Source organism: Colossoma macropomum, unplaced genomic scaffold (genome assembly GCF_904425465.1).
Source record: "Colossoma macropomum unplaced genomic scaffold, Colossoma_macropomum, whole genome shotgun sequence".
NCBI classification, from domain to species: Eukaryota; Metazoa; Chordata; class Actinopteri; order Characiformes; family Serrasalmidae; genus Colossoma; species Colossoma macropomum.
This window is the reverse complement of record NW_023495947.1, coordinates 32,048-104,136: the sequence shown is the minus strand read 5'-3', so window position 1 is coordinate 104,136 and position 72,089 is coordinate 32,048. Positions and strand designations below refer to the sequence as shown.

The following is a 72,089-nucleotide window of genomic DNA, read 5'->3' as shown; positions in this document are numbered from 1 at the left end:
TTGTCACAGTTCCTTATACAGCTGCAGTCTCTCTCTCTCATGCACTTGTCCTCATATTGTTGCTGCAGCTTTTATGATTACAATTAAAAAAATTTTAGCTAGTCTTTTTTTCATTATGGATGATTCTTGTGTGATCCCGTCCATCCATGTATTGACCTTAAGCAACATGTGCATATATGCTGTCACATCCTATTTGTTACAGCTCTGCTGAGAATGGTCATCCTCAAAGTAATATCTGGTCAGCAGTGCTCCTATAGTGATTCATGGATGGACAGTGTACGGTGGTGGTGGTGGTGGGGTACTAAAGCATACATAGCAACAGATAAGCGCTACAGTCAGTAATTGTCCATGTTCAAAATGCACTTCTATAGTAGGTGTGCCTGAGAAAAATATAATTTAGGTGTATATATATTTGTGTATATGCTAACTAAGGAATATGAATTGATTGCTTGTTCATTTGCTTGCCCGTTTTAATGGAAGAGAATTGATGCAAACAGGTCTTTATAAGTTTTTGCTGGAATTCAAGTACAAAACCCAATTCTAAAACAGTTGTGACAGTATGTGCAATGCTAATAAAAACAGAAAGCAGTAAATTCCCATTACTTGGACAAACAAGTTAGGAGTATGTTTAGCGTTGTTTTACTTCCCCTTACCTCTTAACAACACTTACTATTAATTTGGGGACGGTTCTAGTTTGTAAAAAGTGTAATTTTTTGCTGTTTTTCAACTGTATATGTTCTTTGTTGTCAAATACTGATTTGTAACTCTTATTCTCAGCTCTATATAAACTATGTTTCATCTATTATATAAACTATGTTACTTACTTTTGGCAGTTTTGACCTGGTTTGTTCTTCCTGGCTGTATTCTGCCTTTGCCTTTCTTGCTGTTTCTGCTATGTTTCTGATTATTGTTTTTTGACCAGGCTTTTGACTGCTCTCTTGATGTCCCTGCTGGTTTTAGATCACTTGTTTTGGGTTTTGACCTTAGTTTGTTTCATATCTACACGTTTGGACTGGCCTTTTCTAATAAATCCTCAAAGCTTGTTTTTAACCATGAGTATCTCAATTTTTCTGACCCGTTACAGAATAGGAGACATTTCTGGACTATAGGCAGGCTAGTCTAGCACATGCACTCTCTGATTATGTAGCCATGCTGTTGTAACACATGCAGAATGTGTCTTGGTGTGGTCATGTTGAAATAAGCATGGGTGTCCCTAAAAGGTAACACATGCTGCTCCCAAATGTGTTGAGCTTTAATGGTGCTCTCACAAATGTACATGTTACCTAGTAATACCCCCAATACCATGATAGACAGATATATATATATATATATATATATATATATATATATATATATATATATATATATATATATATATACGTTTCTCTTTGGGCAATCGGTAAGAAACTCAATTTCCGGGACTCGGAGGAGAGGAAGAGGGTCATTAGCACAAAGCAGTGATTTTTAGACTTTCTGGGCACAGCCCTGGTATTTGCCTTTCCTGCTCACTCATAGTATTTCCAATGTATGAGCAAACAACTAGCTTCACTCATATCTTTACTTCGCTTTATTTTTTAAGTACATGTTTCCAAATGCTAAAGTTCAATTACTTTCCTCACTAGAAAGTTGCCATAACTAAGTTAAACTGAGTAAACTTAGTAAACTTCACCAAAATAATTAAGTTCACTGTGTTTTTTTATTAGTTAGGCAATTAGTTACTTTTAACAGTGATTTCAAACAAAGACAGTGTGTTATTAACGTTACCTTATAAATACGTGTTTCTGCAGGTTGCACTGTGGTAAAAAAATAAAGAAGCATGGTATATCAAAGCACATATAGAGGGGTCAGCACTGCTACCCTGCACCTCTGCTGACCTACACACTAAACCTGAGACATTCTCAAATGATTAGAATGAAGTACAAATGATTACTTCACTCTTAAACTTTGATCATTTGTCATTAGACTGTATTAAATTCCAAAAATCACAACAAATTTCTGTATTTATTGATGTGATTGTTTGGGTAAATCACAATAAATAGCTTTGATGTTACTGTGTATCTACATTGAGCTCTTTGATGCTGTCCTGTTCCTGTACTGACTATAAAACCCATCTGTCCCTACAAGAGTCCCAAATAAAACTACAAAATCTACTGCAGTGGTCAACAGCCCCACCAGTACAACCACCTCAATCATAGCAACCTCTGAAACTTCTAATGGTAAGCACAGCGCACAGTCTCCAGCTGAAGGTATGAGACAACTATTTTAATGTGTTTTAGTGGTGTCATGGTTTTCCCGAGCCAGGATTTGCCTTGTCCTGTTTCCACCCTGACCCACTCCACTTTCTCTCCACCCTAATCCCACATTACATGTCAGTGTGATCAGTGCTCCCAGGTGTTTCTAGTTACATGTCTGTGTATGTTTAGTCCTTTATTTCCCTTGTTCCTCACTTTACACTTAAGTGATGTTGATTCTTCTGTTTGTTGGGTGTATCTGTTTGCTTCTGTCTGTCTGTCTGTCTGTCTGTCTGTCTGTCTGTTCTTCTCTGTTTTCTAGTTTTGTCTTATCTTTGTATTTTCCCATGGAAACCATAGCGCTCTCCATGTTTGCCTGCTCTGTGATTTCCATGAGTCTAGACCAGATAACTGACTCTCAATGAATCTTGCCTCCTCACCTGCCTCAGCTGCTGCTCCACCTCAACAGAATGCAACATTGCCCAAGGATGTAGCTATACATCTGGGCACATATCTATCAGGCTATGTCTCTATGCTATGTCCAGAACCTGGCTCTCAATCATGGACAGCTGAAGGTGATGCAGCAGGAATGGAGCTTCACCAATCTGGCCTCTGAAATGCTCCAGCTTGCTGTTTCTACTGTCACTGCTGCCCAGCTAACCATTCTACTCTCACCTGACCTGTTAAACCATTTGTGGCTGACTTCACCATGCACATCAGGGCTGAGGATACTGCCTTTTTTGTGGTCAACCTTGCCTCAGCAGGCTTGGCAGCCAAGTCCATCATTTCCCTTTAAGGAAAAAGACTACAGTCAAAGAGGTTGTGAGGGGAGACACTTTTATGCCTGCAGCTCTGCCAGTGCTGACCCTCCAGTTATCCTGCCCACAGAAGTTGCTTATATTGGCCATTCTACCAAATTATTTACAAGGATTATGTTATGATTTATTTAAACCAGAGGTATTAATTGAGACTGTAATATGTACAACATAATAATTTATAAAATAATTCCTGTGAAGTTTGCTGTGCCAAACTCTTTAATGTTAATATAGACTTATAATATATATATATATATATATATATATATATATATATATATATTATAATATATAATATTATAATATATATAATATAATACTGTTGTTTATTCTTAGATAACTTTGGTTTTCTTTGAAGGTGAAGTTGAAAGATTTATCATGAATTTAATTTTTAACAAAAATACTGTACCATGTTTTCCTGTCACTATTGAAACACAAATAGCTTTAGTCATTAGGCGGAGCCTTTTTTAGCCACACCCCTGGATTTTACAGCAGGACTTCAGGCTGCTTCCTTAACCCACATGGCCACATGGCGAGCAGTTAGATCCCATTATTTTGAATTCAGTCTCACAAAGTCTGAAAATCAGTGTGGAGCATTAAACTTTGTGACTATCAAACCAGATATTTTTTACAATTGTGTATTTTTTTGTATGTGTTTCAATAACATTTTAGGATTTTACGTGCGTAGAACTATATAAAGCTTCAGCGGCTAGTGATGTACTGGCTAACATTTCTGAGTTCTGCTCAAATTTAGCTCAAATTGTTGTTACCAACACACCTGGTATAGTCTTTAGAAAGTTTCTGTAGCTTTATCATTTTTTGGTAGTGATAAAATGGAATGATCAGTCATCTGTTTCAATTAAATAAACATAAATAAGGCATACAGTCACCCAAAGCAAAAATACTTCTAATGTTCAACTCAGTTAAAAGTCCAAAATGTACTTTAAATTCTGACTTTGAACTAATTTGGTAGAATGATCTCTCCAGCCTTCTGTCCCTGTTCTATAGTTCCAGGCCCCTGGACTTTCCTGGGTCCCACCATGGATCCATTTCTGCTTCTCTGAAGCTCATTTTTGCAGCTTGTGAGCTGGGGGTGGTGGGGGAAGTGGTTCTGTCATGGTTTCCCATGCCAGTTTTTGCCTTGTTTTGTCCTAAGACCTGTCCTCACTCCAGTTTGTCCCTGTCTTCTCAATTTGTTCCCCCTTCTGAATGGTCAGTTTCAGTTACAGAATTTAGATCTTGTAAAGGCAGAAAATTAATTGGTTCAATGCTGAATTCAATAATTTATGCCTGCATGCCTTTTCACTCTCTTTCTATCACTCATATATATACAAATATATAACATGTAGACCCTTTTCTTTTAGGTACAGACACTCAACTTCCCATATATTTCTTCATCCCTATTCCTGTTCTTCTCCTGCTGGGCCTTGGAGGGGTAATCTATTGGAAATATAGAGGTACACACACACACACACACACACACACACACACACACACACACACACACACACACACACACGTTCAAAGGCTGTATGAAGCATCTGTTTCTCATGCTGTCTAGTTTCATTCTGCAGGTCAGAGACAAGGGCAGATGGAGAGCAAAGAACAAGGAAGGAAGAGAGAGCAGGAGACACAGGTGAGTTTACAATTTCAATCAGATGCCATCATATTTCACCTACACATCTCATTAGTTTTCATTGTGTTCCTGGAACCACATTGTGATGATATGTGCCGTGTAACATGGAGCATTATGATGCTGGAAGTATCCATGTGAATAAACCACAGCCATGTAAGAACAAGCCTGGTTACCAATGGTGTTCAGATGTGCCTTGCTGTTCACGTATTGCTTAATATTCAGAGCCCTATAGGTCTTGTATCACAAAACAAAGAAAGAAAAAGTAAGAAAAGACTCTCTGAAGCTGACAAGCATTGTGTTTTCCCTGAAGCATAATTACACTACACTGGCTGAAATTATATTGTTAAAAAGTGTGCTTTACTGAATCCCAGAGATATTTGGGTGTTTGCAGTCTCTTGGGTAGCTTCTGCAGACTTCATAGATATGCAACACCAATACACAGCAGTCAAAAAATTGATCTATTGTGAGATTTCAAGTGAAGATAGCAAAACACACCCAGGAATGATCAGCGGGAATCAAGGTCCTTAAAATGTACCAGAAATTCTGCTCACCATCACAGACATCACATGCCTGCAGTGGTGTCACTAAACTGGATGGCTCCATGGACTGTTGGTGCTTGGAATAAAATTCAAATCTTTCATTAGGTATGAAAGTTGTTCGCCCAGGCACATTTTTTGGTCTAGAATTATTGCTTCTTTAGAAGAATTTAAGCTTTATTGTTCATTGCTGACAACATTGCTAACATGGTGGATAATAGTAGTGCAGAGGTCACTAATAGGCGGACCGCTGCCTATGCGGACCTGGACCTATAACCGATATGGAGAATTATTTAATTTCGAGGGGGTGGTCCTATTTAAATCAGCATAACATTTCTAGTCACATGATCTGTGCATTACAATGAGCACTGCAACACAAATGACTGACACACACACAGGGGAGGGACGAGGGGGAGACACAGCAGTCAGAGAAAAAAGTGAGCCAGAGGCAAGATATTTCACATAGCGTGCTCTAAAAAGAGAAAACTGATAATAAATATTGTTGAAATATGACTGAATTTTACTTTATTTGATTTGACATTCAGTTGTTGACTGTATAAGATGTTGATATAACTACTAGGCTACTTCAGTAAACAGTATATGGCACTGAATCATAATGCAAGTTAGACACTGTGATGTTCCTGACCTTTGCTTGAGGAAATTCTCTAACTGGACTTTATTGAATTTTAATTAAATAACCCTGAATTAGTGGGTAGAATTAGCTAAAATGGGTAGAATTGCGACTAAAATAAAAACTTGAAAGTCACTTGCTTTGCCTATTCCACCGCCCAACTGATCACTGACTAATGCTAGAAATGTTAGCATGCCTCATTTTTTTACTACATACTAAATTGACTATGTGACTCCTAAGACCTGCTGAAATGTTCAATTTGTGTAACAATTAGAAGCTAAATCTAATAATACACAGGCTGAAACAACTTGGAGTAAATATTCATGTCCTTCGGCTACACTATGTGGACAAAAGTATTGGTACACACCTCTTAATCATTGCATTCAGGTGTTTAATTCAGTCCCATTGCCACAGGTGTATAAATCAAGCACCTAGCCATGCAGTGACCTCACCAATGCTCTTCGGAATAAATGGGCAAAAATTCCCACAGACACTCTCCAAAATATTGTAGAAAGCTTCTCAGAAGAGTGGAAGCTGTTATAGCTGCAAAGGGGGACCAACTCCATATGAGTACCTATGGATTTAGAATGGGATGGTATAAAAGCTCCTGTAGGTGTAATGTGTAGGTGTCTCAATACTTTTGTCCTTATAGTGTATAAGGGGAAAAAGGTTCTGGTGGTTTTATTCAAACTCTGAAGTGGCTAAGTGTTATTTGTTCTCTCTGCAGGATCAGGTGACGTACTCAACTCCACAGTAACAGGACCACCACACCCACAGTGACTGACACTGGAGATAACACGGAATAACATACCATCAAAGTGAATTAGCCAACCCACCCCAAAGCAAATGTAATAATGCATTTTGTTTTCTGTGACTTTTTTTCTATGTGTGTAACATTTAACTTTAAATTAAAATAAAATGGGCTTGCAAATTTTCAAATAAATGAAAATGGAAATAAATAAAGCTTCTGCTGAAATTGCTGAGCTCATCTCTTCATTTATCATCACTATCTCTCTCTCTCTCTCTCTCTCTCTCTCTCTCTCTCTCTGTTAGAGGAGGAACATTTACCATACAGCAGTGGGACCATGTATGCGCTAACAATATACTCTATGAATAAGGTCCAAGTTAGGATTGTAGGACTGATGAAGAGACTAGTTTGAGGTGTATGTTTAATATAGATATATTAATAATATATGTTTAATCTGTTTTCAGTTATACATATCATCACTGTCCAGTGAGCAGTCCTCTTTTACATTGTGTGACCATTTCATAAACAGACCAACAGAAATAGTCCAAAATCAGCTGGAATAGAATATATTTACATTAACTTATATTAAACTTTACAAATGTTTTTTTTTTCTTGTTCTGAAAAGTTATTTTGGTATATTTTGTTTTTTGAGACAGCGATGATGTGGGTGTTTAACATGGGAAGTAGCTGGTTTAAAGTTTCTTTAAGCCGTTACTGAATGATGCTTCACGAGGTAACAAAGTGTTCTCACAACTTCATGTAGCAAATCTTCACACCATCATATCAGTCATGTAGGTCGGGTGTAAGTCGGGGTATGTGGTTTTTTTGATGCATACAATGCTGTTGGTTCTCAGCTCAAACCAGAAAACTACTCTGCAGGTAAAAGGTGAAAATGTGAACACATTATCAAAATATCTATTTCATAATAATAATGTAAATGGTTAAAAAGGGCAATTTAGTCCAATAAATTGAAATGTTTGTTTGTTTGATTTTATGTTTGAAACCTTTGAGATCATTAAATATTACAAAATAGAACGGCTTTAAAAATAAGAAACGCTTTAATTTGTTTTCCTAAAAAAAACTTGCTGACAATATTTTATCTTATTAACATTAAAAGATATATTGTTGCCTTTGCATCAGTCTGCAAGGCGCTCTGCCTCCTCCCTGTTTGCTGACTCATCATTGTTGCTGATAGGACCCACCACTTCAGTGTCATCAGCAAACTTGAACATGTGATTTGAGCTATGCTTTACAGCACAGTCAAGAGTCAGCAGTGTGAGTAGCAGGGCACTGAGCACTGAGTCTGATCTGTGCCGGTGTTCAATATGGTGGTGCTGGAGGTGGCCTTGCTGATCCTAACAGACAGAGGTCTTCCAGCCAGGAAGTCCAGGATCCAGTTGCATAGGAAGGTGTTCAGGCCCAGCACATTCAGCTTTCCTGTAAGCTGCTGTGGCATGATTATGTTGAATGCTGAAATAAATCATGAACCATATTTTTGATCAGTATATGTGCACATAATGGTTATTTCAAGACTTAATGCTGTGAGATAATACAGATATGTTATGACCTCTTAAAATTTCAAGCTTATTACATATTAAGGCTTATTATTCTGTAAATACAGGGACTGTATCAATGCAGACTGACTGAGCTATTGTTAGGTTATAGAAGTGTGTACTAAAACTCATTTATGAAAATGTCCAGTGCAAACACTAGTTGGACCTCAGGTTTGACCAAGGCCAAAACAACAAACAAAACCCGCACCAATTAATATCACCAAAAACAAAGTACTAAAACAAAGGACGAACAACTGATTAAAACAAATCTGAGAAAACCTGAAACCCAAACAAAGTGGCAGGCTAGATTAAATCAAAGCAAAGCAGAGTCAGAAGATTATTCAAGCAAATAACAAACAAATGAGCTAGTCAAAGCAGGAAAAAGGAAATCATGCAGCGTGAATAAATGGACTGGAATATGGACCGGAATGAACAGTGAGCAGAAGACCTGGACTGGATCATGGAGTGATGCTTGTACTTTCATTACTTTTCTGCTTTTAAAACTGTTCAGTATTTGTTATACTGTTATACTATTACATACGTTGTACTGCTAATGACACCATTACCATGAAATATATGAATTGCATTGATATTACAAATTTTCTGCTTTATATATTCATATACAGTGGTGTGAAAAAGTGTTTGCCCCTTCCTGATTTCTTATTCTTTTGCATTATTGTCACACTTAAATGTTTCAGATCACCAAACAAATTTAAATATTAGACAAAGATAACACAAGTAAACACAAAATGCAGTTTATAAATGAAGGTCTTTATTATTAAGGGAAAAAGAAATCCAAACCTACAGGGCCCTGCATGAAAAAGTGATTGCCCCCTAAACCTAATAACTGGTTGGGCCACCCTTAGCAACAACAACAGCAATCAAGCATTTGCGATAACTGGCAATGAGTCTTTTACAGCGCTGTGGAGGAATTTAGGCCGAATCATCTTTGCAGAAATGTTGTTATTCAGCCGCATTGGAGGGTTTCCAAACATGGACCGCCTTTTTAAGGTCAAGCCACAGCATCTCAATCGGATTCAGGTCAGGACTTTGACTAGGCCACTCCAAAGTCTTAATCTTGTTTTTCTTAAGCCATTCAGAGGCGGACTTGCTGGTGTGTTTTGGATCATTGTCCTGCTGCAGAACCCAACTGCGCTTCAGCTTGAGGTCACAAACAGATGGCCGGACATTCTCCTTCAGGATTTTTTGGTAGACAGCAGAGTTCATGGTTCCATTTACCACAGCAAGTCTTCCAGGTCCTGAAGCAGCAAAACAGCCCCAGATCATCACACTACCACCACCATATTTTACTGTTGGTATGATGTTCCTTTTCTGAAATGCTGTATTACTTCTACGCCAGACATAATGGGACATACACCTTCCAAAAAGTTCAACTTTTATCTCGTCAGTCCACAGAGTATTTTCCCAAAAGTCTTGGGGATCATCAAGATGTTTTCTGGCAAAACTGAGACGAGCCTTTAAGTTCTTTTTGCTCAGCAGTGTTTTTTGTCTTGGAACTTGGCCATTTTTGCCCAGTCTCTTTCTTATGGTGGAGTCATGAACACTGACCTTAACTGAAGCAAGTGAGGCCTGCAGTTCTTTGGATGTCGTTATGGGGTCTTTTGTGACCTCTTGGATGTGTTGTCGCTGTGCTCTTGGGGTAATTTTGGTCGGCCGGCCACTCCTGGGAAGCTTCACCACTGTTCCATGTTTTCACCATTTGTGGATAATGGCTTTCACTGTGGTTTGCTGGAGTCCCAAAGCTTTGGAAATGGCTTTATAACCTTTTCCAGACTGATAGATCTCAAATACTTTGTTTCTCATTTGTTCCTGAATTTCTTTGGATCGCAGCATGATGTCTAGCTTTTGAGGATCTTTTGGTCTACTTCACTTTGTCAGGCAGGTCCTATTTAAGTGATTTCTTGATTGAGAACAGGTGTGGCAGTAATCAGGCCTGGGTGTGGCTAGGGAAATTGAACTCAGCTTTCCAAAGATGTGATAAACCACAGTTAATTTATGTTTTAATGGGGGGGCAATCACTTTTTCACGCAGGGCCCTGTAGGTTTGGATTTCTTTTTCCCTTAATAATAAAGACCTTCATTTATAAACTGCATTTTGTGTTTATTTGTGTTATCTTTGTCTAATATTTAAATTTGTCTGGTGATCTGAAACATTTAAGTGTGACAAACATGCAAAAGAATAAGAAATCAGGAAGGGGGCAAACACTTTTTCACACCACTGTAATTCCTTCTGTGAAGTTTCACTTTCTCCTGTTCAATAATCAATGATCTACAGACTGTAACTTTACTACTAATCTAACCCAAACTAACCTTCCAGAATAAAAATCAACACTTCCATCTCCATACAGAAGATTTTCATGATGCTTTTGTTTGGCTGTAAGTGCAGCAACTACAGAAGCTAATTTTATTCATTCATGTTGTTTCCTGTTGAAAATGTCCTGAAATTGTTTTGAAAACTTAAAACAGGACTGAAAACAGACCTACTCACTACCTCAGTCTTATTTACTAATGATTTTGTGAGACCACACTGTAAATGAATGTGTACTGAAAAAAGTTTCACTTGAGTTCTGGGTTAGGATCTTTTGATTTGTATTAAAATGCTGGATTCACCGTTACAGAACATGCAGAGTGGAGTATAGCACTTATAGAGAAAAGTGAGGTGATGGAATGCATCTTCATAGGGTGAGATAAAAAAAAAAATAGAAAAGAAACAAAAAAGTCAGGCAAATATAGAATTTGTGCGGCAAATGCATTTATTTGTTTGTTTGTTTGTTTGTTCACAGTTAACTAAAAAAATTATTTTTACTTACTAGGATTTGTATTTTTATAAGATTGTAAGTGATGCAAATGTGGGGATCCAAATTACCTGTGATAACTGCCGTCTTGTGATTTAACGAGAGACAGTCTGCTTAGAGCGAGGTGGTCTAAGCACGTGTTGGTGGAGATTGCATGTGCAGTACACAGTGCTTTAAATACTGAGCCTGCACATTCTGTATTGTCCTTCTCCTCCTTGTTGTGCCTTCCTGAAAGTATTTTTTTTTTCATTTTCTATGTTCTGCTGTGTCCTGTGTTTTTGTTTGTCTTTCTTATCATTAAAAATAAAATTAGCCTATCATGACAAAAAACGGTTAAAGTATGGCATTTGAAACTGAAGTAAGCAAGTCTTTTAATGTACATATGTTTGGTATGTTATATATGTGTAATTGGTGTTTGTGTCTCTGAGGTCTCGTCAGGTTTCTAGTCAGAGTAGCTCAGCCTCTCTCCCATCCACAGCCCCACTTAATGCTGTTAAAGCTACCACAAAATGGAGATGTAGACCACATAGATGTTTTACAGTCATGAGATTAAACCAAAACCATAAAGGACCAGAGAGAACAACTAGCAAAACCACAGAAAGCAGAGCTGATATTTTGAAAATAAACATAAGATTCAAAAAAATACTTTAAGAAATGATATTATAGACTACAGCTACAATAGAGAATACAGAATAGAGGATTGGAAGAGAGCAGATGAACTTCCAGCGGAACATACATTATATGGACAAAAGTATTGGGACACCCCTCCTAATTCAGGTGTTTCAGCCACACCCATTGATAAAATTAAGCACATAGTCTTGTAGTCTCTGTAGACAAACACTGGCAGTAGAATGGGTCGTACTGATGAACTCAGTGACTTTAAACGTGGCACTGTCATAGGGTGGCACCTCTGCCACAAGTCAGTTTTTGAATTTTCTGTCCTGCTAGACCTGCCCCTGTCAACTGTAAGTGCTATTATGGTGAAATGGAAGCAACTAGGATGAACAAGGGTCACAAAGCGATAGACCACACAAACTCAGAAAGAGGGGCCGCCGAGTCCTGAAGCACTGAATCAGTCACTAAAGAGTCCTAATTTGCCTCTAGAAGCAACATCAGCAAAATAACTGCAAATCAGGAGCTTCACGAAATGGGTTTCCATGGCATGGCTGAGCAGCTACTCAAGGCTAAGATCAAAATGCACTATGCCAAACGTTGGGGGTGGTGGCGTAAAGCCTGCACAGAGCCCTGATCTCAAGCCCATTCTAGTGTATATGGTATCATTCTCCTGGAATACCTGTAGGACTGGAGAGTATAAAGGAAAAAGTGGTAAATGACAGTTTAAGGGAACCAAACATGTAAGCAAGCAAGCTAATACATAAAAAGAAAATCTAAAGACAGATGGCTGTAAATTGGGAAGAACATCTCTGCTCGAGAAAACCTGCGTATGTTGCATTTTGGATGCTGCTCTGCTGGTCAGCAGTAAAAGAATTATATGCTGGTAACCAAACATACAGCATATGTAGCATTGTGTTTTAATGCTGGTATTCTGGTATGTTACAAATCCATAATAAATAAAACTCCTGAAACATTGTCAGCACACTAATGAATATGTGGGGATGTGATGTGCTTAAGTAACACATTGCTGCAGAACGTGGCTAAAAGCTGTAACAAAGCTCACATGATCTAAATCTGATATGCTGATATGCATCGCATGCCAATTCATAAAGCTTGACTTTAGATTCAGCATTTTCAGTTCTCTGCTCCTCTGTTTGGGAACCACACTTTCAGCTCTCATGAGTACAGGAGTAAATGCTGGATGTATTTTTGGAAAACTTTACCCCCCCAAACCATGCTCAACACAGGACATTGGGCAGAGCAAACCATATGTGTTATCACGACAACAGAGGAAACCACATGGCTGAGTGTGTTTTGATCAAGCTGCTGATAAAATCAGACGACTTTCAGTCTAGCTGATTTAAACACAGCTCCTGTGAGCTGCACGGACATTAGAGTGGGTTAGACTCCAGTGAAGAGCTGCTGACAGATCTGTGTACTCAGTGTGGTATACAGGGCTAGTGTAGTGCTGGGTGTGGAGCTGTCAGTGTGCTGTGAACTCAGTGTTGTTTTACTAGTGAGAATGTTGCTGACTTTTTATCTTCTCTTCATTGGGCTTCATGTCTCTGACGGTGAGTGCCAAGTCTTCTCTTGTTCATCATGAGATGAATTTGATGTAAAAGATGCAAATTTGTGTGTCAGACATTGCCATCACAGTAGGGTCCCCTCCCACCATTTTATCACAAAGCATGCGTATACAGCTGTTGTGGTTGCAGATTTATGTATGTCTTTGGCACTTTTTACTTCAAAGAAACACATTTGTTAAGCTAAGTTGTAACTTGAGTCCATATATGTTTTTTTTTTTTTCTGCAGGCTGCACTCTGGAAAACAATGGAAGAACATCATATATCACAGCACATACAGGAGGGTCAGTACTGCTGCCCTGCTACTGCACTGACCTACACACCAAACCTGAGGCATTCATCTGGAGGAAATACGACAGAAACACATGGGAAGTGATATCCAGTGAGAGTGGTCAGTACAGAAACAGAATTCAGCTGTTTAATGGTCACTCTCCAGGAAATCTCTCTCTACTCATATCACACCTGACTAAAGAGGATGGAGGAGATTACAGGTGTGATGATTCTGGAGCACAATATCTAAACATCAGACTCACCATTCAAGGTAAAACACTATTTGCGTCTGTATTCATAATCCAATGCAAATTTCAAAATTTAGTTTGTCAGCGAAACAACTCTGCAGTGTTTTATTTCAAACATGTTTTCATTACAGTGTAATACTCCGAGGTCATTAGAGTGTGGCGGATTATATCATAGTTGTGGTGAGAGCTCTGTAGTGAGGGTGTGTGTAGAGTAGCTGTGTGTGGCTAGTTATTCCAGTGTGTTGTTTTACTTGTGAGAATTTCCTGTTTGCATTCATGTGATTGAAGCCCAGAGTATGTTTTTTCCTCTTTTTAGTTTGGATGTATAAATAATTCAGGCAAAAACTGCTTATATTATAAACAGCTTTTTTTTTTTACCTCTTTTCCACAAATTATACACAAATACAGCTGTGGTATAACTACACAGTCATTCTGAGTATGTTATTCACATGTAAGGGTTCAGCCGGCCCCGCCTGCTGCCGGCAGAGGGCGACGGCGGCAGGGTGTCCAGCCTGCGCCGCCAGCTGCCAGCAGAGGGCGACAGCGGCACAGGGCCATAACTTCAGGGAACTCCAATTCCCAGAAGTCCGCGGGCTGATTAGGCCCAACGCGACACACCTGCGGACTCCTCTACTTAAGGTCAAGGCAAACAGTGGTGTTTGTCACACCTTTGTAGAGGGGTGATTGGTACGGTACTTAGGAAAAGAAAAGAAAAGAAAAGAAAAGAAAAGAAAAGAAAAGAAATTGCCCGAAAAAGAAAAGAGGGCTGAGAAAAGAAATTGCCCCAAAACTAAAAAGAAAAGAGGGCTGAGAAAAGAAACTGTCCCAAAGCTACTTAAAGGGGAAAAAAAAAAATTAGAAGAGCTGGAACAACTGAAACGAAGTCTGTCTTCCCTTCGCGCTTGGAGTGGAAGTGTTTTTTGTTTTCCTATTATCTGTCCTTTCGCCTTTCTAGTTCGGCCTTTGTTTGAGCATGCTGCTCTCAGCGTCTCTTTTGTCTGCCGTTCATCGTTTTCTCGCCTTTTCTTTTCCCCCTTCCTTGAGGTGTTTTTGCCAGTAGTCGTCTGAGCTCCTCAGTGGCGCAGTGGTAACGCCACAAAGCACCGATCAGTACATTGCCGGTTCGAACCTGGCTTTGGGTCACCTCATATGCATGTTTCAAACTCACAACCCAGTGCCACAATAAACTCATTTTTCCATTTTTCTCTGTTTCCATTTCTGCACTTGGGTCCGCCTCCCCGTCGTCCCGTAACATCATAGATCATTTGGTTCAATTTTTTTAAATTTAAATCTTTTATATAGGAACCACTATGCTCAGTCTTGTTTGTACTAAATTTTTTACTTTAACCTGTAATGTATTTGAAAGTAGCTTAAAAATATTGAGCCATCACAGTTTTCCTGTCTAGGCTTCACCCCATCCTGTCACTCCAGTCTTGCCCCAGTTCTACATTAGTCTTTCCACCTTGTCATCCTTTTGTGCTTTGTTTGTAACCAGGGGTAGAATGGCCCGGTTTTACTGGGGGAACCCTAAGATAGATTCTTTTTCTTTCTTCCTTCCTTCCTTCCGCACTTCTGCACTTCCACATTGGAATGCACCTTAAAATCCATCCCTTGTGCTTTCATCTTTTTTTTTTTTAATAATTAACCAGTAAATGCTTAAATCTAGTGCATTCCCTGCAATAATAAAACTTTTCAAAAGCTGAAAGTTTTATTTATTTATTTTTTTCTATTTTACCTTACATCAGGGGTCTCCTAGCCTATTACACCTTATCATTTAAGGCTTGGGTTTAAGATTCCTCTGTACAAAAACATTTTGCAACTTAAGCCTCCTTATGCTTATTTAACATCACCATGAAGTTGTTGTTGTTGTTGTTGTTGTTGTTGTTGTTGTTCACCAAAAATGTTTCTCTTATAGTAACAGTGTTAAGCCTGTACTAATAGACGTCTATACAGAATGATATACAACACATTCTTCATCTGAAGAACCATTTCACCATGCAAAGAACTGCTTAAGCAGAAATACTTCTACATAGAACACAATTCTGAACAGAACCATTCCCTAAACTAAAGAACTCTTGAAGAATCATCTTTTTTAACACTAGACTGTTTCTGAGATCTGAATAGGAATGCCATTCTGTCTCATCTTATACTTCCAAAATGGGGTTTTGGTCATATCGGTCATCACCCATGTTTGTAATCTCTCTCTGCTCATATCACACCTGACTGAAGAGGATAGAGGAGATTACAGGTGTGATGCTGAGGGAATTGAACTGACAGACGTCAGACCCACTGTTTACACTATTTAAATCTGCATTTTTACATTACATAACTTTGATCACATGTCATGGTGAGGATATATCTTACAGAAGCCCTGAAGGAAAAGATGAAAAAAGAAATTAAGTACATTTGTGAGTCTAAGCTCTACTTTAAATGTATAACACACCAAAAACAGCCAAAACATTAAGAATAGAATTTCTTGCAGAGCTGTTATAATCAACACGTATAAAAATAGAACTACTGAACAATTTCAGTCACCTCTGACTGTATGATGACCAGTTCTCTAATAGCCTCTTGAAGTCTATTAAACTGAATTGACCCCTTGTGGTTGAAGCTAGGATGGCATGCTAACTGTTAGCCAATTAGCTCCCTAGTATATATTTTATTTATTTATTTTTTTTCGTTTTAATTAAAATCATACATCATCTAAACTGCTTATCCTTCTGGGTCGCGGTGGGTGCTGGAGCCTATCCCAGCTGTCTTTGGGCGGAAGGCAGGATACACCCTGGACAGGTCGCCAGTCCATCGCAGGGCAGTAATTAAAATCATGATAAATCTAAATATTTCAAATTTACTATTACATAAATCAAAACAGTCAAAATATAAATATAAAAAAATATATAAATTTTAAGAATTGTTATCACAAGTGTAAAGTTTAGGGTTTGGGCCAGTCACCTCCCAATAGAAAGTACTCTATAAATTATAATTTTGTGTATATTTGACTTATTACTCTCTAAATTAATGTCTTGATTTTCACAACATTAAAACTTAATCCTTGTAAATATCTATAATATATTTAATCTATATATATATCTATATATATATATATATATATATATATATATATATATATATATATATATATATATATATATATATATATATATATATATATATTATTTTTATTTATTTATTTGTTTTATTTATTTATTTTTTATTTATTTATTTGTTTATTTTTTTTCTTCATCCATCCATCTTCTCCATTACTTATCCTTCTGGGTCGCGAAGGGTGCTGGAGCCTATCCTAGCGTTAATCAGGCGGAAGACAGGAAACAGAATACATTTCATGTTTCGTGTAAATGATACACAGAGTGCTGTGAAAGTATTTGCTCCTCACCCGATTTCCGATTTTTACTAATTTGTCACGTTTAAGTGTTTCAGAATATCCAACTAATTTTCACATAAAATAAAGACAACAGGAATAAACTCAAATTTTATTTATTGAAGATAAAGATTTATTCAAAACCTATATCACCCATGTGACAAAGTAATTGCCCCCTAACCTTAATAGCTGGTTGTGCCACCCTTGGCAGTAACAACTGCTGTCAAACGTCTGCAATAACTTGTGCTTTTACATCACTGTGGAGGAATTTTGACCCACTCTACTCAATTCAGCTACATTGGAGGGTTTTTGAGAACGAACTGTCTATTTAAGATCTTGCCACAGCATCTCAATGGGATTTAAGTCAGGACTTTGTCTCGGCCACTCCAAAACCATCATTTTGTGTGTTTTGAGCTTGTCAGAGGTGGACTTGCTTGTGTGCTGCATAACCCAACTGGTTCCATCAATTATGACAAGTAATCCAGATCCTGCAGAAGCAAAGCAGCCCCAGACCATCACACTACCACCACCATGTTAGACTGTTGATATGATGTTCTTATGGTGGACTGCAGTGTTCGCTTTACGTCAGATGTAACAGGAACCATGTCTTCTAAAGTTCCATATTTGACTCATCAGTGCATGGAACATTTTTCTATCAGGGTAATACCCCCAACTCTTGGGGGGTCATCTACAAGTTTTTGGGAAATACAAGATGAGCCTTTGAGTTCTTTTTGGTCAGCAGTGGTTTGTGCCTTGCAGCTCTCCTATGGATGCCTTTCGTATTGTGGAATCGTGTACATTGACCTTAACTGAAGCAAGTGAGGCCTCCAGTTCTTTAGATAGTCATCTGGGTTTTTTGACCTGCTGGATGAGTCGTTGATGTGTTCTTGTTAAAAGTTTGCTAGGCTGGCCACTCCTGGTAATGTTCACCACTGTTCCAATTTTCTCCTTTTGTGGATAATGCCTCTCACTGTTGTTCGCTAGAGTCCCAGAGCCTCAGCAATGGCTTTGTAACCCTTTCCAGACTGGTAGATTTCTTTATTTCGCATGTGTATTTGAATCTCTTCAGAAAGCGGCATCATGAGCTGCATTCTGAGACCTTCTAGTCTGCTTCACATTGCCACACAGGTTCTATTTAAGAGATGTGTAGATTCAACAGGTCTGGCAGTGATCATGCCTGGGTGTGGCTAGTGAAACTGAACCCAGTGGTCAATTGAATTTTGTTAACTGGTTGATTTAGGAGCAATTATTTGTTTTCACATTAAGGCCAGGTAGGGATGAACTGTTTTCCTTTAATAAATGAAAGTCATTTAAAAACAGCGTTCTATGTTTACTTGGGTCATCTGTGTCTAATACTAAAAATAGGACACATACTTTTTCACAGCACTGTATATGAGAATTGGAGTGAGGATACAGACTGGCCTCACCAAAAGGCTCACTGTAGAAGGTTAAACATTGTTTGGATATGTATTTATACTGTCAAATCCAAACTTTAATCTGACCTAACTGGCCATGTTTTTCAGGTATTCATGAATATCTGCTGTTATAACTTTACTGTAATTGTATGTTCATATTGAACTGATCTCTAAAGATTAACTTTCACACAGTCACACATTCTTGTGGTGGTCCACTATAAATTATTTAAACTTTTACATTTATTTATTTAACTTCATTTAGTTGCATTAAGTGAACCTTTAGTTAACTGTTACTTAAAGACCAACAGCATCTACAACCTACAACATTTACAATGGACCATCAATATAAAGTGTATCTGTTGATTTTTAATGAAGGTTGTTCTGATACATTAAAGGATGTTAATGTTACTGTGTATCTACAATGAGCTGTTTGCTGCTGTTCTGTTTCTGCACTGACTGTAACTCTTCTCTCTCTACAGAGGGTCCACCTAAAACTACAACACCTACTGCAGTCATCCACAGTCAAACCACTTCAAGCATTTCATTTACAAGTTACTCACAAACACCTGATTGTAAGCACAGCTCACTGACTGCAGCTGAGCTTAAGATGCTTCTGCTTCATTTTATTTTTGTGGGATATTTTTGTTTGTATCCACATACTTGAAAAGAATTGTAACAAAATCATACAAGGAGACAATATAAGTAACCTTCTCTCACTGTATTTCTGCAGACTGCACTCTGGTAAAAAATGAAAATGGATCATTTATTAAAGCCCGTACAGGAGGGTCAGTACTGCTGCCCTGCTACTGCACTGACCTGCACACCAGACCTGAGACATTCACCTGGAAGAAACTCAACGAAACCAGAAACACATGGGAAGAGATATCCAGTGAGAGTGGTCAGTACAGAAACAGAGTTCAGCTAGTTAATGGTCACTCTCCAGGAAATCTCTCTCTACTCATATCACACCTGACTGAAGAGGATGGAGGACATTACAGGTGTGATATTAGAGCAGATGAACACACAGACATCATACTCACTGTTGAAGGTAAAACACTTTGAATCTGCATTTTCACATTTCAGGTCTTGAGTCTTTAATTTGTTGATCAACTTGATCATTTCTTGTGGTAAGATTGCATTGTACGGAAGCCCTGACAGGTACGATAAAAAAAGGGTCTAAGCTCAAAAAATATTAAGAATTTAGTTTTTACAGAGATGTTATGATCAACATTTATACACAGAATAAAGAGAATAAAACATTTTAATTCACTGTAACTGTATGATGACCAGTTCTCTAGTTGTTTCCTGATAGGAAGTCCTTAGAACTGGACCGTGAAGCTGGTATGGCATGCTAATTGTTAGCCAGTTCGCTCACCAGTAAATTATTATTATTATTATTATTATTATTATTATTATTATTATTATTATTATTATTATTATTATTATTATGTTTTGGCATGGTTTATAAAACAAACAGGAAAAAAAAAATCTGTTTGCACTGGACAAATGAATGTGGTATAGCATACTAATGTTTGCCATATAGCTGCCCAGTGTTAGCCAATATTTTGTCATACATTCGTGGAAAAAATAATAATTTTTATTTTTATGTATTCATTTTTTAGGGGAGTTCCTGATTGTTTAAATGTACAAGTGATGCTAGATATGTTTCTACTGGTTGTTGTTAATGTCAGAAAAAAATAACATGGAACTTACATGTAGTTATGTGTTTTACATCTGACTATTCACAGTTTCTGTAGCCTTGTGCTTTATGATAAAGAAGCAGTATTTTGTCACCCAGTAACACAAAAGTGAATGTGAAAGATTGTTACCAATATTTTACTATTCACTAACTTTGTTGAAGTTAAGGAAAGGATTAGGTTTAGGAGTAGGTGTAGGTTTAGTGTTGAAGTTAAGGATAGGGTTAGGTTCAATTTAAAATGTAAGAGAATCTATCACACTTAATTTGTTGCATTTAATAAACTTGAATGTTATTGAAAGACTCACTGAGCATCGAAAATCTACCTCATTTACAGTGGTCCAAAAAAAACAAAGTCTAACTGGAAAATTTAAAGTCTGTTCTGATCATTTACAATTAAGTGTTTAATGTTTGTGTATATACAATGATCTACCCACCACTTCCAGCACTTCAACTGCAAGTTACCCACAAATGTCTGATTTGTAAGCACAGCGCACTGACTGTAGCTAAGTTTAAGATGTTCTTGCTTTATTTAATTTTTGTGGGATATTTTGTTTGTATCCATGTATTTGAAAAGAAAAAAAATGGAAACCAAAAAAACACATGAAAGCAACATGTGCATTTAGCTGTTATGATTACTGATTTATGTATGTCTTTGGCCCTTTTTACTTCAAAGAGACACACTTGTTAAGCTAAGCTGTAAAGTCATGTAGTTCATGTATTGATGTCAGAACCACAGTGTGTAATTAATTTTGTCTTACTGATGTGTGTTTCTACAGGCTGCACTCTGGTGAACAAGAATCAAACATTGCATAACACAGCATACATAGGAGGGTCAGTACTGCTGCCCTGCTACTGCACTGACCTACAGAACAAATCTGAGAGATTCACCTGGAGCAAATACAACACAAACACAAACAAATGGGAAGTGATATCCAGTGAGAGGGGTCAGTACAGAGACAGAGTTCAGCTGGTTAATGGTCACTCTCCAGGAAATCTCTCTCTACTCATATCACACCTGACTGAACAGGATGGAGGAGATTACAGGTGTGATGATTCTGGAGCACAATATCTAAACGTCAGACTCACCTTTCAAGGTAAAACACTATTTGCATCTGTATTCATAAACCAATGTGAATTTCAGAATTTACTTTAGTTTGTGAACCCACTGAGACATTTATCTGGAGGAAATACAACACAAATGCATAAACATGGGAAGTGATATCCAGTGACAGCGGTCAGTACAGAAACAGAGTTTCTGGTCACTCTCCAGGAAATCTCTCTCTACTCGTATCACACCTGACTGAAGAGAATGGAGGGGATTACAGGTGTCATAATATTGGAATACCATATATACAAGGGTAGAATAAGCAATTCCAAGGCACAGTTCGTACAGCTGGATTAAAAACTACAGATTTTGATAGATTACACAGAAAAACAGACCTGCCAAACTGGTGAAGAAAATGCTTAACATAGGAAAGCATAACATCCTGCTAGGTCAAGACATGGTGCAATGCAACAACACTAATGCACATAATACAAAATGGAGTGGATAATATAGGAATGGAAATATCTCAAGTTAAGTAATCAAAATCAAATCAATTCAATGCAATATGGCACAGTTATGTTCCCTAACTAAAGGTACTGAAGATTTAGCCTTAAGGGTACCATGCCAGTGACAGCTTAACCCCATAACAAGCCCTTTTTATTACACCTAAGAGTATTTATAACCTAAGAGTAGTTCTTTTAATTTGCACTGAAGTCCCTAAACAAACCTGAAATGTGGTATATAGGGGTGTGTGTGTGTGTGTGTGTGTGTGTGTGTGTGTGTGTGTGTGTGCGTGCGCACACACACACACACACACACACACACACACACACTACCCTACTACACCCCCACAAATACACACACTTAAACCAGATGAGACCTGAAGCTCATTGCTCAAGCTGCCTTATAGTTTGCCAGGCAGAATGGAGGAAAGGAGCACAGGACCTGCCAGCAGAACATTTATGGTATCACTGTCCTGGAATACCTGCAGGACTGGAGAGTATAAAGGAAAATTGAGCAAAAAAGGAAGATAAGACATAAGCTTTTCATTTTAAGACACATGGCTGTAAATTGTAAAGAACATCCCTGTTAGAAAACAGCTATGTTGTGTTTTGGATGCAGTTCTGCTGATCATTACAGTAAATTAGGCCATGTGTTCTGGTGTAATCAGATGTCTTCCAGTCTAGCTGATTTGGGCACAGCTTCTGGGAGTTGCAAAGACATTAAAGCTGTCTGCAGAAACGGTGAAGAGCTGCTGAGAGAGCTGTGTACTCAGTGTGGTGTACAGGGCTAGTGTAGTGCTGGGTGTGGAGCTGTCAGTGTGCTGTGAACTCAGTGTTGTTTTACTAGTGAGGATGTTGCTGACTTTTTATCTTCTCTTCATTGGGCTTCATGTTTCTGAAGGTGAGTATCAAAACTTCTTACTGATGACACATAATGTAAATTTGTTTGTCATACAGTGCCATCAGAGAAAGGTCCTCTTTAACCATTTTACCATGAAAGCAGCATGTGTATTCAGCTGTTATGGTTACAGATTTATGTATGTCTTTGGCCCTTTTTACTTCAAAGAAACACATTTGTTAGACTAAGCTGTAACTTGAGTCCATGGATTTATCAGAGTTCATGTATTGATGTCAGATAACCACAGTGTGTAATTAATCTTGTCTTACTGATGTGAGTTTCTGCAGGCTGCACTCTGGTGAACAAGAATCAAACATTGCATATCACAGCATACATAGGAGGGTCAGTACTGCTGCCCTGCCACTGCACTGACCTACAGAACAAAACTGAGAAATTTACCTGGAGGAGACACATCACAAACACAGACAAATGGGAAGTGATATCTAGTGAGAGTGATCAGTACAGAAACAGAGTTCAGCTGGTTAATGATCACTCTACAGGAAATTTCTCTCTACTCATATCACACCTGACTGAAGAGGATGAAGGGAATTACAGGTGTGATGATTCTGGAGAACAATATCTATACATCAGACTCACCTTTCAAGGTAAAACGCTATTTTCATCTGTATTCATAATCCAATGTAAATTTCAGAATGTACTTTAGTTTGTTAGTGAAACAACTCTACAGTGTTTTATTACATTTACAACATTTAGCCGACGCTCTTATCCAGAGCGACTTACAAAAAGTGTTCGTCTACTCAGAGAAAGTATTTTTGCTAGTTACAAATAGCCAGTCATGAGCTCAGATACTGTTAGAAACAAAAGCCCATGTTGATACATAGAGAAAGGAAACAGAGTTAGCAGTGCAGTGCAATAAATTTCAATAAGTGCAGTGCAATACATTACAATAAATACTTAACTTAGTGTTCACTTAAGTGCTGTAAAAATGTGTCTTCAGCCTGCGTTTGAAGACAGCGAGAGACTCTGCTGTACAGACAGCCAGTGGGAGTTCATTCCACCACCTGGGTGCCAGTACAGAGAAAAGTCTTGATGCTTGTCTTCCACGCATCTTGAAGGATGGTGGGTCAAGTCGAGCTGTAATTGAAGCTTGAAGAGGTAGGGTGGGGCTGGTCCATTTTTGGCTTTGTAGGCATCAGGGTTTTGAATCTGATGCGTGCAGCTACAGGAATCCAGTGAAGGGAGCGCAGCAGTGGAATGATGTGACTGAACTAAGGAAGATTGAAGACGAGTCGTGCTGCTGCATTCTGGATGAGCTGCAGAGGCTTGATGGCTGCATAGGAAGACCAGCCAAGAGCGAGTTGCAGTAGTCAAGCCTTGAGATGACAAGAGACTGCGCTAGCACCTGGGTGGCCTCTCGAGTGAGAAAGGGTTGGATCCTCCGGATGTTGTGCTGGAGAAATCTGCATGATCGAGTTAGGTTCATAATATGAGCTGAGAACGATAACTGACCATCCAGAATCACACCAGGATGACATGCATCTTCAGATGGAACGATCAGAGATTTCTCGAATGAGATGGCAAGATCGGGATGCAGACCTGTAGTTGCAGGGATGAATAGCAGCTCAGTCTTACTAGGATTGAGCTTCAGGTGGTGAGCTGTCATCCATGAAGAGGTGTCAGTCAGACATGCTAAAATGTGACTGGAAACCTGGATGTCAGAAGGTGGGAAGGAAAGCATTAGTTGAGCGTTATCAGCATAACAGTGATAAAAGAAGCCATGAGAGGAAATTACAGCATGAAGAGTGAGTGTAAAGTGAAAAGAGAAAGGCCCCAGTACTGAGCCTTGTGGCACACCAGTGGAGAGCCTGCATGGACAGGATGTGGACCCTCTCCATGTTACCTAATAAGAGCGACCCTCCAGATAGGACTTAAACCACTTCCGCACAGAGCCAGTGATTCCAAGGTTGGTGAGGATGTCTAGAAGGATTGTATGGTTGACTTCTGAGAGCTCAAGAAGAATCAGGACAGATGACAGTTTGGCTGATCTTGCTGCCTGGAGCTTCTCAGTCACTGCTATAAGGGGAATTTCTGTTGAGTGCACTGGTTTGAAGCCAGACTGGTTGGGGTCCTGGAGCTGGTTCTGTGTGAGTAAGAGAGACAGTTGATTATAGACTGCATGTTCAAGAATTTTTGAAAGAAAAGAAAGGAGTGATACCGGTCTGTAGTTGTTGACATCAGAGCTGCCAAGTGTAATGGGTTTTGCTATTATTATTATTATTATTATTATTATTATTATTATTAATAATAATAATAATAATAATAATAATAATAATAATAATAATAATTGCTAGAACCTTATGTGAGGGTGTGAGGTTACCCGGATTTATTTGAAGTCTACAGACCAGGGCAAGAGAGAGAAACGCTCGCACCAAGGATGCTTCAGAAAAGGGAACTTATTGGCTAAAGTCTGGACGGGAATAACTATATGGCTGGATGTACCTATAAAAGTTCTCTTATTAAATAAATTGGCGTCAGGGCCCTGACTGCAAATTGATGGTTCCAGCTTACGTGGGAGTCGGGGGCTGATTTCAGGAGGGGTCGTCTCAGCACAGACTCGATCAAGGCTGGAGCTCACGCGGTGGTTCCTCTCTTCGCTGGCCGCGGATGCTGCATCTCCGTGCGGGCACACGCCTTTCTGTCAGTGATTGGGCGGAGGCGTCTCGTGGCCGTCTGACGGTGGAGCTTGGGCAGCCTTTCGAGGGTCGATCTGTTCACAGATCAGTGCGTGGCTCTGGGTGCGATGCTGGGTCTCCGTGGCGTCCGAACCGCTCCCACTCCGCTGGCGAGGTTCAGGTTGCAATCAGGGTTCTGAGGCTGGTGGTACCAATTTAACTAACTACCTCTCTTTAGCAGAATTGAAAGTTATGGGTATATTCTCCCAGGCCAAGAAATATCCACCTTTCATCTCTGAGGGTGGTTCAAACTTAAGGTGTGTAGGCGAACAGGCAAGTTACAAACAAACAAAGGTTTCAGATCTGATAATTTAGCGTCCTAATACTTCTGACCTGTCTTTCTGACCTAGGCCGGCACAAACTTAGAAACTTGTTGCGAACGCAGGAACTCCTTAAATTTTGCGGTGCACTCTGGTTTTGCTCGGCTGGAGGCCCTACCCTTTGGAGGTGGTGCCAGAGTGCTGATTGGTTGACTAGCTTGTTTCCCACTCTGATTGGTTGTGCGTAATTTGAGGAATGCCTTCCCCAAAATCACTGCCTCCTTTGTTTCAGCTAGTTTAAACAAAGAAAATAACATTTCTATATCATCCAATTGGTTTAACTTTCAAAAACAAAGAAATGAACAATTTAGATATTCAGGCATGTTTCTAAGAGAGAGTTTAACCCTTGTTACCTGATACACAATACATGTCAAAGAAAACAGGTACTACTTGCCTATCAACTCTGAACATGACCCAATGCATGAAAAAAATAAAGTCAACAATAAAAGAAAGGAACAAAGGAAGAAAGAAAAGAAAACCACATTCAGGATACATCTTGGTCAATGGTCTAAACTCATAGCAATTAAATGGTTGGGTCTGACTGTTATCAAAGTTATACTCTACGTATTTCTAGCACTTAACGATAAAAAAAAGATACAGGTAATATTTAGGTACTACCCAACAACAAGATTAATACCACAAGTAGTATTACTTACAGATCATAGAAACATCGATAATCAAGGAGACAAAGCACGAATCATCAAGCAGAATCAAGCAGACAAAGCACAAAGTTTTCTTGCTTTTTTTATAAGCACTAGTCCTTATGGTGGTGATGTGGTAATTTGTGGTTTCACCCCTTGGGGGTGCTGCGGGTCCATGCTTGAGATCCCTAGGGAATTTAGAAAGTTGGAATTTTGCCATCCAAAGTCGTACAAATTCTGTTTTGGTATGTCTAGTTTAGTTAAAAAGAGTTCTAACGAATGGTTGTAGTTTGGAGGGGACAAACACCTTAGAAATGTACTTTCTGTTACTTAAGATAAAAAGTTGTCCACAGGATTTTGGAGAGCCGTGCAGCTGCATTCCAGTGAAGGGTCCTGTTTTTCTCCAGGTCAAAGGAGAGGGGTGCAGCCTCTTGATTCAGCCGTAAATCTGACCTGAATCTGGGGTTGGGGTATTAAGCCGACAGCTTTATGCCACAATCCCAGACTTGATGGAGCCAAAAAGGCCCTTAACTTTTGGGTAAACACTCTGCTTGAGGTAGAGTTTCAGCCAGTGTTTGTTACACAAGCATGGGTTTCTTCAGGATGGGAAGCACTCCTGCAGTCTTGAAAGTTGATGGAACTTCACCTGTTACTGTGTTACTGTGACATCCAGCACAGAGGTAGATGTGTTACTGCTGAATTACATTGCAATGGAAACAAATTACAAATGTGTTACTGCTGAATTACATTTCAACGGAAACACAACAGATGTGTTTCCATTGAAATGTAATACTCTAAGGTCATTAGTGTGTGTTGGATTATATCATAGTTGTGGTGAGAGCTCTGTAGTGAGGGTTTGTGTAGAGTAACTATGTGTGGATAATTATTACAGTGTGTTTTATTCGTGGGAATTTCCTTTTTGCATTCTTGTGACTGAAGGCCAGTGTACCTTTTTTCTTTTTAGGTTGGATGCATAAATCTTTCAGTAAAAACTGTTATTATAAACAGGCTTTTTCCCTACTTTTTTCCACAAATTATTCACAAACACAGCTGTGGTATAACTACACATTTTGAGTATTTTATATCATTTCGAGTATTTTATTCATAAAGAGCATCTGGTTTTATTTTTCATTTTTAAATCCTTTATAGAAAGCACTATGCTCAGTCTTACCTATACTAAGCTTTTACTTTCACTTGTAATGTATTTGAAAGTAGCATAACAATATTGAGCTGTCACAGTTTTCCTGGCTAGGCTCCACCCCATCCTGTCACTCCAGTCTTGCCTCGGTTCTACATTAGTCCTGTCACCTTGTCATCCTTGCCACCTCACCTGTGCTTTGTTTGTAACCAGGGGTGGAAACGGCCTGGTTTTACTGGGCGAAAAATATTTTTATTTTTTTTTATTACCATTTCTGGGTATTTGAAAAAAAAAAAATAGAAGAAGAACCATCTTCTTTAAAAGTGTAGGTTTCTGAGATCTGAGCAGGAATGCCATTCTGTCTTATCTTATACTCCCGGAATGGGGTTTTGGTCATTTCACGCTGCCCTTAATGAGAGCCAGCTGATGCTGATCTGGCTGGCAGCTTCTGCGCCTTTTAAAAAGAGCTGAGAGGTAACAGAGTGAGAGAGGGCGGCAGCAGCAGCAGCAGCAGAACTCGACACAAACAAAAACAGATGGGGAAGAGATATCCAGGGAGAGTGGTCAGTACAGAAACAGAGTTCAGCTGGTTAATGGTCACTCTCCAGGAAATCTCTCTCTACTCATATCACACCTGACTGAAGAGGATGGAGGAGTGTACAGGTGTGATATTAGAGTACATGAACACACAGATATGAGACTCACTGTTAAAGGTGAAACATTGTTCTCTAGTCGTCTCTTGATTGTAAGTCTATTGAACTTAATTGTCCCCTTGTGGTTGAAACTGTGATAGAATGCTAATTGTTAGCTCCTGTGTGTGTGTGTGTGTGTGTACATATATATATATATATATATATATATATATATATATATATATATATATATATATATATATATATTATATATATATTATATATATATATATATCCTCTTAAAAGATGAATAATACCCAACTGGTTCCTTTTCAAAAAATTCTGACTACAGTAGTCATATCGCTAAAATTTTTTGTATTTACTTTTAAAATTTTACTCCTTGCACACACTGCAGTTCATCCAACCTACAAAGATCATAAACATTTTACCTTTTCATGATAATTATTCTTGATGTGATTTGCATGCCAATAAATCTGGTTAATGTTTTCTGAACGAGAATGAATGCTAATTTAATACTTAGATTAAGGTATTGTGACCAGGTCATACTGTGTTTGAAGTGTGTATTTAAGCCAGAATTCTTGGTTATTTCTAAATAAATACTTTAATTACAGAACTAAAAATGCAGGCTGTATGTAGTGAGTTTTTGCTTTTTAGCAAAAAAAAAAAAACGGTGTCTACAGCCTGTTTTGTGCACCAAAACATGTTTAAACTTAAGGAACACACTTTGCTTCACATATGAGTAGCTGTTCCTACATTGTTTTTAAATCACATGACTTTTAAATCCGTATTTGAGACGATGTGTTCTTTTTTGCAGCTTCAAGACGAAGAGCTAACACAGATGCAGTGGACATGTAAGTTTTGCAAGCTTGCGTTTGAAAAGAGAGGGCACCTACTTAGACATTATAGATTGAAACATACTGTTCACACAAGAACGGTGCCAGTACTATGTCTTCATATAGAGTGCCTTTGCACATTTAAGTCCTTTAATGCACTTAAGGTTCATCTATCAACAATACATTCCCAGATCAATGACAATCCTAGTGATGCCACAAAAAATGTCTTCTACTGTCACCTTTGTGACTTTGAAGAGCCATGCACAGAAAAAGATTTTTTTCACATTTACGTACACGTATTGGGATGCGCCAAAAAGTCCAGTGCCCAGGATTGCCCTTTTGAAACCAGTGTCTATACTACATTTAATGCCCATAAAAGCAGGAGCCATGATGGCAGAGAGATGCACAGCAGTTGCAGTTTAAACCAGGAATCTTAACACATACTGAAAATGTGGTGGAAGTTGTTCAAATTGAAAATCAGAGATGCACAGAAGAGACAGATAATTTTAAAGATGATGATGATGAAGATGATTTTAATGATGACAATATTGATGAATTGCAGTGTCAGCTTAAGCATAATTTGGCAGCCCTTTTCCTTACAATGCGGACAATACTTAGCATATCTGAGACTGCATTGCAAGATGTAATACAGAAAATAAACCAGATAATGGATCTCTTTTTTCTGCTATTCAGAGAGTACTTCTGAACCACTGGCCTGATGCTGACATGTTTGTAGCTACAGAAATAGCAAAGGCAGTCTCAGACAGCAATGTAATTGTGAAACACACTCAGAAAGGAGGTTCCCTCTCCACGTCATGCAAAAGAGCCTCCTACATGGTCCTGGATGTGTGGACAATGAGGTTCGAAGGGAAACACAAGTTCTTCAAAAGAGTCATTTGTGAAGCACACTATTTCAAAAATGTTCCTAGACATCAGAAGATGGTGGCTTACCATTTGGATTCTATTTCAAGTTTTAAACCAGCATTGGAGCTGGGCAAAGTTGAGAATGTCATGATTTCTTCCTTTCCAGACAGTGTGCAGCAGCAATTGTTTGCAAGATGTGCAGTTCAAAACACAGTCCTTGCAGCAGCATCTGTCACCATAGATGGGATTAAGTATGCAGCTGAGATGATGGCCTTCCGGAATTCAGGCAGATTCAGATTTTGGTTGTGGATACCAATGTTTTGTTTATGTGTAGACAGATGTTTGCGTGGTACCACGAGCACCTTAGATCTTATGAAGTCTGCAAAAGTTCATGTTTGCTTGTAACCCAACTGAAAGACTTCAATGATGTCTTCCCCCTGTCTGTCTAAAGAGTGAAAGGCAAACTGTTAGTTACTCTGAAGCATTACATTTTGTACTGATGTCATTATTTTCATTCTTACATAACTATGGACCAATCCTGGAGAGTGAGGGTAATAGTTGGTGAAAATGACATCCGAAAAGTAACTCTCTGTGAGAGACCACATAACGTGGAAGAACTCATAACTAAGTTGAAAAATCAGCTGAATCTGCAGTTTGACTTCATGCTTCACTATGAAGACCCAGATTTCAACAATGCTTTTTGCAACCTCACAGATATAAGTGAATTGCCTAACAGAGCAACTCTAAAGATTATCGCTCTGGAAAGTGTAATTATAACATTGTCTGCAGTTAGCACATTGTCTTCAAGTACACTGTCTTCGGCCAGTTTATCTGAAGTTGCTAAGGCACAAATTTCTAAGCACCCTTACCTTGCTGAGCCAGGGTCAAGCACAGGATGCCACGGATGGAAGAATAGTTTAAAATTCAAAATGGGTAATCTTCGTTCCAAACTTCGTAGATGTGGAATGGCAGATGTGTCAGTCAAGAGTAACAAGAGAACACGGCAGAATCCAGATGGAGGGCCACCTTCAAAAAACCTGAAGAAACCCAGGAGAGGTGAGACAAACTTCCTGCCCAGTTTCCCACAGGGTCAGGATGTATCAGCACTGGAAAACTCCAGACAATTGCTTGCAAATGAAATGAAGAAAAGGACACCAAATGCAGCACTTGTGAGTCAGCTGATGAACCAGACCTTCTCATTGAGACGGAAGGAAATTGTCAAAGAGCAGCCTCCAGTGAAACGCATGTTGGAACGCTGGCCAGCACTTTTCAGAAAACAGCAGGTATGTTAACAAAAGTATTTAATGTAAACAAAATAAAGCATACAAATGACAAACAGTAAAAATTTTGTTTCTACCAAAACATTGTGGTGTTTTGGTAGAAACAACAAATTATAGCTGTATTTGTGTTTTGTGCTTAAAGGTTTTTGCAGAGTTCACAAGGGTGGCAAGTAAAGACCTTGAACAAGACTTTTTTGAGTCCTTGGACCGCCACAGCCCACGATTAATTAAAATCTTTAAATCCAAGAAAGGAATTGTTGGCAGGACACTTGCAGAGATCCTTGCCCAGGTTGAAATGAAGGTAAGCAATTTTAGGAATTGTGAAAGTTATTACTTTTTATGACAGTGATCCAGTCCCTTCTTTAAGATGAAGTCTTTTAAGATGAAGTCTTTTAGAAGAAGCCGTTTTTCCTTTAAGGTTTAGATTTGTTCGTTTTTCTGTAGCTCTGTCACTATCAACAAATTACTAACATGAAAACCGACCATGAATTATCATAGAGCACCATTGTTTTCCAAAATTATTAAAAGCAAATCAACTAATTGTTGCGCTGTGTAATGTTTCTTGCTTTTGTAATAGTCTTTGTCAAACAATGGAGCCCAATGGCAAAGACAAACAAGCTAAACAATACTTTTGGAGTAGATCAGTTCATTATTTGATTTCATGTTTTCATGCTTATTCTTGGGTCTACAAATGAGGGAAGAACAAACCATGATGTTGTAGCAATGCGGACTGCTGTCCTACGTTGTCTTCCAGTATTTCTCAGGGATGATGGCAGTGATTTTTTTAAAGTCTTTGTTGTAAGTATTACATAAAAGGTTTAGGTTTTACCGATGAAGGTCTTTGCAAGGATACATTTAACCTTAAATTAAACCTCATATTTAAAACCTTTATTTTTGTCTGCAGGATTCAGATGCAGTCAGAGATATCACCCAGATTCCTATTGGGATTTTGACTGTTGTGCCTGAAGACAGCCAGCAACCAGGTCCAAATGCCCTGCACCTTGAACCATCCAGCATTGGCATCATACTGGAAGGTAGCATCGTTATGGATAACATTGAAAGCCACGCTCAAGCTATTTGCCTGACTTTTGGACTAATTTATAACCTTCATTTGGACTATCCCAAAAGACTAAAGAACACCTTTGACTTCATTCAGAGGGTGATGCTGAACCTGGGAGTAGGGAAACTGAGACCAAAACTTCAGAGCTTGAAAAATGCGCTTTTGCAGTAGGCAGCAGGTATGTGCGGCTGGCATATTTAGATAGCAGATTCCTAGATACTTGATTGGACTGTTCAGTGTTTTTACATATTCACAACTTGAAGCATTTACAGTCTGTCAGATTTTGATTGTCTTATGTTTCATTTGAGTGATACAGGTTGAATGTTTAAGGCCATCTAACCTAAATTAGCCTGTTAAGTTTAAGTAAAAACTTGATTTAGTGTTATAATTAATTTCATCAGTGTTCTGGAAATGGAGAAACAGACCTTGGTGCTTGTTTTTTGACTTTTGTTATTTTTTTTAACTCTTTCTTTTCTTGAACACTTTTTAAATCATGGTGTTTCCACAAACTCTTTAGGCTGAGCTGTACAGAATGGTATTTTAATAAAATAAAAAGTACTGCTGACTTACAATTCTTTGTTATGCTTACTTTATTTTTCAAAGGCAATCGGATTCCTAAATTAAGTGTAAATACAACTTTGTATTAAGTATACTTAAGTAGTAGACATAAAGTAAACGTAACTTGAAAATAATAGTTATACTTACTTACATTTTTCAAGGCAACTGGTTTCCTTGATTCCTTTAAGTAAGATCAACTTCTCAAGTTTTGTATATATATACTGTATAAATCAGCTTCCCCCTTGTGTAGTTGAAGGTGGTAAAGCATGCTAATTTTTAGCTGCATAGCTGCCCAGTGATGTTCCCTGATGAGTGGGTAGAAAATAAAACAGCCACCCCTTGGTGGTCATAGCCCATGTACCATGCTAATTGTTAGCCAACTTTTTTTATATAGTAGTGGAAAAAAAAGATCATGAGGGAAACATTTATTAGTATTATTATTATTATTATTGTTTTTGGAGTGTTTTGGATGTAATGTAATGCTAGATAATAATATAAAATATATATAATATATAAATAATGGTTTAAAAGTAAGAAATGGTTTAAAAGTATTGGCTGATATGTTGATTAAGAATATATTATGCTGGGTGTTTTTTTATCTCTAAATTTTAAAAACACAGTAAAAAATAAATAAATCAACAAAAATACAAAGAAATAAAAATATTGTTTACATTATTTTAACATTTACGAACTTATTTTAGTAACAACTAAAAATGATCATGTTATTTTTTTGGTTACTTCGTGTTATTATTATGTCATTACTTTATCACCAACTTGGTACCCATACAACTATTTACTATGTAGTAACAATTACCGCCATGTAAAATATTAGCATGTAAATCACGGGCTAGTACATCTTGTGTCCATAACATTACTATATCATCACCAGCATATTACTTATCTAAGAGATTCAGCTGGACGAAACACAACACAAACAAAAATAAATGGGAGTTCAGCTGGTTAATGGTCACCCTCCAGGAAATCTCTCTCTACTCACATCACACCTGACTGAAGAGGATGGAGGAGATTATTTCTGTGCTGTTAAATATTCATATGTAAACATCAGACTCACTTTAGAAGGTAAAACACTGAGGGGGAGGTAGGGTTATATTTAATGTGCTTATTAATATTAAGAAATGCTGAAACATTTAATCTTCTCTGTAAATATGTACTACATTTAGCTTCTTCTGTGAACTGTTTATGGATCATTCTACCAAATATGTTTTAAGTCAAATAAAGATCATTCTACCAAATATGTTGAGTCAAAACAACATTTCAGATTTTAAACTGACTTGGACTTAAGACTAAAATGTTTTTGCTTTGAGTGACCTTGATTATGTTTATTTATTTATTTTTACCTTGATTCTGTTTATTTCATTAAAAACTGATAATTGAACACACACTATATCACTAAACAAACAATCATAACACTTCTGAAGATTTACCAAATGTTTCCGTAGTGATTATTTTGGTAGTGATAATTTTAGCTAATCTTGAGCAGAACTGAAAAACAGTAGCCACTTCATGACTAGACGTCACAGCTATGAACAGTTGTACACACATAAAATTAGAAGATTTTTATGAAGACATGAAGAATCCAAAACCCGACCCAAACCAGAGAACTAGCCGTACGTCTGGAGAAGTGAAGTTTATTCTTGCACGCAGGTACCACACACCTAGCCAGCCTATAAAACAATGGACTGATGCAGTTTTATAGCTGGACTAATCCCAAGATTAGGTCCAGCCTATACATGACAAGTGACAGGTGTGACAGACATGACCATGTAGGGATGAACACGAAAAAGCAGAACAGAATTTTTAAAACAGTCACAGAACAGGCACACACAATACTGGATATAATGACGTACAACACAGCACTAAACACATCACACAGCAGACGCATTGCAGAAAATGTGTTTTTGTGCAATTACGTATTTCAGTATTCATATTACAGCAAATCCTACATAAAGGCCAACTGAGCAGCCACAAAAGTTTTACAGTGGACCATTAAAATAAAGTGTAACTGTACATTTTAAAGGGCGGCACGGTGGCGCAGTGGGTAGCGCTGTCGCCTCACAGCAAGAAGGGCCTGGGTTCGATTCCCGGCCAGGCGACCATGGTCCTTTCTGTGTGGAGTTTGCCTGTTCTCCCCGTGTCCGCGTGGGTTTTCTCCGGGTACTCCGGTTTCCTCCCACAGTCCAAAAACATGCAGTCAGGCTGATTGGACACACTAAATTGCCCCTAGGTGTGAGTGTGTGAATGTGTATGTCTGTCTGTCTGTCTGCCCTGCGATGGACTGGCGACCTGTCCAGGGTGTATCCTGCCTTCCGCCCAATGACAGCTGGGATAGGCTCCAGCACCCCACCGCGACCCAGAAGGATAAGCGGTTTAGATGATGGATGGATGGATGGATGTACATTTTAAAGACGGCTGTTCTGCTTATTTACAATAAAAGGTGTTAATGTTACTTTATATCTACAGTGAGCTGCCTTTTGATATTCTGTTCCTGCACTGACTGTCAAACTCTTTTCTCTCTCTACAGAGGATCCACCTAAAACTACAACAACTGCTGCATTTGGCCGATGTTAGTAACGGTACTCTGACTGCAGCTGACTTCATGATGTCATTGCTTTCCTGTATTTTCTGTATTTTTTGTGGAGATTTATGTATATATAAAAATCACATGGTCAACCTTTCTGTCCATTGTGTTTTATAAAACATTTATTTAATTAGAAGTTAACACATCCTGTTAAAAACACACACTGAACATTTTACTGCACCATTATTATTTATCTTATGATTTTTACATAAAATGAAGGAATTAAACATATGGCTGCTGTAGAAAGAAAACCTTGTGTCTCCATTTTTATCGTTTTTGATATATTTTGAAAGTGCATGTGCATCTGGCTAGGTGTCTTGTAGAGTCCATGCCTCTGTGGGTCGGAGCTGTTTGGCAGCACACAGAGGACCATCGGCTTTAAAATCCAGGCTTATTACATACTTAGGCTTATAATTCAGTAACTACAGAGACTCCAATGCAAACTGAGCTATTCTTAGGTAATAAAAGTGTGTAATAAAACTATTACTATTAATATCATAAATCATATATAAAACAAATTGAGAAAGCAAAACTTTAAATTGAAACTCATGCACTCAGCAGTTCTTGTACAAGAGGTACAATTCAATTGACTAGTTGGTAATTTGGTCATTTGAAAATAATAGACATTAAAAACAAACAAAAAAAAGACTTGAATATTTATTAGCTTTTTATTTCTTCAATATACATACTGTCATCTCATTTTAAATAAAAGAAACAATAATAAAACTGTGTATTTACAATGAGTTGCTATTTGATGTTCTATTCCAGCACTGGCTATCAAACCCTTCTCTACTTTCTCTACTGGTAGTTCAACTAAACCATACAACTTCTATAGTGGTCAATGCACACACCAGTCCAACCATTACAATCAAATGTTCCTCTCACAAATTTTATTATAACTACATATACACTTGTTTCTAATTTCTTTCTTGACACAGATAATTCCTTGTCTATACATTTCTTTATCTATATTCCTGTTCTTCTTCTACTACTGGGGCTCAAGGGAATCATTTATCAGAAATATAGAGGTACACGTAACTATACGCTCATGCACACTTCTTCACACTCTTCTTAGAAATGTGCAGTAAGTGCCTCATAGTGTCTAGTTTCATTCTGCAGGATGAAGACAAGGCCAGGTTGAGGGCAGAGAGCAAAGAGGGATGAAGAGAGAGCAGAAAGTGAAGGTGAGTTCATACATCATATCTCATCACATCTCTACATATTCCATCACAGCCAGTCATAATCCACCATATGCCGTCATACCCATACACATCCCACAATATCTCACTCACAAATTACCTCCACAATATTGTTACATCATATCCCAATCAAACTCACCTCTACAATATCCTATTTACATATCCTGTCTACATATTCCTTTCAGCAGCTGGGCATGCTCAAAAGCAATTATTGCACCAATAAAATCTGAATTTATTATAGATTTTACAAGATGTTGGAGGTGAACTGCAAAGTTGAGTCAGAGCTGAGTTGAGCCAGGAGTATAGACAGACAGACAGATAGATAGATAGATAGATAGATAGATAGATAGATAGATAGACTGCTGTAGAGCTGTGTTGGTGTGAGAGCTTTGCTACTGGTGTATGGTTTATTGGTGCTTTGCTGTTTGTCGTTGAGATTTTTGTAAAAGCTAGCTCATGCTGTTACACTTTTATTGAAGTATACTGTAAACACTCAGCTACCGTGGCTGCCCAGACAATAGCTCTTGCACATAAACTCTCATTGGGGGAAGAGGGGATATGTGTTGTCTTTTTCTCCTGGTTTGCTTTAGTTAGGAAGTGGTTAGCAATTGTAGTTGATTTCTTTTTGTTTGTTAGGTAAGTGATACGAAACAAGTGACTATGTACTGTAAAAGATAACCCATGTTAGCAGTTGTGCAGTTTGACATTTATAGATGCATAAACAAAATGACAGTGCAATGTGCAATATTTGTGGACAAATAAACAAAGTGGCAGTGCAACAGGGAATAGGTATAATTGTGTAATCAAAAATTGTGTAATCAAAGTGGCAGTGCAACTTGATGAGATTGAGCCAAGTTGAGCTGTAAATGAGTTGCAGAGGTAAGTTAAGTTGGAACGGGTCTGAGATGGAGCTGAGTCGAGCTGAGGAAATGACAGAAGTTGTTCTATCGAGGTTGAGGTCAGGACTCTGTGCAGGCCAGTCAAGTTCTTCCTTGGACCTTGCTTTGTGCACTGGTGTGCAGTCATGTTGGAACAGGAAGGGGCCGTCCCCAAACTGTTCCCACAAAGTTGGGAGCATGAAATTGTCCAAAATCTCTTGGTCTGCTGAAGCATTAAGAGCTCCTTTCACTGGAACTAAGGGACCGAGCCCAACTCCTGAAACACAACCCACACCATAATCTCCCCTCCACCCAAACTTTACACTTGGCCACAATGCAGTCAGACAAGTACCGTTCTCCTGTGTGGCCGCCAAACCCAGACTCGTCCATCAGATTGCCAGACGGAGAAGCGTGATTCGTCACTCCAGAGAACACGTCTCCACTGCTCTAGAGTCCAGTGGTGGCGCTTTACACCGCTGCATTCGACGCTTTGCATTGCGCTTGGTGATGTAAGGCTTGGATGCAGCTGGTCAGCCATGGAAATGTAGTGATTGACTGCAGAAAGTTGGTGACCTTTGCGCACTATACCCCTCAGCATCTGCTGACCCCGCTCGGTCATTTTATGTGGCCTACCACTTCGTGGCTGAGTTGCTGTCATTCCTAATCGTTTCCACTTTGTTATAATACCATTGACAGATGACTGTGGAATATTTAGTAGCGAGGAAATTTCACGACTGGACTTGTTGCACAGGTGGCATCCTATCACGGTACCACGCTGGAATTCACTGAGCTGCTGAGAGCGACCCATTCTTTCACTAATGTTTGTAGAAGCAGTCTGCAGGCCTAGGTGCTTGGTTTTAAACACCTGTGGCCATGGAAGTGATTGGAACACCTGAATACAATGATTTGAATAGGTGACTGAATACTTTTGGAAATTGTGTATCTCAGAAGTGAAGTAATTGAGATCAAATAATACTAACCACAGTACAATGGCAGTGAAATCTTTAAGCAGTAGAGCTGGATAAGTGATTCCTCAACAAAGCCCATACAGCTGGATCAAAACTAGTAATATTGGCAAGTTATAACAGGAAAACTGACATACCAAACAGGTGAGCAAAGGCTGGACACAATCTACATGTAGATCCTTCAGAGTTTACAGCTGCTTAATTAGTGAAATCAAGCAGCTTGTGAAGCCTCTCAGTGACCTATTATATTCCAAATAGCTTGTTGGCATGGAGGTGGCATTAAAGTGTAAACTTGGAGGCTTGTCGACTCCAAAATACTACTGCAAATGAAAAACTCGTCTCTCTACCCAGCCTCCTCACTGTGTGTGAGGGTAATGTAAACATGTGTGCCCTACTGCCCTAGTGACAGTTTAGGACCTTTTTCTGAGAGTGTATTATCATTCATACAGGACCAAGCTGACACTTATCTTTATAAAATGGATAATTAATTCAGTGTAGATAATTGCAGCTATAAAATACTGTACACTGTAAATTGTGTGGCGAAGGACAAGAGAGGTCCCTGTTTTTCCTGTCAGGATTTGGTCAGTGCTCCTCGCTTAATCATGGACAGCTGGCACTTGTTCAGGGATGTAGAGTCTCTCAAGTAATCAAATTTGAATATTTTTTGATATAGAATGTATTTCTTAAGAATACATTTCTTACACCAAGGAATAACAATTCTTTAGCTTTTTTGTCTCTAGGTTGTTACAATATGTTCCTTGAAAAAGATGCTGTGACATCTCCAATCTATTCTACCGCACATACCAATGGCTCTACTGGTAAACCTGAACATCAAACGCCATCATAATGAGAATAATAATACCATGTAAAATGCATCCAAAGTTCACATTTAACATGATAGTATGCTATGACACATAAAATTCAATTTTGAAAAGAGATTTACATTCATAAATTAGAAAAATAAGAGAGACCAACAAAAGTGCTAAGAATCCTGGGAAGCGTCTTAGCACAAAGCTCTTCAGTCTGTAACACAGTGTGTTAAAGGACTTGGAAGCAGGTATGTCCATCTTTGTACAACTGAGTAAAAGGTGACCCCTCAGGAACAGAAATTATAAATGAGTGTTTTTCAAATTTTAATTTTAATTGTGCCGTGGAAAATTACCCAACATGGAGGATCACAAGCAGCATATGTCTGATTCTGTCTGACATGGAAGAGAATAAAAGAAGAGAGAGAAGAACAAGTGGGTGAGAAGGACCCTAAATGACGTGAAGTATGCAAGACGTTGAATACACGTTTGATATGTCACGTGTAAATAAAGCACTCTGGCTCACTCGTGTTGGTGTTTGTCTTTGAGCCCTCATCAGGTTTTAGGTCAGCATGGTACAGCCCCTCCCTCAGACCACAACCACACTTGATACTATTATAGCTGCCTCACAACAGATACGTAGACTAGGTGCTTCACAACCATGACATCACATCTCATCACCATAAAAGTGCCAGAGAGAACAACTATCAAAGCCACAGAAAGGAGTGGTGACAGTTAAAATAAACATCAGGTGCAGAAAAGTACATGAGAACAAAGAAGAGGTGTGTATGACTTCTGTTTGGCTGTGTTTTGTGTCCACTTGTGGACGATGTACCACCAAAGAGGAAGTAGTAAGTGTTCTCAGAAGACCATCATGTCATTTTGTGTGATTTTGCAATTCTCCAGAAAGACAGAAGACAGACATTAGAGTGGGTTAAACTCCAGTGAAGAGCTGCTGAGAGAGCTGTGTACTCAGTGTGGTATACAGGGCTAGTCAGAAATTTCCCTTTCCCTGTGTTATGTGTAAGGGCTAGTGCAGGGCTGGGCATTTCTTGCTGTCTTTTGAAGTGCCTGTTTAAAATAAAAGATCATTTGCACATACATGCAATGTTTTCTGCATGTTCTTCTACACCAGTGCTACCCTGGTGTCGGCCAAGTTTTAAGTGGCGCTTTAACAACCTCAAATGCAGACAGCAAAGAAGTCAGAGCCTGGTGGAAGGGGGTACTGAGCGTTATGCCTGCCCCGGGTACAGCCAGACAAGTGCTGACTAAGCAGGAAGTAGAAGCAAACAACACAGTAAGGTTTGGCAGCTGAGCCCAGCTTACATCTGCTTACTATATGTCAATGCTGAGGCAGAGAGGGCAGAACTTCAGAACTATGCTTGGTGTGAAAAATACACCACTCTATATGGCAGAAGAGTTTGAGGAGACTATATAGGACCTAGTATCCATTGAGGACCTAGTGTCCATTGAGTGACAGTGGCAGAGCAATTAGTGTGCTGGCACTGCAGAAAGAGGAGACCTTGCACCAGAAAACAGCTGGGAAGATCTGCCTCCGTGGACTTTGGGTTGAGTGCAGCACAGACGGGAAATGGCTAAATGTCCTCATTGGTGACTGGCTTGTCAATGTCACTACTACATCCTGGCATGGTTCTGTACACAGTGAGCAGTACTCCTACCAACTGGGAAGGGATGAGCGCCCAACTCAAGTCCTTCATCAGCGGCCGAGTTGACATGAGAGGGAGGTGGTCGGGGGCCTGAGCAGAGTGCCTGAGTTCTGGGTCATCCCTTTATACAATGAGTGCTTTCTCAGTTTGGACTTCGGACTTGGTGACTGGTCTGTGTTTGACCTTGGGAAAGAAACACAGGGCTTGGAGATGGGACAAGCGAAGCTTGTTGCAGTGGCTAAATGCGGAGCCAAGACAGGTAGTTGGGGCTCTCTAGCAGTGTGGCCTCCGTTTACTATGGAGGAAGGTGAGGGCTCTGGAAGAGCTGAAAACACAGCACCAGAGATGGTTGAGGAACCTCCGGTGGCAGGGTGTGCTGTCAAGTTAAGGGCACCAAGGCCTTTTGCGAGTAAAATCCATCAATGTTAGAGGAGCTGTACATGTGGAGCCAGTGAATGGAGCTAATGTTCGACTGCCCATTACAGGGCAGAAGGGGACAGCGCAGTTCGGAGCAGGATACACCAAGGAGCAGGCCATGAGAGAGGACTGTGGGTGCCCAATGCCTAGACAGACTAGGAATCTGTGCAGGCCAGGAACTTTGTTCGGGCCGCGTGGGCTGCCAGGATTGCAGAACCTTGTGGGGGAGGGGGTGGGGGTATGCCTGTGTGGCATTTGCCGCAGGCTGTGCTACTGTGAGGAGCTTAGGGGGGGCAGCCATGCAAAGTGGCTCTGACGCCCCACACTCCTGGGTAAGAGCGGTTGCTTATTGTTGCTTTTCTTTCTGATGTGGTTGTTGTTATTACTGTAGTTGTGTCACGTAGAGTAAACTGTGTCCAAGAAGGGTCAGAGGTTAGAAGAGTCTACCCACCTCATATGTCATGTCTTCCCGTGTTACCTGCTTCCCGTATTTTGTGTTGGGCTTAGTGCTGGGTTTGGCATTTCCTGCTGCCTTTTCAAAATAAAAAGACCTTCTGCCCGTATGTGCAATGTTTTCTGTGCCTTCTTCTGAGCCAACACTACTTTATGTAGAAATTGTCATTTCAGGGGAAAAGAACATGTCTCCAGAACTGTAACTATAACAAAAGTAGGTAAAAACATTCCTACATTTTAATGACTGTAAATGTAATGACCTTTTTTATCCCATGTCATTTCTTTGAAATTTAAATAAATAAATAAGTAAATAAATAAACAAATCAATAAATAAATGTTTATTTGGATAATGATGATTTACATCATATATATCTGTTTAGTGTTTTTTTTTCTTTGTTTACAAAGAAGATTTGGCTTTTGATTTACTTTAAATAGTGGTAATCGTTGAAAGCTGTGGATGGACATCACAGCTGTAATTGTGATATCATACAAAGTGTATTATTAATCTGATCTTACTGATGTGTGTTTCTACAGGCTGCACTCTGGTGAACAGAGAACAACTACTGAGTATCACAGCTCATACAGGAGGGTCAGTACTGCTGCCCTGCTATTGCACTAACCAACACACCACACCTGATTGATTTAACTGGAAAAAACACAGCATAAACGCAAACAGAGACACGTGGGAAGTGAGATCCAGTGAGAGTGATCAGTACAGAAACTCTCTACTCATATCACACCTGACCAAAGAGGATAGAGTTTACAAGTGTGTTGTTAAAGGTTCACATTTAACCATCAGACTCACTACTGAAGGTAAAACACTGTCTCAGTTTTTCTTCTTAGTGCATTTCATATCTTAAAATTAAAGCCAACTGTATAGAAAACCAACTCAGTGACATTTTAGTCGTTCAATTTCCACATCACTGTTCACCTACAGTGCATAAAAGTCTGTGTGCCAGTGTATTTATTTATTTTTTTCATATTTTCTAAGTAAAAATACTTTAACACCTCATACAGAAAACAACATTCTGCACATAGTAAAACAAAATTAGTTTATTTCCAGTATTTAATATTAACTAAAAATAGTTTGGACCATGTAAAAGTTATTAAACATTTTATATTTCTATTCTTTTTCAAAATGTTTTTTGTATGCAAATGCGTGTTTTGTTAGCTCTGTCTATCATCCTGTGTCTCTGCATTTGCTTCACCCTGTCATTTATTGACTTGTTCATCGTTAAACGTATAGTCCATGTATTAATTTATTCATTCATTCATTCATTCATTTAACGATAAACAGTTTAGCCTGTTTCTTAAAGAAGCACACTGTCCAAAGCCAAAATAAACACATAGTACACAAACTCTTTACTGCATTAGTCAAAATGCATATTCTTCAGTTTAGGGGTGACGCTAGTTTGGAAATATAACATCACTAGATTGTCAGTAACTCTCAGCAAGTGCTCACAGTTCCAGTTAATTCATTAAAATCACTTTCAATATCATCAATCATATAATTACTATAGTCACTATTAATAGATGAAGAAAATGATACTTATGTGATTTATGCATATAGGTGTCCTTGTGCTAAAATGGCAGATAATTCAGTTAGAGTTTGTCCACATGTCAAATGTAAACGTATCTGCTGTTCTGCATTGTTCTTCTCCTATGGTCACATTTAATTGATGTCTAAAGACTAACATATGTATATTTTAATGAAGGCTGTTCTGGTCATTTACAATAAAAGGTTCATATTCATGTTACTGTGTATCTACAGTGAGCTGTTTACAGCTGTTCTGTTCCTGCACTGACTGTTAAACTCTGCTTTCTTTACAGAAGGTCCACCTAAAACTATAGCATCTACTGCAGTGGTCAGTGTACACACCAGACATTTAACCACACATTCCTCTCAAACACCTAATGGTAAGTACAGCACACTGACTGCAGCTGAAACGTTCACCAAAATAATCACAATTATTTTATTTATTAAATTCATCACTGTTTCATCTGAACGTATAAATATATATATATATATATATATATATATATATATATATATATATATATAGGTTTTTTCCGTCTCCTGAAGTATTTTGTATCACTGTCAGATCCTGTCAGAGTTCACTACAGTACTGCTCCCCAAGAATGCTTTACCTATATATTATAAGGAATAGCATATATGGGGTGGTCACAGCAGAAAAAAGCTACAATGTTTAGATACTTTTAATCATCTGTGTGTTAAGAGACATATTTGAGAGACAAGATCATGGACAACAACAGCAAATCAGCATTTCTTGCAGATAAGTGGCTACAAATCCATTTATAAAGAGTTTTTGTGTATATTTTCACATATCATATAATTCCTAATAGACTTCAAAATGGACTTAAAACAGAACTGACCTTCCTGATGATACTGCTGCTGCACAGACTCAAACTATTTAATCATAGACATTGTTTTTCCTGCTAGAATCACAAAGCCCTTTTGTTGTTTGCAATTGTATTCCGGACTTCTAAATATTTCCTTTTTTGCTGTAATGTTTGTTTACAAAAAAATATTTAAAAAAAATCAGTGCACTGGGGCTTTGTAGTGGACCCACTCTTCGAAGACCCTCAAAGCCATTTCTCCAAAATGATGGCCACAACACTACACTTATACTTTTGATAGTATAAATCAAGCTTTGTCTGGCATGGTAGAGGAGGAAGGACAAAGAGAGTAAGAGAATAATAGAGTGAGAAGAACTTAAAAAGGACTGAAATACCCAAGACTTTGAATAGATATTTGAGTGTCCAGCATGTGTAAATAAAGCCCTCTGCGTGACTCATGCTGGTGTTTGTATTTGTGTCTGATGCCTCTTCAGGTTTCCAGTCAGCCAGACTCAGCCCCTCCTCCAGCCCCAGACACCTTGATTTTATTATAGCTACCACAAAAGGTAGAGACCACATAGATGTTTCACAGACCTGCCTCCGCGCTGGATGTGGCAGTAACTCCCCTGCATCGCTCTGATCACCACTTCCTAACTTTCTCACTCTCCCTCCCTGTTACTCCTGTCCATTCCACCCCTTCATGCTCCTCCTCTCGACACAACCTGCACTTCACCTATTCCTTGTCTTTCGCTTCAACTATCCTGACCACCCTTCCCCATCCTGATTCATTTTCTTCTCCCTCACTGGACACAGCTACAGATGCTTTCCTTTCTTCACTCTCATCTGCAATTAACTTTCTGTGTCCTCTCTCCTCCAGGACAGCAAGATCCTCCCCACCTGCCTCCTGGCTGACAGGTGTCCTGCACAGCAACCGGCAAAAAGTAAGGAAGGCTGAGAGAAGATGGAGGAAATCCCAACTCGACTCAGATCTTCACTCCTACCAATCTCTCCTTTCCAAGTTCTCACTCGAAGTTACTGCCGCAAAGTCATCTTTCTGCAGACGGAAACTGGAAGCATCAGCATCTGATCCATGCAAGCTCTTCAGCATTTTCTCCTCTCTCCTCAACCCTCCTCCTCCCTCTCCACCCTCTTCTCTCACTCCTGAGGATTTTGTCACATTCTTTGAGGAGAAGGTTAATAGAATCCGCCAGTCTTTTTCCTCTGTTCACTCCCTCCACTAGACCTCCTTCTCTCGTTCTCAATCCCTTAAACTGTTTTTCTTCTCTTTCCACAGATGCTGTCCTTCAACTGATCGAATCCAGTAACCCAACCACCTGCCCACTGGATCCCATCCCATCTGCATTCACATCACAAACCTAACTCGGTCATGCAGATTTCTCCTGTACAACATCCAGAGGATCTGACCCTTTCTCACTCGAGAGGCCACCCAGGTGCTAGTGCAGTCTCTTGTCATCTCAAGGCTTGACTACTGCAACTCACTCTTGGCTGGTCTTCCAATGCAGGCCATCAAGCCTCTGCAACTCATCCAGAATGCAGCAGCATGGCTCATCTTCAATCTCCCCAAGTTCAGCCACGTCACCCCACTGCTGTGCTCCCTTCACTGGCTTCCTGTAGCTGCACGCATCAGATTTAAAACCCTAATACTTGCTTAAAAGCCAAAACTGGACCAGCCCCTCCCTACTTGATGGCAATGGAGACATCTCGAACTGTACCATGAGCCCTTTGATCTTTGAGTACAGCTCAGCTTGACCCGCCATCCTTCAAGGCTGTTCTCTGTACTGGCACCCAGGTGGTGGAACGAACTCCCACTGGCTCTCCACACAGAGGAGTTTCTCGCTGTTTTCAAATGCAGACTGAAGACTCATCTGTTTATACAACACTTAAATGAGCACTGAATTAAGTATTGATTGTAATGTATTGTCCTGCACTTATGTATTCTATTGTATTGCACTGTTCTGTGTTTAACTCTGTTCCTTTTTCTTTGAGTATCAACAGTGACTTTTTGTTTCTAGCAGTATCTGAGCTCAGGACTGGCTTTCTCTCTAACCTATTGGTAACTAGCAAAGATACATTCTCTAGATAGACAAAGCACTTCTTGTAAGTCGCTCTGGATAAGAGTGTCTGCTAAATGCTGTAAATATACAACCATGAGATCATCCATCATCTCATGAAGTTTAACAGTAAAAATGGATGTGGGCTCACTATTTGGCAAACAACAGGCCACTGTTGCCCTTTCTATTTATGTGTTATAACTGCTCATTAATGATTTTTAATGTGTTTACAACCTAATTAATAACCATTAATAAACACAATTTCAAACTATATATAAACCCTTTATAAAGGTAGTCTTATTTTAAAGTGGTACTGCATTTTGTTTCATTATGTGTTTACACTGCTTCATGTTTGTAGTGCTGTTAAACGGCGAGTGGTTGAGGTCACTGTGATATATGCAGTCTGTGGTTCGGGTTAGTGAACATTTTGTCGCAGTTCCTTGTACAGCTGCAGACTCTCTCTCTCACGCACTTGTCCTCATATTGTTGCTGCAGCTTTTATGATTACAAATGAAAAAAGTTATGCATGATTCTTGTGTGATCCTGTCCACCCATGAATTGACCCTAAGCAACATGTGCATGAATGCTGTCACATCAGTGCACTTCTATAGTAGATGTGCCTGACAAAAGTATAATTTAGGTGTATATATATTTGTGTATATGCTAACTAAGGAATATGAATTGATTGCTTGTTCATTTGCTTGCCAGTTTTAATGGAAGAGAGTTGATGCAAACAGATATTTAAGTTTTTGCTGGAATTCAAGTACAAAACCCAATTCTAAAACAGTTGTGACAGTATGTGCAATGCTAATAAAAACAGCAAGCAGTGATGGGTAAATTCCCATTACATGGACAAACAAAGGAGTATGTTTAGCATTGTTTTACATCCCTTTACCTCTTAACAACACTTACTAATAATTTGGGGACGGTTCCAGTTTGTTTTGCCATTTGTCTGTTAAAGTCTTCAGTTTTTCAACTGTATTTGTCCTTTGTTGTCAAATACTCATTTGTAACCCTTGTTATTTATTTATTTATTTATTTTGCAAAGTATTGCCTCAGTTTTCTGAGCTCTGTGCATTACTTACTTTTGGCAGTTTTGACCTGGTTTGTTCTTCCTGGCTGTATTCTGCCTTTGCCCTTCTTGCTGTTTCTGCTATGTTTCTGATTGTTGTTTTTTGACCTGGCTTATGTTTTGACTGCTCTCTTGATGCCCCTGCTGGTTTTAGATCACTTATTTTGGGTTTTCACCTTGACTTATTTCATCACTATGAGTTTGGACTGGGCTTTTCTAATAAATCCTCAAAGCTTGTTTTTAACCATGAGTATCTCAATTTTTCTGACCCGTTACAGAATAGGAGACATTTCTGGACTGTTGGCAGGCTAGTCTAGCACATGCACTCTCTGATTATGTAGCCATGCTGTTGTAACACATGCAGAGTGTGTCTTGGTGTTTATGTTACCTAGTAATACCCCCAATACCATGATAGACCCTGGCTTTTTAACTTTACGCTCGTAACAATCTGGATAGTCTGTTTTATCTTTGACCTAAAAACACAGCATCCGTTATTTTCATAAATAATCTGAAAGATTGATTCATCAGACCACAAAACACATTTCCCCTGTGCTTCATTCGACTTCAAATCAGCTGGGGTCCAGAGAAGTCAACAGTGTTTATGGACACTGTTGACATATGACTTCCAGTGCCCAGAACAGCCTTACATGCATTTGTGGATGCAATGACATTTGTAAAGAATGATTTTTTTTCATGCAGTGATTACAGAAAAAGCTTGTTGTCAATCTACTGCCATATGAAGTGGTTGAAGACCACTGGCATTCACTTGTGATTTCTCTTCATGCAAAAAGATTGTTCTAGGTTCCTTATATTTTGATGATATTATGCACTACAGAAAGTGAAATACCTGAAATCTTTGCAATCCCTGGCTGGATTTGCTGCTTATGCATTTCTGGTGACCGTTGCAAGCCTAAACTAGTCCTTGGTCATAAAACACTAGGCCTTTCCTGGATGCTCCTTTTATATCCAACTATGATTACATCAGTTTAGATGTTTTTAAACATTTTACAATATTCCTAGGCTTAATTTGTGTCTCAACTTTTTAGAATGTGTTGCAAATATAAATTTCAGTATAAATATGTATTTAGAAATAATATTGAAGTTGATGAGGTAAAATATTACTTACACATGGCCAAAACTATGTGGATGCCTTATGGCTTAACATAACTCTATGAACTTTTTAGTCATCTCATTCCAAAATTTTGGCCATTAATATGGAATTGCCCTCCTTAGCGGCTTTAACAGCCTCCACTCTTCTGGGAAGGCTGTCTAGAAGATTTTGGCATGTGTCTGTGGGAGTTTGTGCCCATTCAGTCAAAACAGTGTTTGTGGGGTCAGACACCGATGTTGGATACGAAAGCCTGACTTGCAATCAATGTTTCCATTAATCCATCACATGTTTCTGAGCTGATTTTGCTGTGTTTGATGAAGTATTCCTGTTGTAAGAACACCAGTGTTGAAGTGATGATATATTAAATTCATTTTGAGATGTTTCTGCAGTGTTTTGGTTGCTGTAGAGCAGTTTGGGTATAAACAAACTGTTGTGCAGATCTGCATGATTCTGCAGTGAAGTGTGTGAAGAGCTTTGTGATATTTTGTGATATTTCTGCTGTATCACACATTCAATCCAATGCCTTCAGTTTGAATTTTTCACATTAAAATGAACATTATGAATTTATCATAATGAATCTGTTAAATATCAACTTACCTTGAGGTGATTTCACTGCAATCTGCAATGCTGCTTCCTGTTCTGGTCTGCATCCAGAAATTTTTGCTACTGCTCCTGCCTTCTGCCTTCCTTCCTACTTTTCCTTTCCTACCATGGAAGAACACAGAGGAGTTAAGGAGAGGAGAAGAATAGTGGAAATAGGCAGAAAGTAGGAGATGGGACAGTCGATTCCATTCAACATCATTAAATTCAACATCACCCCCTAATATTCATCCAATCACATATAATCATAATCAAAGCTTAACATTTAAAGTATAGTTTCTTCTTCTGCATGCAATGATGTCACCTGAAAATCTGTAAAAGACTTCCTGGGTAGTGCACCCTTGTGGCTGAGTCCACTGCTCTTCTCCTACCCTAGAAGAATGAGGAATCAGGGGAAAAGAGCAGGAAGAATGTAGAGAATGACATTCCTTTCAACATCTATATATTACAAAATATAGTTAGATTGCTTATATTACACAAATCTCCACTCTTCAACATTCCTTTGTGGGTGTGGTCTGTAAAATCTGTAAAAGATTGGAGGCTGCTTCAGCAGATGTTCAGAGCAGTTTCTCTTTCTCTTTGGACAATTGGTAAGAAATTTCCAGGACCCAGAGGAGAGGAAGAGGGTCATTAGCAAAAAGCAGTAATTTTTAGACTTACTGGGCGCAGCCCTGGTCTTTTGCCTTTCCCGCTCACTCATAATACTTTCAGTGTATGAGCAATCAACTAGCTCCACTCATATCTTTACTTCACTTTAGTTTTTAAGTACATGTTACTAAATGCTAAAATTCAATTACTTTCCCCACTAGAAAGTTGCCATAACTAAGTTTAACTGAGTAAACTTAGTAAACGTAGCCAAAATAATTAAGTTCACTGTGTAAAAATACTGTGTTTTTATTACTTAGGTGATTAGTTAGTTTTAACAGTGGTATCAAACAAAGACAGTGTGTGATTAACGTTACCTTATAAATATGTGTTACTGCAGGTTGCACTGTGGTAAAAAGTGGAAAAAAAAAAAACATTGGTTATCAAAGCACATATAGAAGGGTCAGCACTACCACCCTGCACCTGTACTGACCTACACACTAAACCTGAGACATTCACCTGGACCAAACTTTGCAAAACGAGCAACACATGGGAAGTGATTTCCAATATGAGTCAGTACAGAAACAGAGTTCAGCTGGTTAATGGTCACTCTCCAGGAAATCTCTCTCTGCTCATATCACACCTGACTGAAGAGGATGGAGGAGATTACAGGTGTGAAATTAAAGGAAGTGAACACACAGACATGACACTCACTGTTGAAGGTAATGCACTGCACTGTTTTGGTGTGTATTTGTATAATTTCAAAACTAAATGTAATCTAAATTAACTCTACATGGTTTTGTTAGATATATATCATTACAAATCTTCACTCTTTAATTTTGATCACTTGTCATTAGACTGTATTAAATTCCAAAAATCACAACAAATTTCTGTATTGTACTGATGTGATTGTTTGGGTAAATTATAATAAATAGCTTTAGTGTTACTGTGTATCTACAGTGAGCTGTTTGATGCTGTCTCGTTCCTGTACTGACTATTAAACCCATCTGTCCCTACAGGGGTCTCAAATAAAACTACAAAATCTACTGCAGTGGTCAACAGCCCAACCAGGTCAACCACACCAATCACAGCAACCTCTCAAACTTCTAATGGGAAGCACAGCACACAGCCTTTTCTGGCTGAAGGTAGGAGATAACAACTTTAATGTGTTTTAGTGGTGTCATGTTTTTCACGAGCCAGGATTTGCCTTGTCCTGTTTCCACCCTGAGTCACTATACATATCACGCTATGTCTCTATGCTGTAAACATGTAACAACTGCATTAGTTAGTGTTTTCATATGAAGTGTTGACTAATTAAGTAATGCATTTATTAACATGAACAACAACTGAGGTTCTACATTGATAATGGTTAACTAATATTAAGTAAACATGTTACAACTTCATTAGTTTATGTTCTAGTGTTTTGCTTATGTACTGCAGTTATACATAACGCTTGAAAAAGCAATGTTAAGTTTAATTGGCTGAAATGACACTTTACCAATGGTAGCCACTAACTTGTTTTATTTACTTCCATTTACTGATGTAGTATTTTGTACTGTATTTTAAATGATAACACCTTTATTTCTCCCTACTGCTTTTCCTTCAGTTCCATTTCAGTCATTACTGTTTAGTTGCTTGCTGGGGTTTCATTGTGTCATCTTGTTGAGGTGGTTCAGCTCCTGTTTTGCTTCTTTGTTGCTCACACCTCTCACTTTGGAGCTTTCATATTTTATTTCAGATGCAAAAGGAAATAAAAAGCTAATAATATAGTCTTCAGTTCCTCTGCTGAGAGATTCTGGATGTACTGAGCTTGACTGGACCTTTCCAAGTTACTCATTACTTATGTATGTAAATGAGCAGAAGGTAATATTTTATTTTATATATAAAAGCTTAATATGCTACATTCTGATGTATATTAGATATGCTTATGTGTGTATTGCAAGAAGGAATTATACATACTGAAATGATTTACTTACCTACCCAATTTCTCTTCCTTATTCCAAATTTTATCATGCATGTGTGAGTGTGAATGGGACATTTTAGGAAGTCATCATACATTTAGAAATTGTAAATATAAACATGATCGTATAAACAGACATTTTCATCAAACTCAGATACTCAGAGAGCACATTTAACATGCTTTATGTTAAAACCAATAATACCTTAAAATGCATTACAAACATCTATTAAACATTACTAAAGGTTTATAAGGTCTTGTTCATTGAATTATTCTTGTTCATTGAATATAATATATACACACACACACTCATTTTCCATTTTATCAGCTCCACTTACTATATAGATGCACTTTGTAGTTCTACAGTTACAGACTGTAGTCCATCTGTTTCTCTGCATATTTTGTTAGCCCACTTTTACCCTGTTCTTCAGTGGTCAGGACCCCCATAGACCCTCACAGAGCAGGTACAATTTGGGAGTTGGATCATTCTCAGCACTGCAGTAACACTGATGTGGTGGTGTGTTAATGTGTGTTGCGCTGGTCTGAGTGGATCAGACACAACAGTGCTGCTGGAGTTTTAAACACCTCAGTATCACTGCTGGACTGAGAATAGTCCACCAACCAAAAATATCCAGCCAACAGCGTCCTGTGACCACTGATGAAGGACTAGAGGATGACCAACACAAACTGTGCAGCAGCAGATGAGCTGTCGTTTATGATTTTACATCTACAAGGTGGACTGACAAGGTAGGAGTGTCTAATAGAGTGGACAGTGAGTGGACACACTGCTTAAAAACACCAGCAGCACTGCTGTGTCTGATCCACTCGTACCAGCACAACACACACTAACACACCACCACTATGTCAGTGTTACTGCACTACCTTACTACACCCCACACACACAATTAAAACCAGATAAGATGTGAAGCTCATTGCTCAAGCAGCCTTATGGTTTGCCAGGCAGAATGGAGGACTAGAAGAGAGCAGAAGAACTGCCAGTGGAACATTTATGGTGTCACTTTCTTGGAATACCTGCAGCACTGGAGAGTCTAAAGGAAAAAGTGGTAAATGGCACTTTGAGGTAACCAAACATGAAAGTAAGCAAGCTAAGATAAAATGAACAGCTAAAGACAAATTGAGAAGAACATCCCTGCTAGGAAAACCAGCGTATGTTGTGTTTTGGATGCTCCTCTGCTGATCATCACATGACCATCACAGTTAATTGGGCAGTGCGTCCTGGGAATCAATGTACGACAGAAGAGCATGATGTGTTATCATGACTCAGAGAAAACTGGGTGTGTTTTAATCAAGCTGCTGATAAAATCTTTCCGCTGATAGACGCTTTCCGGTCTAGCTGAATTGGGCGCAGCTCCTGTGAGCTGCACGGACATTAGAGTGGGTTAGACTCCAGTGAAGAGCTGCTGAGAGAGCTGTGTACTCAGTGTGGTATACAGGGCTAGTGTAGTGCTGGGTGTGGAGCTGTCAGTGGGCTGTGAACTCAGTGTTGTTTTACTAGTGAGAATGTTGCTGACTTTTTGTCTTCTCTTCATTGGGCTTCATGTCTCTGAAGGTGAGTGTCAAATCTTCTCTTCTTACTCATAACATAAAATGTAAATTTGTGTGTCATACAGTGCCATCAGAGTGAGGTCCTCTTTCACCCTTTTACCATGAAAGCAGCATGTGTATATACAGCTGTTATGGTTACAGATGTATGTATGTCTTTGGCACTTTTTACTTCAAAGAAATACATTTGTTATAGATAACCAGATAACCAGTATGTTTCTTCAGGCTGGTGAACAATGAAAAACGACTGTTTTTCTGACAATGAAAAGTATCACAGCACATACCGGAGGGTCAGTACTGCTGCCCTGCTACTGCACTGACCTACACACCACACCTAAAACATTTATCTGGAGAAAATACAACACAAATGCATGGGATGAGATATCCAGTGAGAGTAGTCAGTACAGAAACAGTGAGCTCACTGATTTATACTTTCAGCAACAAACACATCATCAACAAATATTTATTTCTTTGAGTAGACCACTTATCCACACAAGGTTAAAGAAACTTAAAAGTGAAACAGCAGTTGTGTACTGTGATTGTAATGTAATTTAATTAATTAAAGATAATGGTTCTATTTAGGTACCTATTTAGAACCACAAGTCCTATACAGAGTCATTTCAGGCTTAAATGGTTCTCTGCATGTATAAGGTTTTATATGGAAGCTTTTTAAAAAAGGGTTCTTTATACTAAAAAGGGTTCTACTATAGTACAATGTCAAGCTTGTACCCATAGAAGAACCCTTTTTTGGTGCTATATAGAACCATTTTAAAAAAGCTTAGAACTATATACAGCACATTCTCCATCAATCTGAAAAACACATTTAACCATGCAAAGAACTGCCTAAGCATGAAATGGTTCTATATAGAACTCATAATTCTGAATAGAACCATTCCCTATACTAACAAACCCTTGAAGAACCATCGTTTTTAAGGGTGTAGGATTTTGAGATCTGAGCAGGAACACTATTCCGTCTTTTACTGCTGGAATAGTAGTAAAATGGTTCCGGTAGTAAAATGGCTCTGGTAGTAAAATGGTTCTGGTCATTTCGACTTGTTTCCACTCATGTTTGTAACCCTTCCTTTTATCCAAGAATCCCAGCCGTGCCTGGTGTCTTTCTGTCTGTCTGTCTGTCTGTATGACTGTTTCTTTTTTTTTTTTTAAGAGACCCACAATTGCTCTTTAATTAACTCAAATAAACAGATTTAGGAATGTAAGCAAATTTGTCTGCATATCAGCAAAAGTCATTAGTGCTGGAGGGCGGTTACTTCCCCAGGTCACGTCTTTCCTGGCAAGCAGATCTTATCAGCAGAAAAGGAAAGGAAACCAAAGGAAACTGCAGTCAGTCTGTTTCTCCCGCGACTTGTTCTTCACAAGAAGAAGAAGTTTCTGCAGCAGAGGAGAATTTTTCCAGGGGAGGGGATACTCCAGCTCCTGTGTTGAAAGCAATAAAGTGGACATAGTGCTTTTTGCTGAGGCCGCTCCAGTCCCCCAGCCTATAATTTGTCCTGCTCTATTCCCTCAGTCAGCCACTGATTCTGATTAGCTGCTCTCGTTGAGACTGAAGACCTCACTTCCCTGGTGGTCAAAACTTCCCCTCAGCTCTTTCCTGTGATGAGTAAAGACACCCTCACCCCTGCAGGGCCCCTGCATAAAGAAAACATGTGCTGCATATGACAATGAAGGCCCTATATGGTTATACTTTGCTTTCAAAGCTGGTGTCTTCAGTCTGCAAACAATTACTAAGTGCTGTTAAAAGTAAAGGGGATGTAAAGCTGTGGTAAACATTCCACTGTACCTAATTTTTTGGAACATTTTGCAGGCATCACATTTGGAATGAGCATATACATCCTTGGCTTTGGTTGGTACTCATGTATTTGAACAAAGTGTAACAACATCACACAAAGAGAGAAGTTTTGAACAGCTGTACGTAAATCTTTTTTTTTCTTTAGTTACAGTGTTAAGTGCAGTACTTGTGAAGTGTTTCAGTAGTGACAGTTCTTAATGTGACACAATGATTTTCTGATTTTAGGACACATTGACTCCAAAAAAAATCAAATCTAACTGTTCAACCCCATGGCTATGAGGGACAAAGATGCAGTTTCACTTCCTGCTTTAAAATGCAGGGGTGTGGCCTAAATAAGAATCCGCCTATGGACTAAAACGCAGGGTTTTGGTAGCAATGTGAAAACAAATAAATCAAAACAATCCATTAACAAACACCATAAAAAGAGACAAAATTTGAAGAATTGTTATCACAAGCGCAAATTTAGTGGTAAATTTAGTGTAGAGTTCAGTCCAGTTCAGTAGTTCAGTCACCTCCCAATAGAAAGTACCCTATAAATGGTAATTTTGTATATATTTTGCTTATTACTGTAACATAATCCTTGTAAACATATAAGGTTTGAAATATATGTTTTTGTTTGTTTTGATGTGAGACAGTAGTTTGTAATAATTCAGTAGAATGGCCCTTATACATAAAAATATATATAACATAGCTTACCTAGTGCAGTAGGTAACGTCATATACTGCAATCTGTAGTTAAGGTTAGGAAGTTAAGATTAGGGTTAGGTTTAGGAGTGGGTGTAGGTTTAGTGTTGAAGGTTAGGATTAGTTTTAGGAGTAGGTGTAGGTTTAGTGTTGAAGGTTAGGGTTAGTTTTAGGAGTAGGTGTAGGTTTAGTGTTGAAGTTAAGGTTAGGGTTAGGGTTAGGTTTAGGTGTAGGAGTATGTTTAGTGTTGAAGATAGAGTAAGGATTAGGACTAGGTGTAAGTTTAGGTTAGGTTCAAGATAAGATTTAGTAGAATCTATCACACTGTTACATTTAGTAAACATTTTTTTGTCTTTTGTTTAAAGACCAACTGAGCATTTACAACCTACATAATTAACAATGGACCATGAAAATAAAGTGTAACTGTACATTTTACAGCTTAAGATGTTACGCTTCATTTTTATTTTTGTGGGATATTTTTGTTTGTTTTGTTTTGTTTCATGTATTTGAAACCAAACTTTAACAATGTCACACAAAGATAGAGTGTAAGTAACCTTATCTTACTGATGTTTCTGCAGGTTGCACTCTGGTAAAAAATGAACATGGATCCTTTATCAAAGCCCATATAGGAGGGGCAGTCCTGCTGCCCTGCTACTGCACTGACCTACACACCACACCTGAAAGATTCACATGGAAGAAACTGGACACAACCAGAAGCACATGGGAAGAGATATCCATTGAGAGTGGTCAGTACAGAAACAGAGTTCAGCTGGTTTATGGTCACTCTCCAGGAAATCTCTCTCTACTCATATCACACCTGACTGAAGAGGATGGAGGAGTGCACAGGTGTAACATTACAGCAGATGAACACACAGACATCACACTCACTGTTGAAGGTAAAGCACTGTTTGAATCTGTTTGTGTACATTCCACACGTCTCAACTCACTAACTGTTCACTTGTGGTGAGACTGTATCGTACGGAAGCCCTGAAGGGTGAGGAAAAAAGCTATATTCCTGAGTCTAAACTCTATTTATTTTTATTTTTTTCTGTCTGTATAGCACAGGAAAGACAGCCAAAATAATAAGAATTTAATTTCTTACAGAGTTGTTTTAACTAACATTTATAAAAAAGAACCACTGAACATTTTAACCGTAACTGTATGATGACCAGTTCTCTATTTGTCCTTTAATTGGAAGTTTGTTGAAGTGAATTGGATAAAGCTGGGATAGTGTGGTTCACCAAGGGTGAGAGGGGAAAAAACAAAAAAAAGCAGCTGCCCCCTCGAGGTTGAAGGTGGTATAGCATGCTAATTGTTAGCTGCTTTGCTGCCCAGTGTGTGCATGGTTTTGGTTTTTTCACTTTATCCCTGATAAATAAGAGAAAAAAAAGAATTAAAAAATTACAGAGGGTCTACCTAAAACTGCAACATCTAGTGCAGTCATCCTCAGCCAAATGATTACAAGCATTTCATTTGCAAGTTACTCTCAAACACCTGATTGTAAGAACAGCACACTGACAGCAGCTGAGCTTAAGATGTTACTGCTTAATTTTATTATTATTATTATTATTATTATTATTATTATTATTATTATATTTTTGTCTCCATGTATTTGAAACAAAACTTTAACAACATCATACAAAGATAGAATGCAAGTAACCTTATCTTACTGATGTTTCTGCAGGTTGCACTCTGGTAAAAAATGAACATGGATCCTTTATCAAAGCTCATACAGGAGGGTCAGTCCTGCTGCCCTGCTACTGCACTGACCTACACAAAAAACCTGAGAGATTCACATGGAAGAAACTCAACAAAACCAGAAGCACATGGGACGAGATATCCATTGAAAGTGGTCGGTACAGAAACAGAGTTCAGCTGGTTAATGGTCACTCTCCAGGAAATCTCTCTCTACTCATATCACACCTGACTGAAGAGGATGGAGGAGTGTACAGGTGTTACATTAAAGATCATGAACACACAGACATCAGACTCACTGTTGAAGGTAAAACACTGTTTGAATCGGTTTGTTTACATTTCACGTCTCGACTCACTAACTGTTCACTTGTGGTAAGACTGCATTGTGAGGAAGCCCTGAAGGCTGAGGAAAAAAAAGTATATTCCTGAGTCTAAACTCTACTTTATTTATTTTTTCTTTCTGTATAGAACAGCAAAGACAGCCAAAATAATAAAAATTTAATTTCTTACAGAGTTGTTTTAACTAACATTTATAAAAAAGAACAATTTTAATTCACGCGTAACTGAATGATGACCAGTTCTCTATTTGTCTCTTAATTGGAAGTCTGTTGAAGTGAATTGGTTAAAACTGGGATAGTGTGGTTCAGCAAGGGTGAGAGGAGGAAAAACAAAAAAACAAAACAAAGCAGCTGTCCCCTTGCAGTTGATGGTGGTATAGCATGCTAATTGTTAGCCACATAGCTGCTTAATTATTTTTTTTCCACTTGGTTCCTGATAAATAAGGGTAAAAAAAAAAGCAATTTTATTTTTTTTTGCAGGGAAGGGTGGGTAGTGGGGAGTTGTTGATGGTTGAAATGTAAGTGACCCTTATTAGTCCCACAACGGGGAAATTTCACCTCCGCATTTTGACCCATCCATGCAGTGAAAGACCACATACACTAATGAATGCACACACAGTAGGGGGTAGTGGGCAGCCCTATCCACAGCGCCCGGGGAGCAGTTGGGGGTTAGGTGCCTTGCTCAAGGGCACTTCAGTCGGCTGTCGGTTGAACCGGCGACCTTCCGGTCTTTTTTTTTTAGGTCAACCTCATTTGTTAATCTGGCTTAATCAGCTATGTTTACATTTGTTTGCAAGCCAAAGTAAAACGTTTCTCTTTCTTTATTGCACTCTATTCAGTATTGATAATCATACATTTAAACCTCACACAACTCTCCAATATACAAAAAAAAATTCAAAAGACTTTCTACATAAGCCCACAGGGGGGTCCAAAGTTTCCAGAATTTGTCTGTTTGGTGATGCAGGTCATGGGTCAGTTTTTTTTTTCAAGGGAAGCAGCATTGCAGCTTGGGAAGGCCACTGCTCAACAGTTGGTGGAGAGGGACTGGCCCATCGCATTAGGATACAGCTTTTTGCCAGAAATGAAAACATTAGAAACAAAACTTTGTCATCAGTATCAAAATTATGTTCTACTCCTGTTCCTAAAAGATACAGGGCTTCTGAAACCATGTTTGAAAAATATGTCCTACTATATTATGTACTCTGTCTCAGAACGTACCTGGAAACATCTTTTGTAGGCAAACAGGTGTTAACCAGGTGTAAATCCTATTCATGAATTTAAAGTTAAGCTCATGAACACCAGATGAGGTACATTTGGGAAACAGGTTTTACAAATATTAAGCCAGTCCTCTTCTGAGATAGGTTGGTCTATGTCCCCCTCCCAAATTTCTCTGAGTGTCTGATGAGGGCTTAATACTGTTTAACAAAATGTTGTAAATTTAGTGAAATCGACCCTCTGGCCTGATCCTGCTTAACCAGTACCACTTCAATGTCGGTTAATTCCTTTCTGAATTTCCCATCTGTAATGGCTGAAATGATCAGATGTTGAACCTGAAGATATTTCAGAAAACAAACAAGAAATGTTTTTAATCCCTCTATTAAGCCAAGCTAAGAGTCCAGATCTACTCAGCTGGGAAGGTAAGTCCGGGTTGTGGGCCAGGGGGGAAAGCAGCGAGAGGCAATGGGGGATCCCAAGGTATTTCTTAACATCTGTCCAGGCCATAAGAGTACTGCATAGCACAAAGTTCTCAGAGACACATTTTACCTCTACAGTGTTGTTAATGAATGGTAATAGGGAGACATGCCTCAGTTTCTATAGAGACAGAGCAAGAGTCTAACCTATTTGTACACCAGCTGATCATATGCGTAATTTAAGATGACCAATAATACATCTGCAGGTTGGGTACACAGGCACCACCCCCTCCCTCGCTCTCATTAGTGTGGAAAACTGAAGTCTTGGTCTTTTATTATTCCATTCAAATTTTGAGAAACATTTCTCTAAATCCTTAAAGAAAACTGTAGGTAAATGGCCAGGGATTGAATGAAATAAATAAGAGTAGATGTAGAGAATATTTATATTATGTTTATTCTACCAAAGAGGCAAATAGGGAGAAAATTCCAAAATTAAAGATTATGTTTTATATTATTTATAAGTAGAAGATCATTTTTGTCAACAAGTTTAATAAGGTCTGGAGTGATATGAATGCCTAAATATGTAAAACCCTCTACCACTAATTGAAAAGGGGATGCAACCACCCAAGGTGTGTTAAGGGATACATTTAAAGGTAAAGCTAATGATTTTAAAAAATGTATCTTATAGCTGAAAAATTCGACAGGGTAACCATCGAGTTCTGGTCTTTTCCGTGAGGACATTGACTGGAAACTTTTCTGCGGGGGTAAAAGGGGCATTAAGACTGCATCTGTTATTGTGTGAGACCACCAGAAGTGATGTTATCCAAATATGCAGCAATGTCAGACACTAAAGCTTCATTTTGGGGTTTATATAAGTATTTGTAGTAATTTTGAAGGTAGTATTGATCACCTTTGGATCATATGTATGAGAGCCTGTCAGTGTCTTTACAGATTTTATTAACTGTTCTGAATATTCTTTCTTAATCTGATAAGCCAGTAACCTACTAGGTTTATTACCATATTCATAATACTTTTGCTTAGAAAAGAATAATAATTTGTTAATATGATTTGTATATTCTAGCTCTGTATTGTATATTTTAGATTGTATATTTTAGCTCTGTTGCTACATAAAGAGGCCCAGTTAGATTTGTTAGGATTTGACTTAGGCAGCTGCTCAAGGCATGTTACTTCCTTTTCTAAAAACATCTGATTTTGTGTTTTCATATTTTGACGTGATGAGGTGTAAAATGTAATATGCCCATGTATTGTAGCCTTCAAGGCTTCCCATCGCATAAGTGGTGAGACATTACAGTTCTTATTACATTCTCAACATTCCTTAATCCAGTAATGTACCAGGTCACAGAATACACTGTCTGAAAAAAGGGAAGAGTTAAGTCTCCAAAGTCTGCTTTTACATATTGAACTGGCAAAATTAATATGCACACTAACACGGGCATGATCTGATCCAATCTGGCAAGACTGATTCGTGTGAACAAAGCTACTTGGAATAAGAATATAGTCGATTCTGGAATAAGAGGCAAGTGGGTTAGAGTAAAAAGTATAATTTCTAATTGTGGGGTTCAATTCTCGCCAGATATCAACTAGACCAGCATTGTTACATGTCTTTTAAAACTGAAGAGGATCTAGAATGAGAGAATGTGTTGGGTGAGGATCTATCTATTAAATCTAATGTGCAGTTAAAGTCACCTGCCAGGAGTCCCATCCCTTTACAATGTTGGGTAAAAAGCAATACTATGTCCAACATAAATTTGGGAGAATCTTTACTGGGGGCATAGACACTAAGTATGGTAATATATTGACCCAACAGTGCACCTGAGATCAAGACAAATCTTCCCTCGGGGTCTTTAATTTGAAATTCACATGTAAACGGTAGATGCTTACTAATTAAAACTGCAGTACCTTGTCTGAGTGGGACTAAAATATAAGGGGAAAAGAAAACCCATCCAACCCAATCTCTGTTTATTTTAAATGCTCTAAATCAGAAAGGTGCGCCTCTTGAAGTACTGCTATAAAAGTTTTCTCTTTTTTCAAAAAGGTAAAAATTTTTTTCCACTTAACCACGTGGCCCCAACCCTTCATGTTCCATGTAGTACATTTATAGGAACTGTCCATATCCTGATAGAAAAAGAATGTATGTATTGGTTAAATGTATGGCCCATGTGAGAGACTGAACATTGAGTGCCTTTTGCAATCCAACAAATATAGAGCAACTCCATAAAACCCATATCCACCCACCCAACCCCGTCCCCAAATGACAGGGTAACAGAACTATGAATGCAGTATAGTGCCATATTGGCATGGTTAGGGGGAACATTGGGCATGAAACACTCAGAGAATGGTGGCAGAGCAACCGAGACAGTTCCAACCATTGGCAAAAACAAAACTGACAAACAAGCATAGCGCCAATCAACAGGAGAGGTAATAAAGGTGAAAGTAAATACATAATTAAACTGAAAAAAAGAAAATAAGTATTATAATGATAAACATTGCTGAATTATTTCCAAATCGCAACTGAGCCAAGACAAACATGATTTGCATCAACTGTGTGCATTCCATTTCTTGGGAAAAAAAGACAAAAAAGACGTCAAAGCCTCAAAAAATTTTTACTAGTCCAGATAATCTAGCAAAAGCCATATAAATTGTCAGTATACACTATATTTCCAAAAGTATTCACTCATCTTGCTTAATATGCATATGAACTTGAGTGACATCCCATTCTTAATCCATAGGGTTTAATATGATGTCGGCCCACCCTTTGCAGCTATAACAGCTTCAACTCTTCTGGGAAAGCTTTCCACAAGGGTTAGGAGAGTGTTTGTGGGAATTTTTGACCATTCTTCCAGAAGCGCATTTGTGAGGTCAGACACTGATGTTGGACGAGAAGGTCTGGCCTCCACTCTAATTCATCCCAAATGTGTTCTGTCGGGTTGAGGTCAGGACTCTGTGCAGGCCAGTCAAGTTCTTCCACACCAAACTCGCTCATCCATGTCTTTATGGATCTTGCTTTGTGCACTGGTGCGCAGTCATGTTGGAACAGGAAGGGGCCGTCCCCAAACTGTTCCCACAAAATTGGGAGCACAAAATTGTCCAAAATCTCTTGGTCTGCTGAAGCATTAGGAGTTCCTTTCACTGGAACTAAGGGGCCGAGCCCAACTCCTGAAAGACAACCCCACATCATAATCCCCCCTCCACCACACTTTACACTTGGCACAATGCAGTCAGACAAGTATCGTTCTGGCAAACACCAAACCCAGACTCGTCCATCGGATTGCCAAATGGAGAAGCGTGATTCGTCACTCCAGAGAACACGTCTCCACTGCTCTAGAATCCAGTGGCGGCGCTTTACACCACTGCATTCGACACTTTGCATTGTGCTTGGTGATGTAAGGCTTGGATGCAGCTGCTCAGCCATGGAAACCCATTCCATGAACCTCTCTACGCTGTTCTTGAGCTAATCTGAAGGCCACATGAAGTTTGGAGGTCTGTAGCGATTGACTCTGCAGAAAGTTGGCGACCTCTGCACATCTGTGTGCCTCAGCATCCGCTGACCCAGCTCTGTCATTTTACGTGGCCGACCACTTCGTGGCTGAGTTGCTGTCGTTCCCAATTACTTCCACTTTGTTATAATACCACTGACAGTTGACTGTGGAATATTTAGTAGTGAGGAAATTTCACGACTGGACTTGTTGCACAGGTGGCATCCTATCATGCTACCATGCTGGAATTCACTGAGCTCCTGAGAGCGACCCATTCTTTCACAAATGTTTGTAGAAGCAGTCTGCAGGCCTAGGTGCTTGATTTTATACATCTGTGGCCATGGAAGTTATTGGAACACCTGAATTCAATGATTTGGATGGGTGAGTGAGTACTTTTGGAAATATAGTGTATGATGTAAAATTTAAACAGTACCTCGAACCCAGAGAATGGCGTCTGTCAACCTGTTCACCTCTCTGACAGAGTGGGAAAGATATTCAGGAGTGTTCTGCTAATTCCAGTGGATGTGTGGCCTCAAGAGATTCCAAAAAATCCTGAGCTGCAGCAGGTGTTGAAAACAGATGTATTTTCCCTTTGTGAAGGCACTGCAGTTTTGCATTGTAAACGAAGCCCCAGTACATGGGCTTAACCACAAGGGCATTTTTCACAGCGTCGAACTCCTGACGTCTCGTTATTACCTCTGTGGAAAAATCTTGAAAACAATGAATGGTGCTACTGTGATGTAGGACCTGTCGTTTTGCTCAGGCAGCTCGGAGCACTGTCTCTTTATCGGTATAGCGCAAGAAATGGACGGTGATGTTCTGTGGTGTTGTCTTCGAGCTTGAGAGCACAGTGGGTGTTCTGTGTGCCCACTCGATCTCTAAGCTAAGGTCAGTGGGAAGTTCCAGCCAAACAGACAGCATATCTCTTAGAAACTTTACCAAGTCAGAATCCATAGCTGTCTCAGGGAGACCAGTTATTTTCAGATTTTTTGCACTGGCTCAGATTTTCCATGTCATCAACTTTTGTTAGCAGTTGCTTTAGCTCTCCTCTCATCTTGGCTATCGCGATCTACTGAGTATGTGCTGAGTCATCCAGCATAGAGATCCTGTTCTCTCCTTCAGACAGATGAGTTTCGTTGGAGGAAACCCTCTCTGTTAAAGTGACCAGCGATTCTTGAACTGTGGATATAGAGCTACCAATAGTGTTGAGTGGTGTATCGATGCTGTCCAGTCGAGAGTCGATTAATCCAAGACAAGAGCTAATTTTTCGCATTTCAGTTAGCACTGGGTCGTTTTGGCTAGAGTCGCCATGTTCCTCAGGACACTTCTTTGCGGCGCCAGTGCGTTGAGGCCGTGGGGCATTAAAGAGCAGAAAACCTTGACTTTCTTGCACTTTAGACATGTCTTTAACACTTTAGCCATTGAATTAAAGACAAAAACATAATCTGTTTCTGGGATAAACTGATATATTACAGACAGTGGAAACTGAGCTCAGATCTAGGCAGCCATTCATTAGAATGTCACGTAACTAGATATATTTTTATTGTCTGTTTAAAAATAAATCATGTAGAACTTAACAAGGATGCAGTTACTTTTTTCATCTTACCATTTAGGGTTGTCATAGATCTGTGCTCTATAATAAACAACAATATGTAGTTAACTAGTAACACAAAATTGAATTCATTTTTTTACAGCACTAATACCACATTATTTCAGCACAACTGGTTCACTGTTTTTGGGATAATAATCCTAATATTATAAAACTCTATAATGGTTTAAAAGAATTGGGGTGATATATTGATTGTGAAGACAATATTCTGTAAGAGCTGTGTGTCTTTACCTTTTAAATTATAAATTATATTAAAAAAAAGAAAGAAAAAAAAAATGTTTCGATTACTTTACCATTTACTAACTTTTGCTGATGTTAGGTTTAGGAGTAGGTGTAGGTTTAGTGATAAAGTTAAGATTGGGGTTAGGTTTATGAGTAGGTGCAGATTTAGTGCTGAAATTAAGGTTGGGGTAAGGAGTAGATGTAGGTTTAGTGTTGGAGTTAGAGTTAGTGTTGGGTTTAGGAATAGGTGTAGATTTAGTTTTAAAGTCAAGGTTAGGGTTAGCTCTAGGTGTGTTTGAGTGTTAAGTATAAAGGTCAGGGTTAGGAATAGGTTCAGTGTTGAAGTTCAGTGTTGAAGTTGAGGTTAGGGTTAGTTTTAGGAGTAGGTGTAGGTTTAGTCTTCAAGTTCAGGTTAAGATTAGGTTTAGGTGTTTAGTGGTGAAGTTAAGGTTAGGGTTAGGAGCAGGTGCAGGTTTAGTGTTGAATGTAAGGTTAGGTTTAGATTTAAGAGTAGATGTAGGTTTATTGTTGAAGTTGAGGTTAGGGTTAGGTTTAGGAGTAGGTGTATGTTTAGTGTTGAAGTTAAGTATAGGTTTAGGTTTAGGAGTAGGTGTAGGTTTAGTTTTGAAGTTAAGGTTAAGGTTACGTTTAGGAATAGATGTAGGTGTAAGTTTAGGTTAGGTTTAAGATAAGATTTAGTAGAATCTTTCACACTCAGTTTTGTTTAGTTACATTTAGTAAACATTATGTTGAATGTTGTTTAAAGGCTGTTCTGATCATTTACAAGAAAAGGTGTTACTCTTTATCTACAGTGAGCTGTTTGCTTCTGTTCTGTTCCTCCACTGACTGTCAAACTCTTCTCTCTCTAAAACCGCAACACCTACTGCAGTTGTGCACAGCCAAACCACTTCAAGCACTTCATTTACAAGTAACTCGCAAACATCTGATTGTAAGCACAGCTCACTGACAGCAGCTGAAATTAAGATGTTACTGCTTTATTTTTGTTTATCTCCATGTATTTGAAACAAAACCTTAACAATATCACACAAAGATAAAATGTAAGTAACCTTATCTTACTGATGTTTCTGCAGACTGCACTCTGAAAAAAAATGTACATGGATCCTTTATCAAAGCCCATAGAGGAGGGTCAGTCCTGCTGCCCTGCCACTGCACTGACCTACACAAAAAACCTGAGAGATTCACCTGGAAGAAACTCAACAAAACCAGAAGCACACGGGAAGTGATATCCAGTGAGAGTGGTCAGTACAGAAACAGAACTCAGCTGTTTAATGGTCACTCTCCAGGAAATCTCTCTCTGCTCATATCAGACCTGACTGAGGAGGATGGAGGAGATTACAGGTGTTACATTAGAGCACATGAACACACAGACATCAGACTCACTGTTGAAGGTAAAACACTGTGGAAATCTGCATTTTTACATTTCAGGTCTTGAGTCTTTAATTTGTTGATAAACTTGAACAGTTGTTATGGTGAGACTGCATTGTATGGAATCCCTAAAGGTTAAGATAAAAAAAAAAAAGAAAAGAAATATTTAAGTACGTTTCCGAGTCTACTGAGCCCCTAAAGGTGTTTTTTTTTTTAATTAATACATTTTTTTATAGCACCAGTTATTATGTGATGAGCACGCAATAATATCACATGTGCACCAGATACTATGTGGTGAGCACCCAATACTATCAGGTGAAAAAAAAAAATACACCACATCCCTTTCAACAAAAAAACTTACTTAATGTTCCACTTTATTTTCTCTGCTTGTGTAGCATACCAAAAACAGCCCATGAAATATTTCTAATATTCCTTGTAAAATTTTGGCTAAAACCTCAAAGATATTTTACTAATTACTTAATATTGTGATGGCACCTTTGACCAGCTTAACCTTTGGGCACAAGGTAAACAAATACTAAGCATTAACATGCTAATTTTTAGCCAGTTAGCTCCACATTCTTTTTTCCCCACCTGGATCCCAAAAGGTAAAACTCGTGTAACATGCAGAGAGTTTGCCTTCTTTTTTTCTTTTTTCTTTTTTTTTTCCCACAGGGTGGAACTCAGGAACACACTTCCATTTATTTGTTTATTTATTTATTTAACCCTTCTAGGCTTACAGAATTTACTGAATTAAACATATTGCAAAAATACATATTAAAAAAGTGATCCTTGCAAAGGTTATGGTACATTTTATATTTCATGTTTTTTATTTCAGTATGTTGAACTAAATTTGGAGAAAATTGACATATTTAAACTTATTCCATGTAGGAGAAACTTATTCTTGCTTTGAAAATTAAAATGTCATTTGATCAGGGTGTTCAAACTTTTACATATGACTGTCTTATTAGCTCTGTTTATTATCTAGTGTCTCTGCATTTCTACTTCACCCCATCATTCTTTTCAGCTGCTTATTGTTAAACATTTACTAAAAACATTGTTTTATTTTTTTATTTATATAGTTTATTACTTCAGTGATGGACAGTCTGACAAAATGCACACTGTATACTTATATGCAAGTCCATGTGCTTGCTAGTAAACGTTCAAGTGGGTCTGATTTCTTAAACATGCAGAAGCACATTGAACAAAACCCCAGTAAACACATAATAAACAAATGACCACCAATGAACCAAAACATTATGACCGGTTATCACAGGTGAAGTGAAGAACGCTGATTATCTCGTAAAAATGGCGCCTGTCAAGGTCTGGGATATATTAGCAGATAAGCAAACAGTCGGTTCTTGTGGTCAAATGTTGGATGTGGGAGAAATGAGCTGGCGTTATTGTTATGACTGGATAAAGGGTCAGAGTATCTCCAAAAGGGCGATGCTTGTGTAGAGCTTCTGGTCAGCAGTGGTGAGTACCTACTGCCAGTGATCTGCAGAGGAACAAACTGGTGACAGGGTGTTTTGCACCCACGCCTCATTGACGCACGATGGCAATAAAAGCTATTCCTTCTGGTCCAAACCAACAGAAGTGCTACTATGGCACAATTCACAGATTTTTTAATGATGAAAGAACGAAAACCAGAACTGAATACCTGTGACCTCCGACCCCTTTGATGGCACTGCATTAAGAATCAGCATTGTTCTGTGATGGATATCACCACATGGGCTTGAGAATACTTTGATAAACCATAGTAAATAAACATTCTCCATTGCTTCATTACTGCAAAATCAAGTTAAGACTGTACTGTGCACTGTGGAATTCGAATGTCAACACCATCCAGAAACACTACCAACTTCTCTGGGGTTGAGCTCTCCTGAAACAGTCCAAATGTAATCCAGATAGTTACCAGCGCAAAGTTCAAAAGCCAAAGCCTATCACAATTAGTAGCTAAATTGCACATCTCTGAAGGCACCATTAACAGTGAACACATTTTAGTGCAACATATTTTGCCTTTTTAGGGCCTGTCCATCCTCATTTCAACATAGCTTTTTCTTTTTTTTTTGTTGAGGGGAGTTCAATTCAAAATTTCTACCCAAATTTGTTGTATCCAATATCCAATTCCACCCACTAGTTAGGACTCTCAAACTCTTCTCTCTCTACAGAGGGTCCAACTAAAACTACAACATCTACTGCTGTGGTCAATGTACACACCAGTCCAACCACTTCAACCACACGTTCTCAAACACCTGATAGTAAATACAGCACACTGACTGCAGCTGAAAGCAGCTGCAAGTGACAGCTTTGTTTATGTGCTCTGAAAATCTGAGTTTAATTCAATTCAGAATAGTTTTATCAGCATGACTGTGAAGTACAGTATCACTTATCATTTACAGCATCACAACAGTAGCAGTGAAGAATGAGAACAATAATGAAAACAGAAAAAGAAACTAACATGAATAATAAACATTAATTATTATAATCACAATATTACAGATTATTATTTATCAATTTGCAATTTTTAACATAAGTTGTGTAATGTTGGGGTAAGTAGAGTGAGGATGGGGCTATGTGGGGTGGGGGTCAGTCTCTCTCTCTCTCTCTCTCTCTCTCTCTCTCTCTCTCACACACACACACACACATATGTACAATATGTAAACTTTATCATTTCTTTTTTCACACAGATTATTCCGTATTTTCTTCATCATTAATCCTGTTGTTCACTTGCTGGGATACAGAGTAGACATCTACCAGAGAGGTACGCAAACACACACCGCACAAGTACACACCGCAAACACACACACACCACTGAAACAAAATGCCAGCTCTGTTTATGTTCTCTGAAAATTCTTCAATGTCCCATCATAACTCATCATATATTTTCACATGTCATTAATATGTAAAATAATACAATATCCCCATCATATCCCATTACACTTCCTATCACATCCATTGATATCTCATCATAGCCCAACTTATGTAATCTACATATCCGGTCAAGCCACAACTCACTAACATGTTCCTGGAATGCTTTTGTGACAAACAGGCATTGAGACAAGATGCATTATTACACTGAATAGCACGGCACAAAAGGAAAACTGGATTCGTTTGATCAGACAACTTTATTCCATTCCTAAGTGGTTCATTGTTGATGACCCTTGTATCCACTTTGTTGTTTTTTGCTTTACATCATTGGTAGCCAGTAATGGTCTTTGGTTGTTCAAGCCTATTATAGACAAAATCTGACCTTTAAAAAAAAAAACAAAAAAAACGTTTTTATCCACAAGACCTAAAAAAAATCCAGAAAACTCTTGAAATATTCACAAAAATAACTCATATTTTCCATATTCAATTGGACGCATAACTAATGAGAAATGCTGGTCTGCCTGATTTGTTCCTCACACTACAGTCACTTGTTAGAATGTACAGTGTGAGTGAATGTGAGTGAGTTTACCTAATAAACTGGCACTCAGTGCATATCTGTATATCCTATTCCCTACTGAGGAAGAAGCTGCTCCTGGTAGTTTAAGTCAAACTCTGAAGTGGTTTTAAAGGGTCAGTGTTGTGTATTAATTATCATTTGTGTTCCTTTACAGGATGAAGTGATGTACTCTACTGTAGTCCACAGTAAACCACCCACAACAACAACCACAGTTACTGACACTGGAGAAAAAGCAGAACATGCTATCATCAGATTAGTAACATAACTCCCCTCTTTCCAAAATGTATCCTGTTTTGTTTTATGCTTTTTACTTTTCTGTCTTTTTCTCTTTTCATATTTGCAAATGCATGTGTGTGTAAAAATTTTTTTTCTCATTTATTTGTGAAAACATATCTCCATCTTAATAAAATTGTTATATATTATTTATTATTATTATTATTATATTATTATTATTATTATTTTCATTTTTAATTTTGTATTTCATGCATAATTTAAACTGAAGTTGGACTGTTTAAATTAATTAAAAACAAATTCAACAAAATACAGGTAACTAACAAAATTAAACTTTTTTTTATACATGTTTTGCAAAAGCAGATAACTCCAACTCATTTCATTTCATGCCATTTCATGATTTAAACAAAGTGATGTATTGCATACAAATATCTCTATGTGCAATATTTAACATTTTTGCTATAGAGCAGTTTGGTACAGTGCAGAAATAACAGCCCATTAATAGTCAGTATTAACTGAAAATCCTAAAGCTGAATCTCACATGGCTCCCTGCTCCCTGTATAGTGCACTATATGTGTTATGAAATTTTGGCTTTTACCCTCAAATATTGCACTTGTCCAGTATGAACTTTACACACATTGCTGAATCCACAGTGCTTGTGAGACACCCTGTGCTCTGTTTAGCCGTTATTTTAAGACCTACGTGCTGCACTTTGTAGGGAGAAGGGAGCCGTTAGAATTTTTGCCTGAAACAGTTGCACCAGTGTTGCATAACCTGACATGGATACTGTGCGCTGATTCACTCAATAGATTTATTGGGCTCTACTCAAGAACAGCACTGTTGACTGTTTCTGCTGTTAAACGTGAACTTGAAATGCCTTGACAATGGAAAATAACGTTTTTTTGTGAAAAGACATATTTTGTGTGTTAAGAACTCACATCCATCAGCTGGTTTTTTTAAGGATGCTGTTTACTGTTTGTTATAAATAAGCTTTTCAAATAAAGCTTTTAATCAATTTTATTTTTGTTCTAATTTGTTGATCTACTGTGACACAATAAGATTACAAGCAAAATGCAGCTCAATAAAGAGACATTATTAAACAAATGCATTTTATCTCACACTTGAATATGTGTGACAGCTGTAAATAAAACCCTCTGTTCTGATTGGTCCTTGTATCTCAAGGAATTTTGATCCCAGCCTTTCGCATTCACCAGTAGCCCCGTTTCCTTTTAATGTTTTCCCTCATAGCCATAGCTTAGCACAGCGATCCTAGCCTTGCTTCTGTTAATTATTAGACAACTGTGTGTCGTTTAAATTTATGTAATTGGTAACACTTTACATTAAGGGTCTCTAATCAATCATTAAATATATAATAATCAACTATTAGTTTCCCATTATTCAGTTATTAGTTAACTCTTCATTAAGCATTAGCTATTACTTAATAATTGATTAAGCACTTATCAATTAGTAATTAAGTACACTGTTAGTTGATAAGTTAGTTTGTCGTTAGTTTGTGGCTTACTTACTCATTATCTGTGTGCTAATTGCTGCTTATTACATTGTTAATTAACTACTAAGTATTTTTCTTCATATAAAGAAGTAACGTGATAACTTACTAGCACTTATGTGTTAATCCCACTAATTATCTGTTAATTAACTTTCCATCACCTCCATATATTCAGCTGCTTCACTTTTCTCACTTTGGCTCTTGTTCATTAAAGATGCTTATGGTCACATCTGACCGTAAGATGAGTGCACACAAATTCACTGACGGTTTTGTTATTCATCACGTTCATCTTGGCATATCTGTACTCATATCTGGTAGGAGTGCATGTAAATTTGGGCATAAATGCTGGACATGTGGCTAATTAACCAAAACTATTATCAACATAATCTGTAATTGCAAAAATAAGAACAACAATAGAAAATTTCAATAATACTAATTTGTGTGCATGACAGTCCAGTACAAAAGTGGATGTACTTACTTTACATGCACATTGATATAAACAAGTGCGGCAACTATTCCATGTTCCATTTAAAGACACATTACACTGTGCTTTTGTTTCATACTACTGACGCACAAACACAGCTTCGGTCATACACTGCAATAATACAGCGTTTATTTTAGGGAATTAATTACACTAAACAATCACTCTACTATGTTAACAACACTGAGTATTTTGCTTTATTTCACATTTTATTTTTTTCCAGTTGTTTTCATTTTAATACTATTAAGTTTGGTCAGCAGGGGAGGAGTGCACTCACTGCTGGACATCAAACTCCACCCACGAGCACGGCCATTAGCTTTCATGCCAAACACTGTCGTTTTATTGGCTGGCTACTGAAACATCTGCATGAATTAGGGTGTGCTTCATGTAAATGATATGTAAATGAGGTGTTGGTCGGCTGGTTTCATGCACTGAAGTTGATTTATCATTTATGCTCAAATCTCCACTTGTTTCCACATCGTACAAAATTGTTATGAATCAGACGCAGAGCAGTTCACACCGTATAAAAGGCAAAAAATCTTGTTCTTTTTTACGTAACTTTGATGATTAATGGCCATTAGATCTTTACATTTTG

At 38.4% G+C, this 72,089-nt stretch overlaps 1 protein-coding gene across 1 annotated transcript; it reads left to right on the top strand.

Moving 5' to 3' along the window:
* The first annotated feature begins 52,782 nt into the window (after positions 1–52,782).
* Positions 52,783–69,434, top strand: LOC118803713. Its single transcript, XM_036564198.1, has 5 exons — positions 52,783–52,969; positions 56,031–56,348; positions 57,137–57,308; positions 68,518–68,591; positions 69,430–69,434. Exons 1-5 carry the CDS (start codon positions 52,921–52,923, stop codon positions 69,432–69,434), a joined length of 618 nt encoding a protein of 205 aa, XP_036420091.1. The 5' UTR covers positions 52,783–52,920.
* The last annotated feature ends 2,655 nt before the right edge of the window (positions 69,435–72,089 follow it).

Excerpts from the sequence above, each read along its gene's own strand:
- LOC118803713 (XM_036564198.1), top strand. The coding sequence starts at position 52,921 with ATGTTGCTGACTTTTTGTCTTCTCTTCATTGGGCTTCATGTCTCTGAA. Across the intron at positions 52,970-56,030 it reads TGGGCTTCATGTCTCTGAAG|GTTGCACTCTGGTAAAAAAT; the intron begins GTGAGTGTCAAA and ends ATGTTTCTGCAG. Across the intron at positions 56,349-57,136 it reads CATCACACTCACTGTTGAAG|GTTGCACTCTGGTAAAAAAT; the intron begins GTAAAGCACTGT and ends ATGTTTCTGCAG.